The 72,089-nt window shown below is 40.6% G+C and overlaps 1 protein-coding gene across 1 annotated transcript; it reads left to right on the top strand.

Annotated features, from left to right (window-relative positions):
* Positions 1-31,783: 31,783 nt before the first annotated feature.
* Positions 31,784-65,878, top strand: RAB21 (RAB21, member RAS oncogene family). The gene is made up of 7 exons (XM_037513979.2): positions 31,784-32,202; positions 45,114-45,173; positions 45,906-46,013; positions 51,213-51,276; positions 55,995-56,049; positions 56,423-56,511; positions 60,361-65,878. The coding sequence occupies exons 1-7, from the start codon at positions 32,053-32,055 to the stop codon at positions 60,501-60,503; spliced, it is 669 nt and encodes a 222-aa protein (XP_037369876.1). The 5' UTR covers positions 31,784-32,052; the 3' UTR covers positions 60,504-65,878.
* The last annotated feature ends 6,211 nt before the right edge of the window (positions 65,879-72,089 follow it).

The following is a 72,089-nucleotide window of genomic DNA, read 5'->3' as shown; positions in this document are numbered from 1 at the left end:
GGCACAAGGGGTTAAGTCTCAGCACTATCAAGCTATCCCAGCCACTGCAACATGAGTTTGATCCCCAGCCATGGCACAGCAGGGAGCTAGCCCACATGGCACAACACACCTCTCCTGTCTCTCCCACTGCTCCCCTCAGCAGTGTATTTCTCTAGATCTGCTTGTTCTGCTCCCCACTCTGTCTCTGGTGAATCCTCTCACCCACCTGCACAAATGGCCTACATCCCAGCTTTTTATTGAGTAAAAGAACTGGGGTGTAGGCCAGAGTTGTAGGATTCTGGAGAGGATTCGCCAGAGACAGAGTAGGGAGCTGAACAAGTGGGTTTACTGAAATAAACTGCTAAGGAGAGCAGCGGACTAGACAGGAGAGATCTACTGTGGCATATGTAGGTTAGCTAGCTTTCTGGCCAGAGATGGAAATCAGGCTGTAGAGGTGATAGCACTGAGGCTTAACCCGTGTGCTACCAGGCAGGCCCCCTAACACATTCTTTTTAATCAATGCAATTTTGTTATAATTAGTACTATCATTTCACTACTTCAAGTTGGGTACTTATAGCCAAGAAAGATCTATTAAGGAAAAAAGAATAGAAAAATGTATACCAAAATATGAATATATTATCAAGTAAGATGACACAGGATTTATAGTTTGTTGAAATAATTTTAACTTATATGAATTAATATCTCAAAGCTGCCACAAAAATACATAAAATAGCCTCTTGGAATTATTCCTCTTCCCTCATCTACCCATTTCATCATATTCCTACCTACATTACCTCAATAAAAAATAATACAATAGGGCCTCCCTGGTGGCACAGGGGTTAAAGTCTCAGCAGCCATTGCAACCTGCATTCATGGCCAGGGAGCTGACCCACATGGAACAGCAGACCTCTGCTGTCTCTCCCACTGCTCCCCTAAGCAGTGTATTTCAGTAGCTTCACCTATTCTGCTCTCCACTCTTCTCTGGTGAATTCTCTTACCCTCTGTACCTCGGGCCTACACCCCAGTTCTTATATCCATAAATAAATAAACTAAATCTTAAAAAAAAAACAATAAAAATAAAATAAGTGGTAGTCCTTTATAAAGTACCTCATTAGCAGGTACCTTACAAAGTACCTCCGGCCAGGGAGCTAACCCACCTATGGTGTGGCAGACATCTCCTATCTAGCCCACTGCACCCCTTAGCAGTGTCTTTCAGTAATTCCACCTGTTCTGTTCCCCACTGTCTTGGGTGAATCCTCTCACCCCCTCTTCACCCCCACACCTCTGGCCTACACCCCAGTTCCTCTATGGGCAAAAAAAGAAATAAAGGGAGAATTGGTAAAATCCAAAAATCAATGTATCTCATATCTTTGTGCCTGTGTGTAGTATATTTTGTTTGAAACCAGTTCCTTGCAAATTTTTCAATTCTGCTATTGCTTAGCTATTTGCATTTGAAATTATACATAGTAAACACCTTATTGGATGGCAGACTTCTCAATACATCATTATAGAATTCTGGAACAAAGAACCTTGGGAATCTTCTGAGCAATTACCCATACTTGAAGCTAAAAATAGATATATAACATCTCGCATGAGTGACTATAATCCTTTCTAACACTTTTTACTACCTTCCTGCTTTTGCATACATTTGGTTTTCTGTCTGTATTCTTCTCTCCTCCCCCTCCCCATAGTCCTTCAAATATTAGCTCAATCACACTTCCTCTGAGAAGTTCCTCAAGCTGAATTAGAATACATTCTACACAGGGCTTCCATGGTGGCGCAGCAGTTGAGCACTGGGTTGCAAAGCTGCCCGCGGCCTCTGCGGTGCCGGTTCGATCCCCGGCTGCTCCCCGGCCACAGGAGGAGGGTCCCGCATGGCGCGCAGACCTCTCCTGCCGCCCGCTGCTCCCCTCAGCAGTGTACTTCGGTCCTTCTGCCTGCTGTGCTCCCCGCTCTGGCTCTGGTGAATTCTCTCACCCTCCTGCACTTCTGACTGTACCCAGTGCATGTATAAACAAAACAAACAAACAAACAAATAAATAAATAAAACATGCCTCTATTTAAAAAAAAAAATAGAATACATTCTACACATTAACTATAGTATTTACTGCTGTAAATAAGTATAACATCTTAATGTCATAAACACTTACTGACTCAATGTATTGATATTTTTTCTTCAAACTTCCAATCTCTATTGCTAAGAACTACCAAGTATAAAAAGATTCTAAACATTTTGGGGGACAATGTTTTGAAGTGCATTCATGAGCTCCAAATAATAATAGGGATTCTACTTTTTTCTCTTGATCTCATCAAACTACAATTTTTTTTAAGATTTATTTTTATTTATTTATGCATACAAGAAAAAAAAAAAAGAACTGGGATGTAGGCCAGATATCATGTTTCTATTTTATGTACTATTTCATACCTAAGCAGTGAAATAGTATAATAGAAAGAGGTTTTAAATTGACATACGGATATCTGGGTTTTTGTTTCTAGTCATCCAGCAAATATTTGTTTGGGCCCTCTGTGCTTTAGGTATTGTGAGTGTTCTGAAACCGGTGAATTAAAGATGAATAAAACAAGAAGGACCATGCCATTCTGAGTGTATTAATCAGAATTTTTTTTTTTTTTTTTTGTGGGACCCTCGCCGGTGGCCGGGGATCTAACTGGCGCTGCAGTTGCTGCGGGCAGCCTCACAACCCAGCGCTCAACCGCTGTGCCACCAGGGGAGGCCCTAATCAGTTATTTTTAATAACTGGTCTCCTAATTCCAAAACCCCTGCCATATCTGGGTCTGGATCAGATACTTGTTTTGTCTCTTCTGACTGGTTTTGCTTTTAGCATTCCCAGTAATTTTTTTGTTGTTGAAAGTTGAACATGATGTATCAGTTAAAAGGAACTGATGTAGGCCTTTCTCCTGAGATTTTGTTTATCTGGATAGTACTTAGCATGTATTGAATGTTTGCATTGCTGTGGTGTCAAAGGCTAAAACTTGCTCTACTTTCTTGCTTTTGTCTCCCCTATTATCTTTGGGTGTTTTCTTAGAACAGGAATTTAAGAATTGAATCTGAAGGTTGGAGTTCTTTTACCTATAATCCTCTGTTATTATGCAGGAACCCTATTGATGTGGTGACAAAGTGTGGGAGAAGTGTTCTATAATCCTATAATTAGTTCTCAGTCTTTTGGTGAGCCTAACTAGGGCATTTCCTTTCCCCCTTGTCTGTTACAGGGCAGGGAAAGGGGTATTTTATTTATTTATTTTTAAAGATTTATTTATTTATGCATACAAGAACTGGGGTATAGGCCAGAGGTGTGGGTGGTGAGATAATTCACCAGAGACAGAGTGGGGAACAGAACAGGCAGACTAACCAAAATACACTGCTAAGGGGAGCAGTGGGCGAGTCACAAGAGGTCTGCTGCGCCATGTGGGTTGCTCCCTGCCTGGCTGGGGATCGAACTCGTGCTGCAGAAGCTACCGGTAGCTTCACAGTGCTGTGCTCAACAAAAGGGGTATTTTAGAACCCCCAAACCTGCCTAAACCCTCAAACCTAAATAGGTTCTGCCCTCTGTGGCATCAACACAAAGCACATAAGACTTTAATGGAAAGGAACTTTAATACAATTAGGGAACAATACAGAAAAGACAAAGAATATAGTTTCTAAATTAAGCACCCAAAGTTACCCATCCCCTCGTGGGTAAAAGTCCATCCAAACAGGATTGGCTGAGCAAGTTCCAAAAGCCTGTCACAAATCTAAAGCACCTTCCGGTGGGGACCCATAGAAAAGGATCAGAAACAACCAGACAAGTCTGGAAGGATAAAAGCAAAATCACAATCAAGATAAATATTGCCATTGTTAATGTCCCCATGGGTCTCTAACCCACATCTGTGTCAACCAGTCCACGACCAAAAGGCAAGTTTCACATGTCTCTCAGTTCCATGTGCCTCGTCCAAGTCTCCTTGCTCTCCATCCTGCTTCCTTCCTTCTCCAGTCTCCTCTCCAGCTTCTTCCCCTCCCTGAACAGCTTCCACCCTCTCTTGGGTGGGGCAGGAAACCTGGAACTTCCCCTTTTCCTGGGGACCACCCTGTTACAAAACAAAATCTAGAGGAGGCTGGCATTGGTTATTTCCTTTCCCCCAAGTGAGTTAGGCTTTGGTAAAATCCCAGTTAGCCTCTGATAAAGTAGTTTTCCTTGAGAGACTGCCTTGTTAAAGAGTGTTGAGAGTTCTGCGTGTATTTCAAAATTGTTACTTTCCCCCTCCCCACTGGAGGGATTTTTCTTTGATCTTTACAGTGAGAATTTAGTGTAGCTTGTAGAAGTTAAAAATCAGGAAAAATTGGAGGCCTCCCCAGTCCTGGCCTCCCTAGGAGTTTTTAAATCTCAGGCTAGTCTACCCTGAGCCTTCCTCAATTTGTTAATTACAGCTTAAAGTGTTCCTTCTGGTGAGTACTCCACCCACTGACTTCAGCACTTAGGCAGTTGCTGCCTCTGAACTGATCCTCTGCATCCACCTGTCTTTGGAGTGTTTCCAGGCAACAGTTTGCCCTGTGACCAGAGTTTTCTGAGGCATCTTAGTTTATTTTCAACTTGTTCAGCTATTTTCTTGTTGTGAGGGTCGAAGTGAAGATTTCTAAACTATTCATATATCCAATGAGATACCAGAAATCACCAATGTGGTAAAGAGCCTGATTATCTCTTCCGAATTGTAATACTTCCTTTACAGTGCTGTAAAGAAATTTAGAGTGCAGATATGCAAAGCACTTTTTCAGGTACAGGAAATCAATGAACAGTGGCTTTGTCATTGGTTGATGGCACACTTTATTGAAGAACAGACACATTCAAAATAGTAATGTAATCTGGACTGAGAATTAACCTCTCACAACGATTAAACTAACCTTAACTTGTTCACTTCTACAGTCACAGGAAAACTAAAACAAAGTTAATTTTCTAATTCCTTCTAACACTTTACATTACAGTAAAAATTGTTTTTCTAAATTTCTTTCTTGAGCCTCGTATATTAGATCTGCAATATAATGCTCGAAAGATCAGTAAACTGAGAAATGAAAGTAAGATTAGTTGAATGATTTTGGGCAAGTCATCTAAATACCTCAGTGTCAGTTCCTTTATCTAAAACATAAACTATCTGAAGCAGGTGACCAAAAATAACTTTCAAGGCCAAATTTTATGTTTTAATCACTGATCAAAATTAAAAACTAACAATTTTTCATTTATGAATTAAATATGCATGAGCTCTTGGGCATATTACAAGTATTAGGCATAAGGTATTAAGACAGGAATTAGAACAAAATAAATATAAAGCTTATAGTCTAGCTAGAAGTTAGGCATTGATCCGGTAATGGCACAAGTACATAATAACACATTGTAATCAATGTGAAGGAAAATTTCAGTGCTGCTGACTAGTGGAAGTTAGAGGGAGTGATTTTACTAGAAAGACAAAAATTATTTCTCTAAGGAAGTAGGCAATGGCCAGATAATACAGGGTAGGGAGTGGAGAACAGGAAACAACCAGCAGAAAAGCCCTGAGGCAGGAAAAACCTTGGCACAAAGGTAGCAGCTAGCTAGGCTGGACCCCTGTAAGCAGTGGGGAGAATATCGCAGAGAGGCTGAAGCAGCAGGCAGGCAGGCACTGGACCCCAACGTACAGACATTGGGTTTCTATCTGAGTATAATGAGAAACGGCTAAAAAGTATTTCTGTATTTCCTCAACTCTGACATATGGCCTTGTTACAGGGTCATGTGAAATGGTTGCCCATATGAAATGGGTTGCCTGACTGTGGGTCCTCACCCACGCACTTGAAAGGGACTCATGGGGCCTCCTTGGTGGTGCAAGGGATTAAGAAGGAGCACTCTAAAGCTACCCGCAGCCACTACAGCATGAGTTTGATCCCTGGGCGGGGAGCTACCCCCATGGCTCAGCAGACCTCTCCTGTCTCGCAAGCTGCTCCCCTGAGCAGTGTATTTCAGTCAAATCTGCCTGTTCTGTTCCCTACTCTGTCTCTGGTGAATCCTCTCATCCCCCGCACCCAGTTCTTATATAAGTAAAACCCAGTTCTTATATAAGTAAAACAAATAAATCTTAAAAAAAAGGGACTTAAAATAAGACTTAACTGCAGGCGCACACAAAAAGGTAATAAAGGGTTTATTTACAAAAAGGGGAAAGGAAGAAATGAATAACTCAGGGAGAAAGAGAGGAAGATAAATTGATGAATGTGTCCTGCCAGCTCCACTGATCTGGAACCCCAACAGCTGAAAGCTGGCAAAAAAACAAGAGCCCCTCCCCCCAAGGCCCACATGTCCAGTTATATACAAAATCTGGCTGCTTCACTCCACCCTCAGTTCCCAGAAATCCTCCCTTTGTTGTGATGACATTATGGGATTTGTAGTCTTCGGTGTCTTGGATCTCTTTGGTCTGGGGTGGGTGTGAAGTCCATAAAACCTATTTGTGGAGTTTGTTCAGGACATCATTTCCCCCCAACAGCTTCATTCTGAGTTCTTTCTTCAAGATCTGCATTCTGGGCCTCCTAGTGGTGCAAGGGGTTAAGTCTCAGCACTATCACACTATCGGCAGCCATTGCAGCATGAGTTCAATTCCTAGCCAGGGAGCTAACCCACATGTTCCAGCAGACCTCTCGCCTGCTGCTCCCCTCAGCAGTGTATTTCAGTCAGTCTGCCTGTTCTGTTCCCGCTCTGTCTCTGGTGAATCCTTTCACCGCCCCCTACCCCCGCATCAGTGGCCTGTGCCCCAGCTCTTGTATGCATAAATAAATAAATCTTAAAAAAAAAAAGAATATTAAGGCAATGGCCCAGGGGTTAACCTGTAATGGCCCACCTCAACGGCCTGAGTTCTATCCCCAGCCAGGTTGCTAACCCATATGGCACAGCAGATGTCTCCTGTCTCGCCTGCTGCTCCCCTCAGCAGTGTATTTCAGTCAGTCTGGCTGTTCTGCTCCCTGCTGTCTCTGGTGAATCCTCTCATCCCACACACCTCAGCCTACACACCAGCTCTTGTATACATTAATAAATCTTTTGGTAAAAATCTTAAAAAAAAAAAATCTGCATTCTGCAAAGCCAAAGCTGCTATCTAAGGAAACTCACATACAATGACTAAATGCAAGAGCAGATCAATAGGTAAACTGAATTTTTCTTGGTGGCATACTTAAGGCAGTGGTTCTCGATGTTGGCTGCAGAGCAGAATCACCTGGGAAGTTTTCAAAACTCCTACTGCCCTCTTTGAGTATTTTATCTAACTCATCTTGGGTACAGCAAGAGAATTTCTTAAAAACTCAGTGATTCAGATGTATAGCCAAAATTGAGTTCCATTGGAAGGAAAAGCTAGAAAGCTCAAAAGTGGTACCAGTTTTGGGGGCCTCCCTGGTGGTACAAGGGTTAAGACACAACCTATGAAGTTATTCGCTGCCACTGCAACACGAGTTTGATCCCCAGCCAGCCAGAAGGTGCTCTTTCTTCAGAAGGTTGCTCCCCTCAGCAGTGTACTTTGGTCAGTCTGCCTGTTCTGCTCCCCACTCTGTCTCTGGTAAATCCTCTCACCCTCCCACACCTCTGGCCTGTACCCCAGGTCTTGTATGCATAAATACATAATTCTTTAAAAAAAAAAAAAGTGGTACCAGTTTTTGTGCCACTACATATGCATACATTTTCAGAAGGAATTAAAAAAAAAAATCAGTCAATATGTTTGCCAGGAACTGTTCTCCATGCTTTGCAAAGGTAGCCTCATCCTTCTCACAAAAACCCTGTTAAAAGGGAGGTAACAGGGGCCTCCCTGGTGGCCCAAAGGATTAAGACGCCACCTAAGAAACTATCTGCAGCCTCTGCAGCACGTGTAGGATCCCCAGCAAGGGAGCTGACCCACATGGTGCAGCAGACCTCTCATGAATTGCCTGCTGCTCCCCTCAGCAGTGTATTTTAGCAGATTTGCCTTTTCTTCTCCCCACTCTGTCTCTGGTGAATCCTCTCATCCTCAACATCTCTGGCTTGTACCCCAATTCTTGTATGTATAAATAATTTTTTTTTTAAAGGAAAGTATCATGTTCCTCACCCCCACCTCCATGCAGCTGCCTTGGACTACTTATTAGGAACTGGGGACAGGGCTGAGTGTCCAGGTAAAGATATACAACATGGAAGGTAGGATGGCTCAGGGAAGAAAAGAAACAGAAGGTGCTCTTTCTTCTCTGGTTTGGACTTGCATCAAGGACTTGGGGAACTTGTAAGGAGACATGTGGAGGAGAGACTTTAGAGACATTTGAAATAGACACCTTGTTACAGGGCAGGGAGAGGGGCACCCAAGACCCCTGCAAACCTGCTTGCTCTAAATAGGTTCTGCCATCCGCAGCATCAACATAAAACATATGAGACTTTAATGGGAAGGAACTTTAATACAATTAAAAAACAATACAGAAAAGACAAAGAATATAGTTTCTAAATCAAGCACGCAAAGTTACCCGTCCCCTCCTGGGTAAAAGTCCACCCAAGCAGGATTGGCCCAGAGCAAGACCCCAAAGCCTGCCACAAGTCTAAAGCATCTTCCAGTGCGGACCCACAGAAAAGGATCAGAAACAACCAGACAAGTCTGGAAGGAAAAGAGCAAAATCAACATCAAGACAAAAACCGCCATTGTCACCTCCCCACAGGTCTCTCACCCACATCTGTGTCAACCGAAAGGCAAGCGCAGCTTTATTCATGTGTCTCTCGGATCCATGTGGCTCCTCCAGGTCTCCTTCTGGCTCTCCATCCTGCTTCCTTCCTTCCTCAGTCTCCTCTGCAGCTTATTCTTCTCCCTGCTCAGCTCCACCCTCCCTTGGGTGGGGCAGGAAACCTGGAACCTCCCCCTTCCCTGGGGACCACCTGTTACAGCGTGAGTGAGAGACCAAAGGGGAGACTGACAATGGCAGCCCTTACCTTGATTTGTACTTTGATTTTGCTCCTTTTGTTCCAGACTTGTTTGGCTCCTTCTGTCCCTTCGCTATGGTTCCCCATCAGAAGGTGCCTTAGACTTGTGGCAGGCTTTCGGGCCTCAGCACTCCCCATGTTTGCTTATGCATTTATCTGTAACAGGGTGGTGCCCAGAAAATGGGGAAGTCCCAGGTTCCTTGCCCCACCCAAAGGAGAGTGGAACTGAGCAGGGAGGAGAAGCAGCTGGAGAGGAGACTGAAGAATGAAGCAGGATGGGGAGCCAGAAGGAGACCTGGAGGAGGCCCATGGAGCAGAGAGACATGTGAATAAATTTCCTCAGTCTCCTCTGCAGCTTCTTCTCTCTCTGCTCAGCTCCACCCTCCTTTTGGGTGGAACAGGAAACCTGGAACCTCCCCCTTTCCTGGGGACCACCGTGTTACAATCCCCCCTTTTAATTTTTATTACACCATATCTATGGTGGCACAGATCTCAGGGTGTAGTCTTAAGAGACATTCTTTTTTCAAGGTTACAATGTGTGTAAGAGAAGCAACAATTAGCAGCATTGTCCATGAATACCCAGTATGACAGTTTTCCATTACTGGAAAATAGTCCATTATCCAAGCCAAAAGAGAAAAAAATCTGGAGGCATTAGCAAAAACAAGACAGCAAATATATCAAAATTACAGGAGAAAAAGAACTTAAAATTGGTTGAACTTATGTAAAAAAAAAGTTCTCTCAACCTTGATTCCAAATTGTTTCAACAGCATAGCAAAAGTTCGCAAACTAAATCTACCTTTTAAAACATATTACCTATTTTTGCATACAATCACAGGGCAGAATAACAAAACAGCAATTTTAGCTGTCTCTGTTGGAATACTCCATATAGGATCAGAGTAAACTCTTGACATCCGGTCCACGTAGGCTTCAAGAACAAAGTTGGTCTCACCAGACTCCACCTGGGCGTCCTCTTCTCGAGGGTACCAGGGCATTTTCATTTTCTGGGTTGTCCAGTCCTGCCAATGGAGGCAAGCTTCCTCACCTTCTTTGGAGGTCTCTGGAACCCTACAAACAAAGCAGCAGGTTCTCTTCTTCTTGGTTCAGCTCTATTTCAACTTCCTGGAAGAACTCCATTCAAAGCCACACAATGAAACTTATCTCCAATTGTTTTGTTTTAAGCAGACAAAATCCCCATGGAAGTTATGCAAAAATAGACACTGACATGAGTAGTAAAAATTACTACCACTGTTTTCATACTGTGTTGGTATCAAGGGGAAAGAAAATGCAAACACAAGTTTGCTGAAAAAAAGAGGCCTTTCCCCCCTGTTTTTCAGAAACAATTTCTGTAGATATCAAATAATTGAAGAATACAATATTACAAGGCAACAATCACCATTGACAATTTATATACATATTAGGTACTGAGAGGTTTTATACATATTTTAGAAAACCAATGTTAACATTTTTGTACATGTCAAAGTTTTACCATTTTTCAAGTGACAATGCTTCCCTTCTAGTTTTACTTTACTAGGCAAGCCAAATAGGACAAATTCATCTAATGCCTTTCCCAGGAAGAAAGGGAGAAAGTTTTGTGGAGTGTCTCAGGAGCTCTAATGAGGTTCCACAAAATTTCCTTAGATCAACCAAATGACAGGCTACCAAATTTTTACTTGAATTTAGATTTCTGGGAAGCTTTGCCATAAACATCAGAAAACAGCAACAACAATATTCAATCTCTATCCAGGCACCAGCTTAGTTCAGTAGTACAATGTTGACAATCAAACCATAACCATAACTGGAGACTTTTTTTTCAATGTCTATAGGCACCATGTACACCACTTTTTGAAACTCTAGAGGCCAAGACAGTTAGACACAAGGACATACAGACATACAACATATAGACAGAGACAGTTTTTTTAGTTATTGCCAAGTGGAATATATTATGTAACTGCAGTTTTACTCCATAGGCTCAGAAAGAAATATAAAAGTCCAAAAAAATGTGGAGTGACGATGGCAGAAATCAGTTTCCAGTTGTCAACCTGCTAGGGGGAAAAGGATGTCCTAAAGCTAAATCCATACAGGCTTCGTCAACTCCACCCCCATCCCAGGCCAAAGCCAAAGACACTGGGAACTCCAAATCCCATCACCACCAAAGGGAAGGCGGCTGGGGCTTGAGGGTGGGGTTAAGCAGCCAGGTTGATATAAAACCAGACACGTGGGCTTGGGGGGCTCCCCCATTTTGGCTCTCTACCAGCTAGCAGCGTCCAGCTGTAACAGGGTGGTCCCCAGGAAAGGGGGAGGTTCCCTGCCCCACCCAAGGGAGGGTGGAGCTGAGCAGGAGGAGGAGAAGCTGCAGAAGAGACTAAGGAAGGAAGCAGGATGGAGCCAGGAGACCTGGAGGAGGCGCATGGAGCCTAGAGACACGTGAAGAAACTGCGCTTGTCTTTTGGTCCTAGACTGGGTGACACAGATGTGGGTGAGACCTGTGGGGAGGTGACAATGGCAGCTTTTATCTTGATGTTGATTTTGCTCTTTTCCTTCCGGGCTTGTCTGGTTGTTTCTGACCCTTTTCTGTGGGTCCCCACTGGAAGATGCTTTAGACTTGTGGCAGGCTTTGGGGCCTTGCTCTGGGCCATTCCCATATGGATGGACTTTTACCCACGAGGGGCCGGGTAACTTTGGGTGCTTCATTTAGAAACTAGACTCTTTGCCTTACCTGTATTGTTTCCTAGTTTTATTAAAGTTCCTTCCCATTAAAGTCTCATATGTTTTGTGTTGATGCGGCGGATGACAGAACCCATTTAGAATAGGCAGGTTTGCGGGGTTTGGGCTGTCCCTCTCCCTGTCCTATAACACAGCCAGCTCTGAGAGTGACTTTGGGTTTCCAGGTCGGCGGATCGGGTAGGACGCATTAAAGACTTTATTTCCCTATTTTCTCCCTGAGTTGTACATTTTCCTTATTTCCTTTTCCCTTGTAAATAAACCTTTTATTAACCTTGTGTGTGTGCCTGTAGTGGAGTATTAATAAGTCCCTTTTAAGCGCGCAGGTGAGGACCCACAGCCAGGCAACCCATTCAATATCGGGGCTGCCCTATAACAAACCTACAAACCTAAGGCTTTGGAAATAGGAAGAAAAGTTTTATTAATCACAAGAGTTAAATGACCTTGTTTATCACTTTAGGGTTTTTAGTGTTCAAGACTTTTTATTAGAAGCCAGTCCTGGGGTATCCTGTACAGCAGCTGAAAGAGCAAAAGTAAATTATCTTGTAAGCAAAAGGAATCATCTCTTGTTAGCCACCAAGCAGGCAAACCTTGGGTTTCCTGGAACAGAAACTGAAAAAGCAAAATCAAAATGTCAGCAATTAACTTTCAATTAAAAGGAGTCATCACCTTACTTCTGTTAGCCACTCTGGGACATAAGCTGAAAGAGCAGATTCAACATCAAAGCACAGATTACATCTCCCCCACACTAGGGAGGGATGACAACAACACAGGTATGAAAACCTGGTATAGTTACATGATGCACCATAAAGAGTGCTTTCCACAACAGACCTTCCCCAGTAGGAGGCAGAAATTTAGAATCTTGTCTTACACCACCAATTAAATCCAGAATTCAAATGGCAAACATGCCCAAAACAAATTGTGTAGACAAAATTCACAGCAGCAAAGCCTTTCAGACTCAGACAAAATCTTCTTAATTTTTCTGATCCAAACTTCGCAAAAATTCAAGTTATCTCCAAGAATCCATTAAGGCTACAAGCAATTACCAGCTACTGCTTGAGGCTACTCTTTCCTTAACACCCAGGCATATATTTGCTAACTTAAACACCACTGCTCCACAGTTGGCTTGCAAAACCCCTCAGGCAGAGGTCAGGAAGTAGTCAAAGACAAAGCAGCATATCACTGATGAATCATTACTGCCTTTAGAAATGCTAATGAGACAGCAGAGATCACAAAAAGAAAAAAGGTCCAAAGTCCTAGCAACAAGAACTTCTGAATTTTATAAGAGCCCGCCAAGTGGCCACAGATATCATGTTTGATCTGGCCACATGGTCCAATGTACTACCTAATCTTGTGAGTAAAACTGCTGCACAGAACAATTTTCACAAAATCAAATCATTTAGCAAGTCACTACAAATTACACACAGACACACAGAATCTTAACAAAGCCAAAGCCAGTTTTTCAACAGCAAATCTACATATGAAACAAATACTAGAGAAACCAAACATCGCATTAGCACTTACAGTAGCCAGTGCCACAGGGAAGCCCAATTTCCCCATGGTGTAGTTAGGGGGAAAAGGATGTCCTAAAGCTAATTCCATACAGGCTTTGTGGACTCTGCCCCCACTCCAGACCAAAGCCAAAAGACATTGAAGAGACAAATCCCATCACCACCAAAGGGAAGGTTGCTGGAACTGTTAGAGGGAAATGATGTCCCGAGTTAATCCCATACAGGCTTTGTGGACCCCACCCCCACTCCAGACTAAAGCCATCAAGACATTGGGAAAGACAAATCCCATCACCACCAAAGGGAGGGTAGCTGGGACCTGAGGGTGGAGTTGGGCAGCCAGGTTGGATAGATAAAAACCAAACACGTGGGCCTTGGGGTCGCTCTGACTCGCGATCGCTGCCTCCTGGCTTCACCGCTCCTGGCTGGCGGCGAACTCTGAGAGCGCCATTTTGGGATTCCTGATCGGCGGATTGGGTAGGACTCATTTAAAACTTTGTCTCCCACTTTTCTCCCAGAGCTGTACATTTCCTCATTTCCCCTTCCCTTGTAAATAAATCTTTTTTATTAACCTTTCACGTGTGCCTGTGGTAGAGCATTGATAAGTCCTTTTAAGCGCGCGGGTGAGGGCCCACAGTCAGGCACCCCGTTTTGTATCGGGGTTGCTCTACAACAGAACCTGAGGGTGGGGTTAAGCAGCCAGGTTTGGTATAAAACCAGACACGTGGTCTTTGGGGGGGGGGCGGGGGTGTTCCCTGTTTTGGCTCTCCACCAGCTCACAGCGCTCAGAGTGCCTTTGGGTTTCCAGGTCGGCGGATCGGGGAGGACGCGTAAAGACTTTATTTCCCTATTTTCTCCCTGAGTTGTACATTTCCTCATTTCCCTTTCCCTTGTAAATAAACCTTTTATTAACCTTTTTGTGTGTGCCTGCAGGTGAAGTATAAATAAGTCACTTTTAAGCGCGGGTGAGGACCCACAGCCAGGCAACCCGTTTTTATATCGGGGCTGCTCCGTAACAATGGGGCTGACTAACCACGGATGGCTCTGTCCTAAATCACTTTGGGAGCCAAATCTGTTACAGGCCAGGGAGAGGGGCAGCCCAGACCCCGCAAACCTGCCTGCTCTAAATGGGTTCTGCCATCCACGGCATCAACACAAAACAAATGAGAATTTAATGGGAAGGAACTTTAATACAATTAGGGAACAATACAGTAAAGGCAAAGAATAGTTTCTAAATCAATCTCCCAAAGTTACCCGTCCCTCGTGGATAAAAGTCCACCCAAGCAGGATTGGTTGAGAACAAGGCCCCAGAGCCTGTCACAAGTCTAAAGCATCTTCCAGTGGGGATGATCAGAAACCACCAGACAAAAAACAAACAAACAAAAAAAGAAACCACCAGACAAGTCTGGAGGGAAAAGAGCAAAATGAAAATCAAGACAAAAACCACCATTGTCACCTCCCCCTGGGTCTCTCACCCACCTCTATGTCAGCCATTCCACGACCAAAAGGCAAGCGCAGTTTCTTCATGTGTCTCTCGGCTCCATGTGACTCCTTCAGGTATCCTTCTGGCTCTCCGTCCTGCTTCCTTCCTTCCTCAGTCTCCTCTGCAGCTTCTTCTCTGCTCAGCTCTACCTTCTTTTTGGGTGGGACAGGAAACCCAGAACCCAGAACCTCCCCCTTTCCTGAGGACCACCCTGTTACAATTCTACTAAAGATTTTTCACACTAAGAGTTTGCTTTGTCTTTTGGTAGAGGATGGCAAAATCTTTTAGAGTGTGCAAATTTGGGGGTCCCTCGGTACCCACTCAGTCATGCACTAACACCCCATCAGAATTCTCTTACTTTTCTCCCAATAACAGAACTAATGTTTGGACTCAGGCATTCTGACTCCAAAGTTCTCATTCTTATTTACTTTGTTATAAGATCTCTAATTATGATGTCAGATGAGAGGTGACAACCTGCAAGCTTTCTACATTGCCACACAGGTAGAAGAAAGATCACTTTTTGCATTTCAGACCCTCCAAAAAACACACCTGAGATATGTTATGAAAGAAAGATAAAAGAAAATGGAAACACCCCATATAGTAAGATAGGAGGGCCAGAGGGAATCATCGCAAACAGAACATAATCTCCAAAACAAAGAGCAAAGTACATGTTTTTTTAAAAACGAGATGAAATTCTAGTGCGATAAAAAAAAATTATTAGAAGTGTAAAAAGTGTGACTCCCCAACTAAATATATTGATCAATAAATTGAAAAAAAAGCTTGGTCAAGGTGGTGGCTTAGAAGGTAAGTACAAAACAGGGATGGAAATTGAGAGAAAACACTCAGAGAAAAAAAGGCCAGAGACATAATATACACAATAGGTATTGTGAACACATTCAAGATTGCTAAGAGATGGTAATTTTGTCAAAGGGCTCACAGAATTCCATGGTAAACTGAACTAATGAGAAAAGACATATGCATAACCTGATAAAATTCCTGATTTTTTTTGTTCTTTTACTGTAAGATTTCTATTTATTATTTTATTTATTTTTGCGTAGAAGAACTGGGGTACAGACCAGAGGTGCAAAGGGTGAGAGGATTCACCAGAGACAGAGTGGGGAGCAGAACAGACTGATCTACTGAAATACACTGCTAAGGGGAGCAGTGGGCAAGACAGGAGAGGTCTGTGAAAGGTCCGTGCAGCAGGCCTGAATGCAGGAGCCAACCAGGAAGCCCACCTGGGGGGCAGGAATGCGGATACCTGCCTGGAGGACTCAGACAATGAGCCTCCCCCCTCCCACTACAAAAGAACCTCTACCTGCCCTACAAACTTTTCCCGCCTTACGAGCCCAACTACCCACCTGACCTCTCCTCACCCTATAAAACACTGCTTCCCCCTAACAACGTGCGCGGCTTCACTGACCCCCACCTTGGGTGCGTGAGGTCCGCCCGGAGCGCAATAAACTTTCCCTCCCTTTGAGAAATTTAGCCTGGCTCTCCTTTCGTTACCGAGCCGAACCTTTCAGTCTGCTGCACCATGTGGGTTAGCTTCCTGGTTGGAGGTGGACCAAAGCAGTGGTAGTGCTGAGACTTAACCCATAAGCCACCAGGGAGACCCTAAAATACCTGAATTCTAAGAATAAAAGATAAATATTTGCTTCGATTTAAAAAGAACAGGGGTTAAAGCCTCAACATTCTCCAGCTATAGCCAGTCAGCTAACCACTGTGGCATGAGTTTGAACCCAGGCCAGGGAGGTGACCCACTTGGAGCAGCAGACCTCTCCTGTCTTGCCCACTGCTCCCCTTAGCAGTGTATTTCAGTAGATCAGTCTGTTCTGCTCCCCACTCTGTCTCTGGTGAATCCTCTCACCCTTTGCACCTCTGGTCTGTACCCCAGTTCTTGTATGCATATATAAATAAAAATAAACCTTAAAAATAAAAAGAACAATTAGCTGAAAAGGGAGAAAGAATCAGATTTGCATCAGATTTATCTCTAACACTGGAAGCTTGAAGGCAGTAATGTCTTTTTGTGTTTCTTTGAGTGGGATTTGTAATTTTATTTTATTTAATTCTATTTATTTTTGTTATTGAAGTACCATTGTTCAACATCCTTGCCAGTGTTTTGACAGTATAGGATTTACTCCCTCAAGTGTTGTACCCATTGCTCTCCCACCACCAAGACACCCATAATTCTCCACCACAGTCCAGTAGTGTGGCATCTTTATTTATTTTATTTTATTTATTTATTTTTTTTTAAAAGATTTTATTTATTTATTTATACATACAAGCACTGGGTACAGTCAGAAGCGCGGGAGGGTGAGAGAATTCACCAGAGCCAGAGCGGGGAGCAGAGCAGGCAGAAGGACCAAAGTACACTGCTGAGGGGAGCAGCGGGCGGCAGGAGAGGTCTGCGCGCCATGTGGGACCCTCCTCCGGTGGCCGGGGAGCAGCCGGGGATCGAACTGGCGCTGCAGAGGATGCGGGCAGCTTCGCAACCCAGTGCTCAACCGCTGCACCACCAGGGAGGCCCTATTTATTTTATTTTTAAAATCAATTTATGTTAGACTCAAGGTATAGAGAGGCGATAGCTTGTCGGGAGCTGGCCCTGACACAAAATGACTTGGCAGACCACCCCTCCCAACTCAAGCCTTCTAGGCAGATGTCTGAGAGATAAAACTTGTTCCTTAGATGCAAGAAAGTGTTCCACAGGTAGGTAGAGGTTTTCAAAAAAATGAGTGACCCAATATGCAAATAAATAAATTTCCACCTTAGGGAACTTGAGAAAAAAGAGCTAATTAAGCAAAGCAAGAAACAAAGAGGAATAGAAATCAATGAATCTGCGAAATGAGTAACAATTGAGAGTCAATAAACTCAAAACTGATTCTTAAATAAACAAACAAAACTGATCATCTCTAGCCAGACTGACTGAAGAAATGAGAGAACGCTTAATAAACGATATCAGGAATAAAGGCACAATCACTGCAGACCCATAGACACTAAAGGATAAGGGAATGCTATAAACAACTCTAATTGGGACCAGACATAGACTGAGGAATAATAGTGGTAAAAGGGAGTGGGAGGAAAGTAAAGGAACTTACAGGTAACTGAAGTTGATGACTGAAGTTTTATTTATGCACAAAATCTAGGTGACTCAGAGAGTGTTTTCAGAAGTTAACACAAATGTTGGTATTTTGTGATGATACAGTGGAAATATAAGGAAGGTGGGGCCTCCCTGGTGGTGCAAGGGGTTAAGACGCAACCTATGAAGCTGTCCACAGCCACTGAAGCACAAGTTTGATACCCGGCCAAAAAGCTACCCACATGGTGCAGCAGACCTCTCCTGACTTGCCTGCTGCTCAGTGTGTATTTCAGTCAGTCTGCTGTTCTGTTCCCCATTCTGTCTCTGGTGAATCCTCTCACCCCCCGCATCTCTGGCCTGTACCCCAGCTCTTGTATGCATAAATAAATAAATATTTTAAAAAAATACAAGGGAGCATATAGGAGAATCAAGGATGCTGGTAGGAGAGTTTAGATGCTTAATTGGTGCTGGATGAGGGTGGGGTATGAGGGAGCTAGAAATAAGATAATGGAGACACTTTGAGAGGGTTAACAGATGGCCTGGGGGATGGGGGTGAATTTTCTACATTACAGAGCCTCTGTAGATGTTCTTTACTCAGCAGTTGTTTTTTGCCCTGCTTTGTGGAGTTTCATCCTTCAAATATAAGACTAAATTTAGTGTAAGCCCAGCCTCACTGGAAAAGAGTTTGCAAGTTTCTCAAAATATTGAAAGCAGATCTTTCAATATTTTGAAAATTCCACTCCTAGATATCTACTCAAGAATACAGAAACACTAATTTGAAGGAATATATGCACTCCTATGTTCATTGTAGCACTATTTACAATAGCCAACATGTGCTAACAGCCTGTCTAACAACAGATGAGTGAATTAAGAAGATGTAGTATAGGGGCCTCCCTGGTGGCGTAAAGGATTAAATCTCAGCACAATGAAGATATTGGCAGCCACTATAGCACAAATTTAATCCCTGGCCAGGAAGTTGACCCACATGGCACTGCAGACCTCTCTTGTTTTGCCTGCTGCTGCCCTCAGCAGTGTATTTCAGTAGATCCGCCTGTTCTGTTCCTCACTCTGTCTGTGGTGAATCCTCTTACCGCCCCCACACCTCCGGCCTACAACTTTTTTCTTGTATGCATAAATAAAATAAATTAAAAAAAAAAAAAGAAGGTTCAGGGCTGAACACCTATGCAAATGGTGGGATCAGTGGCAGATGGAAGTCCAAGAGATTAGATGTTTGTACAAAGGCCAAAAAAAAAAAAGTTTTATTGAAAATGAAGGTGTAGAGAGCTTGTATTTGGGGCATTCGGTCATAGTTTGTATCTACTATGTTCCAGTTATTATTCTGGATACAGGATATAGTAGTGATCAAGGCAGACAGATCTTTACTACCAGAAAACCTGCAGTTTTAGTACTGATAAATAAATAGGTAATTGTAATACTCAGTGATACGTGCTAGGAAGTACTTAGAAGTGGTATAGAAGAAAGGTAAGATTAATAAATCCGCCTTTTCTGTTCTCCACTCTGTCTCTGGTGAATCTTATTTATTGTCCTTTTTCTGTTTTGTTTTGTTTTTAAAGATTTATTTATTTATGCATACACGAGCTGGGGTACAGGCCAGAGGTGAGGGGGGTGAGAGTGAGACATAGGGCAAGTTAGGGTAATTAGGCAGTTTTAGGGACATTACAGGAAGGGACCTCTAAAGAGTTTAGGAAGGCTTCAGAGATAAGGACAACTAGAGGAATGTAACTAATTCCACTGGGAAAAACAAACATCCCAGTACCAAGGACAGCATTGTTAACGCTGGCCTTGGTTTCCTTCAGGTGATAAAGGGAGGTGGAATTTGGGGAAACGGAGAGTGGTTTAATTAGGGCAGCAGACTCATGTCTGGTAGATCACTGTCCTCCCCTTTGTCAGAGTGCAAGGATATTTATGCAAGGGGGAGATGAGAATGGGTCAGCACTGAGACCAGTGGGCGCCAACTTGTTTTTCTTCAATAGCTGATGTTTAACTTTCTCTTCCCTAAAATGCAGGGGTGCTCATCTGGGAGACTGGGCGATAAAGACAAATCTATCAAACAAGGGGGAAGATGCAACAAATGGGGAAAGACACACCTGTTAGATAAGGAATGTAAGGATCCCCTGCTCAGTAGCAGATTAAGCAAGACAGCCGAGAACTAACCAATCACACAGAGACTGGTGGAGCGTTAGAATAATGAGGGAAAGAAGGGATATATTCCCTGAGACACGACTCCACTTTGGCTTCCTTGCCCCCTGGCCTGGTTTCCTGGCCTGGGAGTCCCACTTTATTTCTGTTCTTTTTCTCCTCAATAAATTTTGCTTTCTCTAAACAAACCTGCCTCTTCTTGCTTGCTTCCCTGAGAGTCTGCAAAGTTCCTGCTGTGGCTTCATGAGACACCAACCCGTAGGGGTCTAGTGGCTGGGGCTCAGCGCTGCCCCTGTAGCCTGGGATCCGTTCCTGGCTGGGAGACTAGGCCTGACAATTCCGGTATCAAGAGGATTCACCAGAGACAGAATGGGGAACAGAACAGGCAGACTGTCCAAAATACACTGCTGAGGGGAGCAGCAGGCGAGTCAGGAGAGATCTGCTGCGCCATGTGGGTTGCTCCCTGGCTGGTCAGGGGATCGAACTCGTGCTGCAGTAGCCGTGGATAGCTTGATAGGTTGCGTCTTAACCCCTTGTGCCACCGGGGAGGCCCTGTTTTGTTTCTTTTTTTAAAGTTTATTTATTTATGCATACAAGAGCTGGGTACAGGCCAAAGGTAGGAGGGGTGGTGGTGAGAGGATTCACCAAGAGACAGAATGAGGAACAGAATAGACGAAATGACTGAAATATACTGCTGAAGGGAGCAGCAAGGGAGACAGGAGAGGTGTGCTGTGCCATGTGGGTCACCTCCCTGGCCAGGGATCAAACTCATGCTGCAGTGGCTGCAGACACCTTCATAGTGCTGTGACCAAACCCCTGAGCCACCAGGGAGCCCCCTCTGGTGATTTCTTTTACCCCCATGCTCTGGCCTCGCCCTGATCTTCTCCCCACAATGCAAATCTGTTTAGAATTGCTGGTTGCATACTACTAACAGCTTATTTTAATACCTGAGCATACTACCCTAACTGAGCCTATTGTCATTTTAGACTGAAATTTTTTAGTTATTTAAAAATTGTGGAGGGCTTCCCCGGTGGCATGGTGGTTGAGGGCTGGGTTGCGAAGCTGCACACAGCCTCCAGCGCTGGTTCAATCCCTGGCCACTGGCAAGGGTCCCACATGGCACGCAGACCGCTCCTACTGTGCTCACTGCTCCCCTCAGCAGTGTACTTCGTCTGTCTGCCTGCTCTGCTCTCCGCTCTGACTCTGGTGAATTCTCTCACCCTCCCGCGCTTCTGACTGTACCAAGGGCTTGTATAAATAAATAAATAAATATTTAAAAAAAAATGTGGAACACAATTATATTGCCAATCATGTCAAACATACACTTCTATCTGATACAAGCTCATGCTCTTGTTATTTCAAAGTATAATTTATAAATGGAAATAGAGAATACATTAGAATTGTGCTTGGCTTCTTTACTTGTTCTGCCTTATTTCACTCTTGAGATTGGGGATTTTTAGTAGAAATTGGTGAATAAGTTCTGAAAATTCGGCTTAAAATTCTTTTTGTGTGTGTGTGCTTTATTGAGCCATAGTTGGATTTTTTTTTAAAAGATTTTATTTATTTTTGCATAGAAGAACTGGGGTATAGGCCAGAGATGTGGATGTTGAGAGGATACACCAGAGACAGAGCGGGGAGCAGAACAGGTAGATCTACTGAAATACACTGCTGAGGGGAGCAGTGGGTGAGACAGGAGACATCTGCTGTGCCATGTGGGTTAGAAACCTGGCTGCGTTGCTAACTGGTTGCTAGAACTCACACTGTTGAGGTGGGCCATTGCAGGTTAACCCCTGGGCCGTCGGCTTAATATTCTTTTTTTTTTTTTAAGAATTATTTATTTATGCATACATTATTTATTTATTTAAGAATTATTTATTTATGCTGGGGTACAGACCAGAGATGTGGAGGGTGAGAGGATTCACCAGAGACAGAGTGGGGAACAGAACAGGCAGACTGACTGAAATACACTGCTGAGGGGAGCAACCGGCGAGTCAGGAGAGGTCTGCTGTGCCATGTGGGTTGCCCCCTCACTGGTTGGGGATTGAACTCATGCTGCAGAGGCTTATGGTTGCTTCATAGTGTGGTGCTTAACCCCTTTTGCCACCAGGGAGGCCCAGCTTAATCTTTTTTTTTTTTTAAAGATTTATTTATTTATGCATACAAGAGCTAGAGTACAGGCCAGAGATGCGGGGGGTGATAGGATTCACCAGAGACAGAGTGGGGAGCAGAACAGGCAGATTGACTGAAATACACTGCTAGGGGGAGCAGCGGGCGAGACAGGAGAGGTCTGCTTCGCCATGTGGGTTTCTCTCTGGCTAGCCAGGGATTGAACTCGTGATGCAGAGGCTGACGGTTGCTTCATAGTGCGGTGCTTAACCCTTTGCACCACCAGGGAGGCCCAGCTTAATATTCTTTTTTTTTTTTTTTAAAGATTTATTTATTTCTTTATACAAACACTGGGTACAGTCAGAAGCACAGGAGGGCGAGAGAATTCACCAGAGCCAGAGCAGGGAACAGAACAGGCAGACCGACGAAATACACTGCTGAGGGGAGCAGCGGGCGGCAGGAGAGATCTGGGCGCCATGTGGGACCATCGTCCGTTGGCCAGGGATCGAACTGGCGTTGCAGAGGCTGCGGGCAGCTTCGCAACCCAGCGCTCAACTGCTGCGCCACTGGGGAGGCCCCCAGCTTAATATTCTTAACAAGAATCTGTAAGTTTCTTAAAACATAAAATTGTCATTTCAGGGATTAATGACTTGGGAACTGTTCCCTTCTCCCTCTATCCCATATGGTGCTTACAGTATACTTAATTTCTACAAATCATAAGGACATCTTCCTATGGTTTCCTTTTTGTTCCTGTTAAGGGCCTCCTGAGTCTGGCCTGTACTCTGGCCAACCTTGTAAAATTTCATCAAGCTGCTTGTGCCCCTTTGTGGTCAGTGCCTACAATTACAGACCAGTTTTGTTTACCAGCAAGAAGTATTTGAACTATTCACAAGCTCAAACAGTGAAACCTCTAAAAACAGGAAAGAACTCCTGGGAAATCAGATCAGAACCAACCAGAAGCTGGTGGTACAGGGCTGCACAGTAGAGAATGGATATCTGAGCACAGGACCAGATTCTGAGTGAAAGGGGTAGGTGAAGACTGCCAGGTTGGCATCAAACAGGGCCACCACACATTGTTGTAATTGTTTCCATGTTGCCTCCCACACTGGAATATGAGCTCCATGAAGGCAGAGACAACTTGCCTGGCACTCAGCAAAGGTTGCTGAATGACTAAGCAAATAAAGGAATGAATGTGTTTATCTCACAGAGTTCACAGTAGACTGTAGCTATGATTCTATTGTGATTATTCTTATTGCTTAAAATGGAAAAAGCTTTGAAAATTCTAATTAACAAATTTGAAAATTCTAAATATAACCAAAAGCATTTTTCAGACCTTGATGTTTTATATGCTTAACTTCATTCATTTGTTAAAATTAATAAATGGTAATTGATCACTACATTCCAGAATTAGGAGAGACAGTAATGTGACACAGAGGACAGCAATTCACTATATAAAAAATCCCTGTCTTGCTCCCAAACCCTAAATTTCAATTCCCTCCAATCTGACAACTGCGGGATAATAGCCAGTTTTATTTCATTGTCTTCAGGTTTCTTTATCTCTCATTGTGTTCCTGTTTTTTTTTTTCCCCCTCTATCTCATAATACTCAATTTATTCATTTTCAAATAATTGCATTTTACTATATATTAAACCCAAACTTCTTTTTTTTGTAGAAAAGCTATACAAAAACAGGTGCATCTATACTAGAATTTCTAGAAGTGGTCATTAAGGTTTTTCAAAGAAGAGACAGCAGGCCCAACATGGAGTCATTTATGCTGAGCCATAAGTCACCAAATCGAATGTTAATTACATCTTTAACCTTTCCCAGGAATGCAATCTTAATCTAGTTAATCCAAAATTACCTGGTCAGCACTACCTAGGTAATCTGTCTCATAGAAATATGAGTGCCTTAAAGGTCTGTGACCTCGCCATAATCAATACGCTTTTTACTAGCACATTCTTATTATGTACCCTTGTACCTATACAGGTTTTTCACTTTGAAAAAAAATTATTTTTCACTTTGTACAGTTCCTCAGATCTCCCTGCCAAATGCTGAATGGGATGCTGCCTGAATCATGAATTATTGAATAAAATCAATAAGATCTTTACATTTTATTCATTTGAATGTTTTTCTCCACCCCATTTAAATTTTGTATTTTAATGAGGTGTTTTTTAATTTCTTTTTTGTCTCTAAGGAAAAATCTAATTAGAATAAGAATGTATTCCCCATAACAGTTGTTAAAAGGAACCAACATTCTACAGAGGGTTACCAATGCCTTGGTAGAAGGTGATGCTACAAGGAGAAATGGAACCAAGAAGATACTTAAATGATTATTTAAGAGACATACATAGACAATAGTGGAAAAGTTGGAAACAGTTTCCCAAGCTTTTAAATTTCTCATCCTCTTACTACTTGTTCAGCTACTCTATAAAATAACACACTGAGAACATTTATAAATATGATGTGCAGCAAAAATATACACAGTTAGGCCAAAGCAGCGTTTCACAACCTTGGCATTTAAAAAATTTTTTTTTCTTTTTCTTTTTATATTTTTTACATCATTGTTCTTTTTTTTTTTTATAGAGGCATGTTTTTATTTATTTATTTGTTTGTTTGTTTATACATGCACTGGGTACAGTCAGAAGTGCAGGAGGGTGAGAGAATTCACCAGAGCCAGAGCGGGGAGCAGAGCAGGCAGAAGGACCGAAGTACACTGCTGAGGGGAGCAGCGGGCGGCAGGAGAGGTCTGCGCGCCATGTGGGACCCTCCTCTGGTGGCCGGGGAGCAGCCGGGGATCGAACCGGCGCTGCAGAGGCCGCGGGCAGCTTTGCAACCCAGCGCTCAACTGCTGCGCCACCGGGGAGGCCCTCATTGTTCATTTTTAAACAATGTTTGCTTCCCCTCCCCCCTCAGGAGTAGTCCCCAAAGAATTTCCTGCACCAATGCACCCATGCAGCCTTGGCATTTTTGTCATTTTGGGCATAAGTATTATTTCTTGTACAAGGGCTATCCGTGCAATATAGAATGTTTAGTTGAATCCTTAACTTCTTCCCACTAAATATGAGCAGATAAAATGTCACCAGATGTTGCCAAATGTCCTCTGGAAAAATAGTTACCCCTTGTTGAGAAGCACCGGACTTCTTATCAACCATTACTTGTTAGTTCTGAGTATCACAATACTATTGAACTATTCTATCCATTATCTCTATTATTTTTGGTTAAACTAGTAGACCTTTTTCTAACCCTTATTATCTTGACCTCTCCAAAGCATTTCATGATCCCTTTTTCCTTTGCCTTTTCTTTTTTTTTTTTGTAAAGATTTATTTATTTACGCATACAAGAGCTGAGGTATAGGCCAGAGGTGCGGGGAGGGGGGGAGGAGTGAGAGTATTCACTAGAGACGGAGTGGGGAACAGAACAGGTAGACGGACTGAAATACACTGCTGAGGCGAGGCAGTGGGCAAGTCATGAGAAGTCTGCTGCACCATGAGGGTTGCTCCCTAGCAGGCGGGGGATTGAACTTGTCCTGCAAAGGCTATGGATAGCTTCAGAGTGCTGTGCTTAACCCCTTGCACCACCACGGAGGCCCAAGACTTTATTTTTAAATTGAACTTAATTATTTGACTCCTACTAGGTAACAAATTAAATCTCAATGTGGGAGATCTTAGCCTATTCAGAGTTTCCTCTACATCTTGTCCAGGTTATATCAGTGTTTGATGTACCTCTGAAGTTCCAAGATGCTGGGCAATGAACATCTCAGTTATCATCAATCAGATATACAGGCATCTGTCATCCTTGTGGCACAAGGGGTTAAGACGCAACCCATGAAGCCATCTGCAGCCACTGCAACATGAGTTCAATCCCTGACCAGGGAGCTTACCCACATGGTGCAGCAGACCTCTCATGAATTGCCTGCTGCTCCCCTCAGCAGTGTATTTCAGTCAATCTGCCTGTTCTGTTCCCCACTCTTTCTCTGGTGAATCCTCTCACCCTCCCACACTACTGACTTGTGCCCAATTCTTGTATGCATAAATAAATAAATCTTAAATAAAAATTTGCCATCTATCTACATTCTCATACCCATATGTCCTCCCTCAAGTGCTGCTGTGTTGTTTGTCTCAGCTGCAAAGGCTTCAGAGATCCATATGAGTCCCTCTTTTCCCAACAACAAAGTATCTTTATTTATTTTATTTTTTTTAAAGATTTATTTATTGGGCCTCCCTGGTGGCGCAGCGGTTGAGCGCTGGGTTGCGAAGCCGCCCGCAGCCTCGGCAGTGCCAGTTCCATCCCCGGCTGCTCCCCGGCCACCGGGTGAGGGTCCTACATGACGCACAGACCTCTCCTGCCGCCCGCTGCTCCCCTCAGCAGTGTACTTTGGTCCTTCTGCCTGCTCTGCTCCCTGCTCTGGCTCTGGTGAATTCTCTCACCCTCCCGCGCTTCTGACTGTGCCCAGTGCTTGTATAAATAAATAAATAAATCTTTAAAAAAAGAGATTTATTTATTTTATACAAGAACCGGGGTACAGGCCAGATGCGCGGGAGGGTGAGAGGATTCACCAGAGACAGAGCGGGTAACAGAACAGGCAGACTGATGAAATACACTGCTGAGGGGAGCAGCAGGCAAGTCAGGAGAGGTCTGCTGCGCCATATGGGTTGCTCCCTGGAAGGCTGGGGGATCGAACTCTTTCTGCAGACGCTGCAGACCACTTCACAGTGTGGTGCTTAACCCCTTGCACCACCAGGGAGGCCCTCAAGTGTTGCTCTTTTTATCTCTGTGCCAGAGGAATGCAAAGGAGAAGGGATTGGAATGTTTGAGCAACGTGTGGGATCTGCCACAGGATAATTCACGATGTCTAACTCTCTTGCTTTTCCTTGAATTCTCCTTAACACATACTTATTCATAAGCAGATACTCAGATCGCTTATATAGTCTATCAAATCCAAAAAAGCTTTAAATGCTTGTGATTTGGACTTTGAAAAATTGTGGTATTGTTCTTTCCCTTATAGAAGCTACGTATTACCTTTCTTGGAAAATTTTTCCATTGAATATTGTGCTCCATAGTCATTGTTAAGTTGATTTAATGTGTATAGCTATGCTTGGGTCTTTTGGGAGGTAGAGAAAGAATGATTTTTATTTTAGTATGAAGGAGCTACAGGAAGGATTTACTAACATGTGCCTCTCATCACCAATCAGAAAACAGTCTTGAGTTATCTATTCACTGAAGAGTCTTCACATTCTTGTAGCAATTATTTAAGGAGAAGTTGGAATTCCAGTTATTTGTAGCATCATTTATAAAGTTTACACACATTACTGAAAAATCAAAGGCTTATCTACTCAGTGTGCATAAATGCCAAAGATGTCAGAGTTTGGGAAAAGAAAGAACTTCAGTGTAGAGCTGGGTCAGTGGGAGGCAAGAGCCTCAAGACTATGATCTAGGGCCTCCCTGGTGGTGCAAGGGGTTACGTCTCAGCACTATCAAGCTATTAGCAGCTACAGCAGCATGAGTTTGATCTGAGGCCAGGGAGCTGACACACATGGCACAGCAGACATCTCCTGTCTTGCCCACTGCTCCCCTCAGCAGTGTATTTCAGTAGATCTGCCTGTTCTGCTCCCCATTTTGTCTCTGGTGAATCCTCTCACCCCGCCACACCTCTGGCCTACACCCAAGTTCTTGTTGCATAAATAAATAAAAATAAATCTTTAAAAAAATTTCATCCTTGAAAAGACGGGGGAATGGGTTTTATAACATTTTGGAAAACAGAGTTTGGAAGAACAAAAAATTGAATTCCGTTGACTGAGGAGTAGGTTGGGTGCATGGGAATGTGGGCTTGGCAAGAGGAACAAAGCAGAAGAACAGAGGAATGCAGAGTTGGTTGAAGACCACTGGTGGTGGTGGGCTAAATAGGAGCCCACAAATAGGTATGTGGGCTAATTGTTAGATCCTTCTGATGTTTAGATGGCTCATGATAAAGGGCTAGACCCAGGTTGCCAGGTTTTCTTCCAGCTTCTGATGGCGGTCAACATTGTGATTGCCTCATTCCAACCTCTGCCTCCATGATTACACTGCCCTCTGCTCTCCTGTCTGGTTAGCATCTTCTTCTACTTCCTTTTTAAATTTTTTTAAAAAGATTTATTTATTTATGCATACAAGAGCTGGGATACAGGCCAGAGGTGTGGGGGGTGAGGGGATTTACCGGAGACAGAGTGGGGAACAGAACAGGCAGATTGACCGAAGTACACTGCTGAGGGGAGCAGCAGGCAAGACAAGAGAGGTCTCCTGCGCCATGTGGGTTGCTCCCTGGCTGGTAGGGGAATCAAATTCATGTTGCAGTGGCTTTGGACAGCTTCATAAGGCTGCGTCTTAACCCCTTGCACTGCCAGGGAGGTCTTCTTCTAATTCCTTTTTATAATGATATTTAGATTGTACTTAGGGCCTATCAGGTAATTCAGGATAATGGCTCCAAAATCATTAATTTAATCACACCTGAAAAGACCCTTTTTCCTAATAGGATAACATTTGCAGACTTTAGGAGTGCTTGATTTCGTAATGCCATAATGTATGTCTTTACTTTCCCAGTCTGTGCTCAAAGCTATATTTGTTATAATATATGAATGTTTGCAATACTTTCCTTAAATCCCATGGTAAACTAAACCTAGAAAATTGTTTTAACTTTACAAAGTATCTTATTTTGCAATAAAAAGTTAATTGCTTCGATTTAGTGATAAATGTAAAGTAGGACACATAGGTTCTTAGATGACAAGCTTTTAAATCTTCTAGGATCCATATGATTTGAGCAATGGTTGAAAGGAATAGCTGAGATGAGAGGAGACGTCTTAAATATTGTTGCTTTATTCATATGTATAAATATGTTTTACAAGAAGAGGGATTAAACACATGCCATGTGGGTTGAACAAAGAACAATAAATTATAGGTGGAAAGAGGCAGATTTCAACTTAATATGAAGAAGAACTCAGAATGAACAATGATAGGGGGCCTCTTCAAAATAAGTTCCTAGCAGCTCTGGAAGTATTAGTGAATTTACAAAGACCCTGGGGACAAATGCAGAGGGAAGAGATAGAGAATACATCCTCAAAATAATCATGAGGATATTTTATAAAAACATATCATCTACTTGTCCACTGTTGGTTGAAATATAAACTGATCTAGCCTAAAGATATGTAAGGTCTCTTTAATGGAAAACAGTATGGAAGTTTTTCAAAAAAATTAAAATAGAACTACCGTATGATCCCAGCAATCCCATTTCTGGAATTGAATGTGAAAACACTAACTTGAAATGATATATACTACCTCTGTGTTCACTGCAGCTCTATTCACAATAGCCAAGCTATGGAAACAAGCCAAGTGTCCAACAACAGATGAATGGATAAAGAAGACGTGATGTACTGGAATACTATTCAGCCATAAAAAGATGAAATCTTACCATTTAACAACATGGATGGACTTTAAGGGGATTATGCTAAGAGAAATACATGAGCAGGAAAAAGGGGATTATGCTAAGAGAAATACATGAGCAGGAAAAAGACGAATACAGTATGATTTGACTCATTTGTGAAATACAAAGAAAACAAGACAAAGCAAACCCTTAGACTCTGACACAGAATGGTGGTTACCAGAGAGTAAGGAGGGGAGAGCAAATAAGTAGAAGGACTCAACTGGTTGATGGCAGCTGGTAGTTGGACATTTGGTGGTGGTTGCAATAAGAAAATGTAATCTTGAAATCTATTTAGTTTTGTAAACTATTGTTACCTCAAAAATAAAACAACAACTCATGCACACAAGGTCTTTTTAATGATTGCTTTTATTTTTTTAAGAATTATTTATTTTTTTATTTTTTTTAAGAATTATTTATGCATACAAGAACTGGGTACAGGCCAGAGGTGCCGGGGTGTGAAAGTATTTACCAAAGACAGAGCAGGGAACAGAACAGGCAGATTGACTGAAATACACTGCTGAGTGGAGCAGTGGGTGAGTCAGAGGTCTGCTGCGCCATGTGGGTTGCTCCATGGCCAGCCGGGGATCAAACTCCTGCTGCGGTGGCTGCGGATAGCTTGATAGGTTGCGTCTTAACCCCTTGCGCCACCAGGGAGGCCTAATGGCTGCTTTTTCCCTAAATAAATCTAAGTATAATAATCTGCCAGTCCATTTTCAAATTACAGCCAGTCACCTTTTTAAAAAAAAAAGATTTATAGATTTATTTTTGCATAGAAGAACTGGGGTGTAGGCCAGAGGTGCAGGGGTGTGAGAAGACTAACCAGAGACAGAGTCGGGAAGCAGAACAGGCAGATCAACTGAAATACACTGCTGAGGGGAACAACAAGGGGAGCAGCAAGCAAAACAGGAGAGGTCTGCTGTTCCATATGTGGCTTAGCTCCCTGACCAGAGATCCAACTCAGGCTGTTGTGACGATAGAGCTGAGTCTTAACCTCTAGGCCACCAGGGAGGCCCCAGAGGAATCTTTTAAAAGTCAAATCTGATGATGTTAGCCCCTTTGATTAAACCCGTCATTGCTAAAAGGACCTCTCAGTGTTGACCCTGTCAATCTCATCAGGAGTTTTTCTTTTTTTTTTTTAGATTTTTAAAAAGATTTATTTATTTTATGCGTACTGCTGGGGTGTAGGCCAGAGGTGTGGGGGTGGGGGTGGGGGGGAAAGTGAGAGGATTCACCAGAAACAGAGTGGGGATCAGAACAGGCAGATTGACTGAAATACACTGCTGAGGGGAGCAGCCGGCAAGTCAGGAGAGGTCTGCTGTGCCATGTGGGTTAGCTCCCTGGCCAGGGATGGAATTCTTTAAAACAAGATTTATTTATTTATTTATTTTATGCTTACAAGAACTGAGGTACAGGCCAGAGGTGTGGGGGGTGAGAGGATTCACCAGAGATAGAGTAGGGAAGAGAACAGGCAGACTGAATACACTGCTGAGGGGAGCAGCGGACAGGAGAGACAGGAGAGGTCTGCTTCATCACGTGGGTTGCTCCTTGGTCAGCTGGGGATCGAACTAGTGCTGCAGAGGCGGTGGCCAATTGCTTCATAGTGCTGTCCTTAACCCCTTGTGCCACCAGAGAGGTCCCTAAAATAAATAAATCCTAAAAAACAAAAGAAATTCAAAGGTGGGCAAGTCTTACACAGTTCTTCTGCTTAGCAAGTCTACAACCAAATGAGGGTAGACATTTTGTCAAGTTAAATTCTATTAAGTGCGGTAAGGGTTATGAAATATACCGGAATTACTGGTGTTATGAAATACCTAATTTAGGAGGCAGGAGAGGAGAAAGAATGGACAGAGGGAGAAAAATGGGTGGTCAGGGAACCCTTTTCTGCTTAAACTGAGACCTGAAAAACGAGTAGACAGGGAGCTATGGGGAAATGAAAGCAATTCAATAGTTATGATCTGGCATCCTCAGTGAAACACCATTCAGGACTGAAGAAGGACACACTGGCAGATGTGGCGTACAGCGACAGTGGCTGTGCACATTAGCCTTGTGCACATTCCCTGGACAAGAATGGTGTGCACATTCCCTGGACTAGAATGTTCCGCACTTCCACATTCACCCAAACTGGGATGCCTCCGATTCCTGGTTCCTTAATCCCGCGGGCTCCCACCAAGCGCAGAAAACTAGGGGCCGCGCCCCGCCCTGCGGCTGACAGCGAGCAGGAGCTCATCCCCCTGCAACCTCACCCAGCACAGGCGCCGGAAGCCCCGCCCACATCCAGGCACGTCCTCCACGCCCCGCCCCTTCTCGCCCCGCCCCCGGCGGAGTCCTCCGGGCGCCTGCTGCCGCGGCGGCCACGTGACGCGCGCGTGACGTAGGAGGAAGGAGACGCCATTAGAGGGAGGCGGAGAAGGAGCGCTGTTCGCCTTTTCCTGGGTGCCTGACGTGGTCGCTGGGGCCCTTCATTCTCCGACCGCCGGTCGGCTCGTCCAGGCCTCGTCCCCGCAGGAGTGGAGACGGCCTCAGCGTTGGCCGGGCTGGGGCGGTGGGGCCTGCGCGGGCCGCGGCTGTAGAGGCGCCGCGGAGACCGTGGGGAACTCGGCGCGGCTCTAGGGCTCGAGCGACCGGGAAGCGCCAGAATGGCTGCGGCCGGCGGCGGGGCGGCGGCGGCGGGCCGAGCATACTCGTTAAAGGTGGTGCTGCTGGGGGAAGGCTGCGTGGGGAAGACGTCGCTGGTGCTGCGCTACTGCGAGAACAAGTTCAACGACAAGCACATCACCACTCTGCAGGTGCGGCCCCGGGGAGCGGGAGGTGGCACCTGGGGGCCCCTGCATCCCCGGGCTGGGAGGACTTTGCTGCCGTGGTCCCCTGCCGTCTGGGGTTCACTAATTGCGGGCCTGTCACCTCCACCTTCCTCTTCTGAATTCGCTCAAGGGACGCTCCGGGTCGGGCAGTCCGTGGAGAATAAAGACAGGCTGTTGGTAGGGGAGGGAGTGGAAGGGCCCTGGGTAAGTCCCGAGGCCACCCCCACCCCCACCCCCTTGGTGGCTGCGCAGGTCTTGTAGTCGCCGTCGGTGGACTCGTTTTCCCCCGTCGATTCGCTTCTGCTTGGGCCCTAGGTGTCCTCTCCACAGTCATCAAATGTCAGATTCTTTCGGAATTAGGAACTTAGCTTCGGGTTTGGTTTTGCGAACTAGGTGATTTTTAACTTCAGCGCTTGCTGATGACTAAGTGTTTATGCAAGTTCCATTTTGTCCTGTCTTCGAGTAACATGCTGATTGGTAAAACATTTCTCTCCGGAGGGTTTTTGAAATGACCGCTTGCCGTTGTGGATTACGCAGTTTCATTGCTGCCTGTGTGGGTCTGACTTGTATTCCGGGTCACTTGTATTCCACGAGGTTAGTATACCGACAGTCACCTGGAAACGCCGTGGAAATATTGGCCAGCTATTGGCTCCCAAAGTAAGAGCTTAGCCGCTGCTACTGTATTCTTTCCCGTAAAACAGAGTCGGCTTTCTGTGTTATGGTTAGTTGGAAAAGTGTTAAAATGTAATCATTGATTGGCAGGGAAGCCAGGCCTTTGAGGCAGTTGTGTTTCTCCGTCGAAATAAATTACTTTGCACATGTTAGAAGAAACATATCCTACTAATCTGATTTGATCACTCTAGTACAGTGAAATCTAGTGGACTTTTGATCCTGATTATTCCATCTATTTAGCGTGATTTTGTGCAAATAAATTAACTTCTCTGTGCCCAAGTTTCTTCATCTATTAAAATGGCCATTATAATATCTGGCTTACAGAATTGTCGAGATAAGTATACATAAGACTACTTAGGACTTGGCCAGTGTAAGCTTGACATCTTTCTTTATTAATGCCTCCCAATTGCATAATAGATCTTAATTAGAGATTGTGTAGTGTGTAAGAACATGGACACTATTTAGTAGAATGCCCAGTCTCCTAATTGTTGTGATTTTTGATGTTTGATGTTACTATTAAACTACGTCTAGAATTTATAAAGGCTCATTCCACAGGCCTAAGATAAAAGAGAATATCATTGTAAGTGAGCTCTAATTTTTTTTTTAAAGATAATTTAGTCCTTGAACCTAAGAATTACACTTTCATTATACATTACAAGAACATTCTTGAAGCTAAAAGAAGACTAAAGAATTTTTAAATATCAGAGAGAAGAACATGAAATTAGATCTCCAGTATCACAAGTATAGCAGTGCTGATTCTAATACTTACAGAACAGCTTTGAATCAAGGATTTTGTTTCCTACCAATGCATGGGAACAGCTTTATAGCTAATCTGATCTCTTTTAGCTATCAGTTCATCTCATGTCTCAAACATTTTTTTCCCAGGGAAATATTTCTTCAGTGTGACTTTAAGAAACAAGTTTGGGGCCTCCCCGGTGGCGCAGTGGTTGAGCGCTGGGTTGCAAAGCTGCCTGCAGCCTCTGCAGCGCCGGTTCGATCCCCAGCTGCTCCCCGGCCACCGGAGGAGGGTCCCACATGGCGCGCAGACCTCTCCTGCCACCCCACATGGCGCGCAGACCTCTCCTGCCGCCCGCTGCTCCCCCCAGCAGTGTACTTCGGTCCTTCTGCCTGCTCTGCTCCCCGCTCTTGGTCTGGTGAATTCTCTCACCCTCCCGCGCTTCTGACTGTACCCAGTGCTTGTATAAACAAAACAAACAAACAAATAAATAAATAAATAACATGCCTCTATAAAAAAAAAAAAAAAAAAAAAAAAAAGAAACAAGTTTGTATGCTTTTAATTCCCAGATGGAAAGGAGATCATGCATCAAAAAAATATGAGAGGAAGACTTATCTCCTTTTTTGTCAGCAAGATTCCTACTACTACCTATCTTTGTACAGTTCTTTATATTTCAAGAGTACATGCTCATGGATTCGTGTTTCAAAGAATTACAGGATTGAGAGGAACCTAAGATCGTTTACAATTTACTGTTTCAGTCTTTTATTTAATGCATTAATCATCTTGGTGGTAAGATGAACTGATACAGAAAGTGGAAAACATTATGTACTGAGGTGGCCTATTTCATATTTGGACAGGTCTAATTTCAAATAAATTTTTCAGTGTGTCAAGCGCAGATCTGTTTTCCTGTAGTTTTCAGTCACAGTTCTGCCTTTTGAATGAGGGTCACACATTTTATGTCCCTTTAGCTATTGGATGATGGTTATCCCATCTCCTTGGTCTTGTCTTTTCTTGGGTAAACAGCGCTAGTTCCTTTAACTGGAACTCTTATGACATTGTTGTAATAACTATTTTGACAACTCTTCTAGACACTCACTATTTAATCATTAAATTATGATGTTTTGAACTGTGGAAATGATTCCAAGTGTGGCTTGAACTGAGCACACATCACATTTGTTTATGAGAATCCTTTTCTTTCTTCCTTTTTTTTTAAAGACTTATTTATTTATGCATACAAGAGCTGGGGTGTGTGTGTGGGTGCTTGGTGAGAGGATACACCAGAGACAGAGTGGGGAGCAAAACAGCCGAATTGACTGAAATACACGCAGAGGGCAGCAGCCGGTAAGACAGGAGAGGTCTGCTGTGCCATGTGGGTTAGTGCCTTGGCCAGGGATCGAGCTAGTGGTACAGATAGCTTCACAGTGCGGAGACTTAACCCCTTGCGCCACCAGGGAGGCCCAAGAATTCTTTTTTAACATTGAAGTAAAAAAGGATTCTGAGCTTCTGGGCAACCATCACGTAGATTAATATTGATTGGACTTGCTGTCTTGGTCTTGTTTTTAAAAAAAAAAAACAAAGTACTGCATCTCTCAAAATCTTCTTCCTTTGATTTTTAAAAAGTTTTTTTTTTTTTTTTTTGTCTCTAATGTATTTGACCCATTAAGTTGGCTTTGAGAGATTTGCTCCATTGGCTAAAACTTAGTAATAATCCTTTTAAATTTGATCCTAAATTTCATTAATCACTGATAGAGTGGGTTAGGTGCTTGGTTGGGTCATGTGCATACAAAAAATAAGGTATGTTCCCTGCTGTCTGGATTAGCTACTCCTTATAACTTTGTCACTTGAAGGTTTAATAAGAATGTCTTCAGACCTTTCCTCACTCACCTGCTGCTCCCCTCAGCAGTGAATTTCAGTCAGTCCGACTGTTCTGCTCCCCACTCTGTCTCTGGTGAGTCCTCTCACCCCCCCGCACCTCTGGCCTGTACCCCAGTTCTTGTATGCATAAATCTTTAAAAAAAAAAAGACTTAGAAAGAGAGAGGGCCAAGTACCAAGCTCTGCAGTAGATTTCAGGATATTCCAGTGATACTTGACCAGGTGGAGCTGTTTTTTTTTTTTTTTTTTTTTTTGAGAGAGAGAAAAAGTTATTATGGAGTATTGTACATATTGATGATGGAAGTGAAAACTAACTTAAGATTGACAGTTATAGGCAAGTATCTAGTGGAGATAGTTTTTAATGAAAATGGCTATTCTAGTATTACAGATCTCCTAACTTTTTTGTACTCACCACAGCAGTTTTGCCTACAGAGGATATCATGAGCTGCTGTGTCAAATGTTTTTGGAAGACATGGCAAGCTGTGTTTCTGCATTAGGAGACAGTAGGATGTGGTGAAAAGAGAAAGAACTTTGAAGTTAGACATGGGTTTTAATTTTGGCTCCTAGTTCATAACCATCTTGATCTTGGTAGGTTAATTTAAGATTTGTAAGCTGGTTCTCTATAAAATGAAAGACCCTTACTCCTGAAATTTTATGGGTGTTACATAGACAGCCATCATATGCATTGCTCCTAGCATGGTGTCTTGCACATACTTGTTTAATGTTTATTGTTGAATGAATAAATAGTGCTAAATTTGCCTTGGTTTCTTCCATAGTAACTCAGTCAAAATGATAATGGGGTTAATTTTACATGACTTATTTGAGAACACATGATATGTCTGAAGGCTCACTGCATTTTAAAAATTCTGAAAAAGAGAGAGGGAGAGAGAGCGCGTGGATGCGCTCATGCGCTTATTATCCTAGAGGTTTTTTTTTTTTTTTTTTAAAGATTTATTTATTTATTTATACATGCACTGGGTACAGTCAGAAGCGCGGGAGGGTGAGAGAATTCACTAGAGCCAGAGTGGGGAGCAGAGCAGGCAGAAGGACCGAAGTACACTGCTGAGGGGAGCAGCGGGCAGCAGGAGAGGTCTGCGCGCCATGTGGGACCCTCCTCCGGTGGCCGGGGAGCAGCCCGGGGATCGAACCGGCACCGCAGAGGCCGCGGGCAGCTTCGCAACCCAGCGCTCAATCGCTGCGCCACCGGGGAGACCCTATCCTAGAGTTTTGACTGGGATTGACATTTGTGGAAATTCACTTCTTTTTTGAAAATTGTGCTTTGTTTTTAAGTTCTGCTTCCTTTTTGCTATGCTCCTCAGAGGACCATAATTATCGATAATTATGACATGATCTTGTTGGTGAACTCCATGCAAACTCAGGATTCCTTCCCTAGTCTAAAAATCTTGATCTCTTAGAGAGTGCTGAGGCTCTCTTATGTGATTTCCTTGCTGACTTTGGGGTGTTGATAAACTTGATAGAGACAAGAAAGACATTGGTGTGATGAGGGAGTTATAGCTTGTTCTTGGAATTTTTTTAAAGCAGCGCTGCTAAACCTGAGCAATAAAAATCAAGAATTGTTTGTTTCATATCTGTCATAATCTTAACATTGTGCCAGCTTTGGGATATAAAGATGAGTAAGGTGCTTTAACTGTTAGCTTTCATGACTTTTTTCTTAAATATTTGTGCCGTTTTGATTGTAACTACCTCCGGTCTTTGGTATGTCTCTTTATCTGTGCTCTTACATGATTACTTCCTTTTCTTTAGTTGTACTACCATCCTCCCCCCTCCTCTTATTGAAGGTACTATAAAATCATGCACTCTAGTTTATTATTATTATTTTTTTAGATTTATTTATGCATACAAGAACTGGGGTGTAAGCCAGAGGTGCAGGGGGTGAGAGGATTCACCAGACAGTGGGGAACAGAACAGGCAGATCTACTGAAATACACTGCTGAGGGGAGCAGCAGGTGAGGCAGGAGAGGTCTGCTGCATCTTGTGGGGTCAGCTCCTTGGCTGGGGATCGAACTCGAAAATCATGCACTCTACTCTAAATTCGGTTTATCACTTTTTTTTTTTTTTTAATACAAGCACTGGGTACAGTCAGAAGCGCGGGACGGTGAGAGAATTCCCCAGAGCTAGAGCAGGGAGCAGAACAAGCAGACTGACGAAGTACACAGCTGAGGGGAGCAGTGGGTGCAGAAGGAGAGGTCTGCTTGCCATATGGTACCCTCGCTGGCGTCCGGGGATTGAACTGGCGCTTCAGAGGCTGCAGGCAGCTTCGCAGCCCAGCGTTCAACTGCTACGCCACTCGGGAGGCCCCAGTCTATCACTTTTAACTAGTCTCCTATGTAAGAATACTATTGTCTGTAATCAGAACCATTAACCATCTTCCCTTTTACAATTCTAACCAGAAATCTACCTGTTTGCTACCTAAAAGCTAGGGTAGAGTGCCTGAGATTTGATTTTGCAAAGTAGTGCTGGAAGGTTGACTGGGCAGATAGTATTTTGTCAGTTTGGCAAATGAGATAATTTAAGACTTGGATTAAATTTCCCAGTCAAAAATTGTTGGAGGCAGCCACCCTGCGTAGTGAGCAAAAGGGCCTTGACCCAAGTCTTTAAGGCATGTGAAAACACATGCGTCTCGGAGGAAAACCTCTGAGTGACAGGACTTGGTGTTGAGAGCCTGGAAAGTGACCTGCGTGGAGTCGGGCTTTTACATCTCCACAGTCTGGGAATAATAAAATGGAGAGATCCTGCGCAGTAAGCAGAAGGGCCTTGACCTGAGTCCCTAAGGCATGTGAAAACACATGTGTCTCGGAGGAAAACCTCTGGGTGACAGGACTTGGTGTTGAGAGCCTGGAAGTGAACTGCGTACATCTCCACAGATTGACAACAACAAAATAATGAGCAAACTTCCCAGGCTCAGGCTAGGAGGCGATAAGATTATGTGTGTGAGAACTAACTGCCTGGTATCCTACTGTCTAAAGTAAATAGATAATAGTAAAAAAATAGACTAATCATTCATACGTGTTATCATTATGTGGTATACTTTGATGTTACACCTGCTACAGTTAAAATAGTATATAATAAGCACTAAGACAATAAAGATTTGCTGCATGGTGGACATGACAGTCCCCCATGTCTGATTTCCTTCACCGTCGCGGGTCAGGACTCACTAGAAGTCCACAAAAAATAGTAATGTTGTTCCATGTTTTCATAAGGCTAAATGTACTACATTTTCCTCCATACACCTATACCTGAGCAACACTTGACATTGAGGTTTCAGCAGTTGGTTTTACATTTAGTGTCATAGTCTCCGGCCTAGCAATCTTGATTTCCTTTTTTGTAAGATTAGTGTCTTGCATATCTGAAATATCTTTCAAGTAGCCTTGGAAGCCACATTAGTATTGATTTATAATACCTTTATTAAATAAAATAGTCTAAGTCCTTCCTTCCCTCAGTATTTTACTAGGCACATGTGAGCTATGGAAGACTGGGTGATTATTTTTTTTTAGGAAAAATTTTTCTCAATTGTGACTATGAACTCTTAATCTAGCTGACATTTGCCTTTTTATTTTTATTTTTTTTTTGAGATTTATTTATGCATACAAGAGCTGGGGTACAGGTCAGAGATGCGGGGTGTGAGAGGATTTACCAGAGACAGAGTGGGGAACAGAACAGGCAGACAGACCGAATTGCACTGCTGAGGGGAGCAGCGGGCGAGTCAGGAGAGGTCTGCTGCACCATGTGGGTTGCTCCCTGGTGAACCTGGAATCGAACTCGTGCTGCAGAGGCTTCGGATTGGTTCGTATTGCGTTGCTTAACCCCTTGTGCCTCCAGGGAGGTCCCTGACATGGCAATTTTCTGCTTTGTGCTTTGAACTGCTTTAGAAGTGACTTTGACTCGCCTTTTCAATTTACTTGGACTCTAAACTGATTTTTTTTAAGGTTTATTTTATTTATGCATACAAGAGCTGGGGTAGGTCAGAGGTACTGGGGGTGAGAGGATTCATTAGAGACAGAGTGGCGAGCAAAACAGGCAGATTGACTGAAATATACTGCTGAGGGGAGCAGTGGTCGAGGCAGGAGAGGTCTGCTGCGCCATTCGGTTAGGCATCCCGCTTGGTCTTTTGATGGCTAATTTTTATTGCCTTGCAACAGAAGACCAATTTTATAAACCATTTGCCTGAATCCTTTCATGTCTTAAGGTCTGGGAGTGATGGTAATAGATGCTTTGAAATCCTTGAGCCAGAAACAGTGTTAGTGACTGTAGCAAATTTAATGTAGCTGTTTGGTTATACATTCATTGTCTCTTCCCACCCCCACCTCCTGTCTTCCCCCTTTCCTCCTTCCTCCCCTCTTTTTCTCTCCTGTTAGTGAAAGTCTATTGAACTCAAAAAAAAAAAAATAAAGACAGGAAAGAAAGTATTTGTCCATAATTCAACTACCATCATGCTTTAGGTATTTTGCTTTGCCAGTGTTTAGCAAGCATAGCAAGTAATCTAGCTAGCAGATACAGTTTCAGTTGTTTCTTTCCTAAAATTATATATATATATTTTGAAATAGAAATTTTAAAAAATCCGCTCTGATTTCAAATAAGATGTTGGGTAAATAAGTATTATGGTAAATGACAATCTCAGTGTGAGCTAATAAGATTATCAATTTTGGGACCTTCCTGGTGGCCCAGGGGTTAATGTCTCAGTGCTGCCAGCCACTGCTGCATGAATTCAATCCCCTGCCAGAGAGCTACGCACATGGTGCAACCGACCTCCACTATCACTCCCTCTGCTCGTCTCAGCGATGTATTTTAGTAGATCACCTGTTCTGCTTCCCACTCTGTTGCTGGTGAATCTTCTCACCCCCTGCCCACACCTCTGGCCTAGACCCCAGTTCTTGTATGCATTAATAAAAAAAAAAAATCTTTGGGGAAAAAAAAGATAATCGATTTTGTTAATATCCTAAAATTTGGATGATGAAATTATTGGAATTTAAAGTAGTAGTGCTGTAGCTTGGGGTTTAGAGGAATAAAGTAGGATACTTGTTACTTTGTACCTAACCTGAGAAAATTTGGGGAGATAAGTTGGTGTCCAGGAACACTTAGTCTCTTAATGGGAAAAATGCTATTTAGGAATGAGTGTGTGTTCTAGAATAGGCAGTTTTGTATAATGGAAAACACAGTGGATCAACAGGCTTCCACCTACTCTAGCATCTTGACTGGATTATCTGACCTTTTATGAGTCACTGTTATTTCTTTAAATCTCAGACTCAGAACTGTAAAATAGTTAATTACCTACTCCACAGGGTCATGATGGAGATTAAATGAGAAAACCCCAAGCATGGTGGTTGGCACATAGTATGTACTATTTTTTTTTTCTTATGTTCCTAAAACTTACTGAATTGATAACACTTATTGCATAAATAAATAAATATTAAAACGAAAGACTAAACGTGCTCAAAAAACAAATACAATTACACCTTAAAATAAAGCTGAAAGAATTTATTTAATATCAAGGTAGCAAGTAATTAAAGGCTAAAATCTTTATTTTTTTTATTAAAGATTTATTTATTTATTTATATAAGCACTGGGTACAGTCAGAAACGCAGGAGGGTGAGAGAATTCACCAGAGCCAGAGGGGAGGGCAGAGCAGGCAGACTGACTAAATAACACTACTGAGGGGAGCAGCGGGCAGCAGGAGAGGTCTGCGCACCATGTGGGACCCTCGCCTGGAGGCTGGGGATTGAACTGGCGCTGCAGAGGCTGCGGGCAGTTCGCAACCCAGCGCTCAACCGCTGTGCCACCAGGGATACCCAGATCTTTCTATTTATTCATATAAGAACTGGGGTGTAGGCCAGAGGTGCCAGGGGTGAGAGGATTCACCAGAGACAGGGGGAGCAGAACAGGCAGATTGACTGAAACACACTGCTGAGGGGAGCAGCGGATGAGACAGGAGAGATCTGTTGCGCCATGTGGGTTAGCTCTCACATGCTCCCTCATGCTGCAGTGGCTGCGGATAGCTTCATAGTACTGCATCTCAACTCCTTGTGCCACCAGGGAGGTTCTGGAAAAACCAGTTTTTGAGGGAAGTTCAGTCTAATTTTAAATTTGTTTGAGAGAAGGAATCATTTAACTTGACTTGTCAAATATTTAGCTAGGATTCAGAGTTTGAGTTTCTTTACATAGCACTGATATTGAAACCATGAATATGGTTGAGATCAAGAAATTATACAGGTAATAAGTGGCAAAATTGAGATTTAAGTCCAAAGGTCTGCTTTAGGGTTCATATTCTTTTTTTTTTATTTTTTTTTTAAAAGATGTTTTTTTTTTTTTTTTTTTTTGCATACAAGAGCTGGGGTACAGGCCAGAGATGTTTCAGATGTTTCTCTGTTACAGCAGAGAGGTTTCACCAGAGACAGAGTGGGGAACAGAACAGGCAGATTGACTGAAGTACACTGCTGAGGGGAGCAGCGGGCGACTCAGGAGAGGTCTGCTGTGCTATGTGGGTTGCTCCCTGGCCGGCCCGGGATCGAACTCATGCTGCAGAGGCTGTGGATTGCTTCACAATGTGGTGCTTAATCCCTTGCGCCACCTGGGAGGCCCCATATTCTTTTTTTTTTTTTTTTTTAAAGATTATTTCTGCATACAAGAGCTGGGGTGCAGGCCAGAGGTGCGGGTGCTGAGAGGACTTACCAGAGACAGAGTGGGGAGCAGAACAGGCAGATCCACTGAAATCCACTGCTGAGGAGAGCAGCAGGTGAGATCTGATGTGCCATGTGGGTCAGCTCCCTGGCAGAGATCAAATTTGTGTTGCAGTGGCTGCCCATAGCTTCATAGTGCTGAGACTTAACCCCTTATGCCCCCTGGGTCGCCCCAGAGATCATATTTTTAACCCCTGGCTATCAATATAATGAAAGAAATCCTTTATTCACAAACATGTCATAAACATGTGTTTGGTCTTCTCATTTTCCAAGTTACTTCTTTTGTTCTTTTGCCATTTATGTTTTACCCTTTTCTGCATAAACTTTCATTTAATCTTAATTAGTACAACTTGAGCTTTGAAGGCAGACATTCTTGGTTTGGAGCTCTGCCATTTGTATTTATCTGAAGATTCCTTTGTTAATCACCAAATCCAGTGACCTTTTTTTTCTAATTTTCTTTGGTGTGTATCCAGCAAATAGTTCTTACTGAAATCTAGGTTCCATCTCCAATAATAATTTACCACTCAGCTTTTTTGTTTGTTTTACCTTTTACATAGCTTTGAACTCTGATTTTTCTCTCCACTTCAGTTACTCTTGATTTTGTTCTTTTTCTCCTCTTCTCTCTTCAGGGACTTAGTTGAGGCCCTTTTTGTTTTTCTCTTCAACTTTGTAATAGCTTCCTGTCTCCCGTGTCTAGTCTTGTCCTTTCTAGTCCAATTTCCCCTTCTAACCCAGTGGTAGTCTCTGAAAATATAGCTCTTATATTTCACTGCTTAAAAACTTGTCAGTGGTTTTCCATTTTCAGCAGTATTATCCCTTAACAATTTTCTTTAGGATATTTCTCTATGGAAAAAGGTAAAACGAGTTTGGGAAATGCTTGTATAAATGCATTTAGCCAGCTTTCTTTTTTGTAGTCTCTTGGTGTGCTAATGTGTATTGTGAATGTACACAGGGGTTACAGAGCAAATGCAGTATTTCTCAAATATATAGTAGCAGTCTCTTATCTGAGGGCAGAATGTCCCAAGACCTCCAGTGAGTCTGAAATTGTGACCGGTACCAAGCCCTATCTAGTAAGTCCTTTCCTAACATTGTCAAATTTTCTTGGAAACTGTGACTTAATGTGAAATGACATGTATAATGGAAGCAGGCCCTCGAATAATGTCATTCAGTGTTGACTGGGGTTATTTTTTCTGCATCAGTGTTACAACTAAATGATGTTAAATGAAATAATGTTATTTGAGGCCCTGTTTTTTCCTATGGACCTATGATAAAATTTAACTTATGTAAGGCACAGTAAGAGATTAACAACAATAATAAAATAGAATAATTTTAACATTGTGATAAAAGTTGTATGAATGTGGCCTTTCAGAATATCTTACTGATTATAATATTTTCAGGCCATGGTTGACTGCCCGTAAGTGAAACCAGAGAAAGCAGAAGCACAGTTAAGGGGAAGGTACTATATCTGATTATAGTATACATTAACAAAATACATGTCTAGTGTTTCAGAATATGTTTTATTAAAACCCACAAGAATAAATTCCATACTTTAGGATATTGAATTCTAGGACATTTTTGATTCATTTAATCTCTTCCTATACTTGTAGTCTTATCTCTGGCATTGACCATACCAACATGGAGTTCCCCATTGGGTAGAAGTCATGTGTTTCAGCCTTCAGTGGCTTCACCACCTGTCAGGAAAACCCCCTACTACGCCTAGAGGTGTGGTCATCACTGTTTGTCTGCAGCATTCTTTGATTCATTCAAGAAGACTTTACACTTCTTTTCTTAGTACTCTTTTTAGAGTATACTTGGCAAGAACCTCCATTTTAACCCTTTGCACTCCGAACCATTTTACGATATTTTGATTTAATTTCTTGTGCCATTTCAAGATAAAACTTCAGGGAAACATTCATGTCTCAAAAAGTTGCGTTGTGGGCCTCCCCGGTGGCTCAGCGGTTGAGCGCTGGGTTGCGAAGCTGCCCGCGGCCTCTGCGGCACCGGTTCGATCCCCGGCTGCTCCCAGGCCACCGGAGGAGGGTCCCACATGGCGCACAGACCTCTCCTGCCGCCCGCTGCTCCCCTCAGCAGTGTACTTCGCTCCTTCTGTCTGCTCTGCTCCCCACTCTGGCTCTGGTGAATTCTCTCACCCTCCCGCGCTTCTGACTGTACCCAGTGCATGTATAAACAAAAAACAAACAAATAAATAAATAAAATAAAAATATGCCTCTATAAAAAAAATAAAATTAAAAAAAAAAGAAAAAAAGTTGCGTTGAAATAACCTCAATTCCCTGTAATCACTAATAAATTGCAATGTCCCCTGAGAGGGGACAGTGGAGTGCAAAGAGTTAACTGTTATCACGTTACTGTAACTGCCTTTGCATTTTTATTTCTGCAGGAGACTGTCAGCTCCTTGAATACTGGACTGATTTCATTTATATGACTTTAGCATCTGGGACAATTTTTGGATATAGGTTAAACTTTTGAGTTATAAAATAATTATAGGAACATGTCAGATAATGTTGGAATTTATGCATATAGTTAAGTAAGCCACCAGTAAACATTTCTTTTATCTCATCTTAGACCTCTCTTAGATTTTTATAATTAGTAGGTAAAGTGGCATCAAATAAAATGCCATAAGAAATTTTTATAGGGGAAAATGTCTTTAAAAATATAATTAATTATAAATTTTTCTTTATTTTTTGTAATTATTCATAAGACAGGTATCTTTTTTCTTAGATTAGGTAAGTAATATTCTGTGTTCAGTGAAAATAGTTGTAATTAATAAAAACTTAGTAATTGCTTTTTCTTCCAGATAATTTGAGTTTCATATTGAGGTGACGCATTCGTTTATAGTATTTAGGGTAAGAAATGTTACTTTATATGAAGCATTGTTTAATGTATATCTTTCTTTTCTTAGGCATCATTCCTAACAAAGAAGTTAAATATTGGTGGGAAAAGAGTAAACCTTGCTATATGGGTAAGTTATTATTTTCAGTTGTGTGGGTAAAAGCCCTTGCTTGTTCTTAATATCCAATAATTAATTGGTTCAAGGGATATAAATTTAAACTTCTCAATTTTTTTTTTTTTAGTTAACTGAAAGTTGCCAAACCTTTTGTTAATAAATTGTTTTTCTAAAATCTGGCTAAGAATTATACCTTGAATACAAGCGTACACATGTATATTGCTCTAACTTTTAAGCTGGAGATAAGAATTATATTTTTGAATGTAATTGTGTTATACATGAATTTTTCAACTCTGAGGGATTCCACATCAGAGAAAGGACAGGGTGGGTGGACAGGCTGCCTCACCTTTCTTCCTTGTGTCTTCATGTTCTATCCTCCTAAGGGAATACATTCTCTCTTTTCTCCATCCTTGGAGAACCTGAATTTTAGGCAAGGCTGATTCCTACATCATAATCCATATAATGGCCTTTTTGACCCTCTGGCAACTGAATTGCTTTTTTGGTTGGTGTGGGGAAATTGCTGAGGGGAAGAGGGGATGGAAGAAGAGCAGTAATTTTTTATATCAGTAAAACATTAAGTATTGTATATAATTTGACTGAAAAAATTTATAACCTGTTTTGTTTCTTCAGTGTTTTGGGGTTGTGACTTCATGTTCTACTTACCAATTAATAAGTTTACTGTAGTTGCTACAGCAGATGTATGTATTTTTTCTTCTGATCTAATAAACATTTTGTTTCTTTATTTAGGATACAGCAGGTCAAGAGAGATTCCATGCTTTGGGTCCAATTTACTACAGAGATTCAAATGGAGCCATTTTAGTTTATGATATAACAGATGAAGATTCTTTTCAGAAGGTATTCTGTTTACTTATGGGTAGATAACTTAGTAGAAGGAAAATACTGATTTTTCAAGTTTCCATTAACATACCTTTTTGTTTACTTATGTGATTAATCTTGGTTTTAAAGGTATACAGTTTGTGCATAAGTGGCGACCACTTATATATTTTAATTGTGTATTTAATTTATATTAATATGACTATCAGAGTTTTTAATAGTTTATTACATGACTTTCTCAAACATTAGGAAAGAGAAATAATCTGAAGTGAAGCTTCAGAAAAGCATAGTTTTTTTCCTTCCTATTAAAAACAAAATCACATACTTTTCTTTGATTCCGTGTACAGTTGGACAATTCTTGTTGTGATTGCACAAACCTTTATTGTAAACAGGAAAAAGAACTAAATCAAGTTTAACCTCTTTCTCATCACAGTTATCCTGGAGGGTAGACTATACATTTTATTATTTTTTAAAAGATTTATTTATTTATGCATACAAGAACTGGGGTACAGGCCAGAGGTGCAGGGGGTAAGGGGATTCACCAGAGACAAAGTAGGGAGCAGAACAGGTGGATCTACTGAAATACACTTCCAAGGGGAGCAGCGGGCAAGACTGAAGAGGTCTGCTGTGCCATGTGGGTCACTTCCCTGACTAGCCAGGGAATTGAACTTATGCTGCAGTGGCTGGTAATAGCTTGATAGCTCTATCTTTAGCCCCTGTGCCACCAGGGAGACCCCAAACTCTACAGTTTAAGAGGACAATTTAGGTAGTGCTTTTTTTTTTTTTTTAAAGATTTTTTTTTATTTATTTTTGTATATAAGAACTGGGGTGTATTCCAGAGGTGCAGGGGTTAAGAGGATTCGCTGGAGACAAAGTGGGGCAAGAACAGGCAGATCTACTGAAATACACTGTTGAGGGAAGTAGCAAGAGAGACAGGAGAGGTCTGCTGCACCATGGGGTTTAGCTCCCTGCCAGGGATCAAACTCATGCCACAGTGGCTAGCTGGCTGGCTGTAGCTTGATAGTGCTGAGACTTTAACCCCTTCGCCACCAAGGATGACCCTAGTGTTTATTTTAAAGCTCCTTTTTTGTTACCCCCTCTTGAAGCATATACAGTAAATGTAGATTTTTAAAATTGTTTGGGCTCTTGCTGACACCATGGTCCACTTCCTCTTTGGATTTGCTTTGCGGCAGTGTATTAGGGAGGTATCTGGCTCAGAACTGTGACATACCAAACCTGACTGAAAATCTTGAAGATATTATAAAGGACTTGGATGCCAAGAAGAAACCCTGTAGATCTGGAGGTCAACCCCAGCACTGCCTTCTCAATACACTGATTCTGCTGCAGTGAAGGGCCACCTTTACTATCTGAACCAAAATCTTTTAACTTACTGTCTCAGTGATTATTTTCTTTGCTAAGCCCTGCGTTGTCTTAATGGACAGATAGGGTTTCATGTTCAGAATAGCTCTGACTTTTGCAGTACCATTGCCTTTTCCCATCCTCCTTCCAGCCACATAGGGGCTTCTAAGAATGGAGTTTTGGTGTTCGATTAGTAATCGTGGCCTTTATTTAGTTGTTGCTCCCTTATTCTTTGAGATTTCTTTTACCTGTTTTTAAAAAAAGAATGAGTTTTGTGCAACTGATCAGGTAGACATTATACTGATTTCATAGTTTAGCAATTATGATGGCATTTAAACCTTTTACACTAAATTATGTTATTTCAGTATAATTAAAATTAAAATTTAGAAGCGAAAATAAGTTATTTGGAACAGAAAAGTGAGTAACCATTAAATTTTCTCTGAATTCTCATCAGAATCAGGATGGATTACTTATTTGACCCTTTCTTTGAAAACTCTTGAAATAAATACGTCAAGAATATGTATAAAGGGGGTAATTTCGAGTCAGAAACTTTCTTGCTTTGAGTTACAGGTTTGTTATTGTTTAAATTGTTTGTCTTTTCAATTTTTTCCCTTTATTTCCCAATATTTAACTGATGAATCATATATATATATATATATATATATATATATGGATCATTAATGGCATGTGGAAATGCTTTCTATGAGCAGTAGAACAACAGAAATAGAAATGATAGGTAATTTACAGATTCAGTTTTTTTTTTTTTGTTATACTGGGGCTGCCTTTTGGCATAAAAAGAAATGGTTCAAGTATTTTATTAAGAGAAAGTTGAGTCTTTTAGCTATCTAAATGCCCATTTATCTCTTGTGCAACAAACCTCTCAAAATTTGGTGACTTAAAACAAAGTGTTATTTTTTATGATTTTGTGGATTGAGTGGGCAGGTCATCTACTCCATGTGGAATCACTCACACAGTGGCATTGAACTGCAAGTTTGACTAGACTGGGACATTACAAGAAGGCCTGGTTCTCCATATGGCCTCTGCATCTGGTGTCTCATCCTCTAGTACTTTTTTGCACATACTTTGTCATTATTCTGTATTCTGTCCTAAGTCTTTATTTACTTTTTTTTTTTTTTGGTGTAGAACTGAGGTGTAGGCCAGAGGTACGGGACGGGGTGGGGGTTGCAGTAGAGAATTCAACAGAGACAGAGTAGGGAGAAGAACAGGAGGACCTACTGAAATACATTGCATAGGGAGCAGCAGGCGAGACAGGCGAGGTCTGGCGCACCATATATGGGTTAGTTCCCTGGCTGGGGATTGAACTCAGGCCATAGCAGTGATAGCACTGAGATTTAACTCCTAGGCCACCAGGGAGGCCCTCTGCCCTAAGCTGCTTCTATGACAACCGCATACCAAGAGTATAGCTGCCTTCTTAAGGCTTACCTCTGGAACAAACATAGTATTAACTTCTGCCACATTCTTTGGTCAAAGCAACTTACAAGTCTTGTCCAGATCCAAAGAGAAAATAGACTAACTGTCCATGGGAAGATTGGCAAAGAATTTGTGATTATCCTTCATTCAGCACGGAATATATGGGGGTAATTATTATGATGTCTGTGGAAGGGGATCTGATTGGAGATGAATAATACACTTTTTAAAAACTTATTAGATTCAGTTGGTTATGGTGCTATATGTGCAGGGAGTAGAGCAATTCATTATTGAATTCTGGCATGTTTGAGGTGATAAAGATACATACTTTATACCAGTACTCTTTTCTTTTCTTTTTAAAGATTAATTTATTTATTTATATAAGCACTGGGTACAGTCAGAAGCGTGGGAGGGTGAGAGAATTCACCAGAGCGGGGAACATAATAGGCAGACTGACGAAGTACACTGCTGAGGGGAGCAGCAGGTGGCAGGAGAGGTCTGCGCACCATGTGGGACCCTCGCCTGGAGGCTGGGGATTGAACTGGCGCTGCAGAGGCTGCGGGCAGCTTCGCAGCCCAGTGCTCAACCACTGCGCCACCAGGGGAGGCCCTCACATTTTTCTTAATATAAGTCACCTAAAGTAGAAGTTAAACTTTATACATATATATGAATGAAACAAAAAGATGGCGTTATTACAGAGATACAGTATTGCTAATTGATAACCTTTATTTTTATAAAGATTTTTGTTTCACTAAAGACAGTTCCTCTGCATTTTTTTTTTTTTTTTTTTGTTAAAAGATTTATTTATTTATTTTATTTTTTATATGAGCACTGGGTACAGTCAGAAGTGCGGGAAGGTGAGAGAATTCACCAGAGCCAGAGCAGGGAGCAGAGCAGGCAGAAGGACCGAAGTACACCGCTGAGGGGAGCAGCGGGCGGCAGGAGAGGTCTGCCGCCATGCGGGACCCTCCTCCGGTGGCCGGGGAGCAGCCAGGGATCGAACCGGCGCTGCAGAGGCTGTGGGAAGCTTCGCAACCCAGCGCTCAACCACCGCGCCGCTGGGGAGGCCCAGTTCCTCTGCATTTTTGAAGAGAACAGAAGGGTGAAAATGTTACATTTGTACCATGGGACCAGGTGCACAATAGGTGCTTGCCACATGTCTAAATTAATTTTTGTAATTTATAGGTTTGTTTTTTTTTTTTTTTTTTTGGCAAAGTGGGGGGAGGACAGTTGTTAGGTTCTTTGTGATTTAATTACACACAGATTAAATTCCATTACAAAAAAAATGAGAAGTATCCTGCTTCTTTATTTTGTTCTTGTGGTCAACATATTTGAAACCATGAGTTCAAAAGATTGATTTACTTAACTCCAGTTTACTCCCATCTGTGCCTGCTGCCATGCTTCTTCCACAATAAAGAACCAGTTTGTTACTGGAGTCATTGTATACTGGTGGTTCTTCACCAGGGGGTGGCAATATCTGGAGGTGACCACTTGCTTGTCATAACTGGAGGGTGCTATTGGTATCTAGTGATCAGGAGACGGGGATGCTGCTAACCATAACTGTATTGTGGAGGACAGTCCCTCATAACAGGAATTATCTGAGCAAAAATATCATTAGTGCCAAGGTTAAAAAATCTTACAATTGGGGCCTCCCTGGTGGCGCAGCGGTTGAGCGGTGGGCTGCGAAGCTGCCCACAGCCTCTGCAGCGCCGGTTCAATCCCCGGCCACCGACGAGGGTCCCACATGGCGCACAGACCTCTCCCTCCCCCCGCTGCTCCCCTCAGCAGTGTACTTCGTCAGTCTGCCTGTTCTGCTCCCCACCCTGGCTATGGTGAATTCTCTCACTTTCCTGCGCTTCCGACTGTACCCAGTGCTTGTATAAATAAATAAATAAAAATCTTAAAAAAAAAAAAAAACACAAAAATAACTTACACTAAAGGATGAGAATTTTGCTACTCTTTTTTGTTTGTTTGTTTTTGGGTATCTATATACATTTTTTTTTAAAGCGTGTGACCAGAAACTCCTGTATCTTGCTTAGGAACAAAGGATACAAGTAACCACCTGTTCCTAAGTCCAAAGTGACTATACAAGTTCCTCCTATCAGAGGCTAGAATTGACATGCCTTTGCTTTGATGAACAACTTTGCTTGAATCTATGGAAGATATATGGAAATTTGTGGTTAGAAGTGCTTCTGTCTCCACTTACATGTAGATGCATATAGAGAAATATTTTCCCATTGTTTGTATGTGTGGTGTGCAGTATAATTAGTATTAAATAACATGATCTCCTACAGTGAATCATTTCTATTAGCAACTAAATAATGTGTTTTGATAGACAAAATTTGGAGCTATTTTTATAATTTAAGTTTTGCAGTGTTGTAATGATAGTCTTTAAAACAGAATTTGTTTTAATATTTACTCTTTTGCATACAGGTAAAAAACTGGGTCAAAGAATTACGGAAAATGTTGGGAAATGAAATCTGTTTATGTATAGTTGGTAAGCATTTTTTTAAAAATGCCCTTTGTTTCTATAATGTTTTTCTATTAAAGAATAATAAATTGGTAATTATGTAAAAGCTTCATGAAAGAAGAATGGCATTTTAATACTAATATTTTTAGAATAACTTAGGATTTGGAAGTGATCTTTCAGGGTAATTTCTGTACTTTAAGAAAAACCTTGGCGGGCAAATGGGAAGCCAAACTTCTGGCTTCTAGTCTTCCACACTTACTTTAATTTGACCTTTAGTTTTTACCATGAGATTTTATTTAGAAAAAAAGAGTTCAGGAACTACTTTATTTTTTTCCTTTTTTTTTTTAATTTAAATTTTATTTTATATTCCCCATACAATTACAACCCCCTTATTTTGACCCCAATCCCTCCTTTCCCCGCCCCCCACCCCCCATAGAGTGTCTCTGGTTCATAGTTGTTTGTTGATTTTGATTTTTTTCTTTCTTGTAGTTATTCTTTTTTCTGGTTCCTTATTTAAGTTTTCTAGATTCCTGCTATGAGTGAGACCATCCAGTATTTTTCTTTTTCTTTCTGGCTTATTTCGCTGAGCATGATCCCTTCCAGCTCCATCCATGTTGCTGCAAATTGCATGTGTTTATCTTTTTTGAATGCTGAGTAATGTTCCATGGTGTATATGTACCACATCTTCTTGATCCAGTCATCTGTTTTTGGGCATTTGGGTTGTTTCCAAAGCTTAGCTATTGTAAACAGTGCTGCTATAAACATAGGGGTGCAGGTTCTCTTTGGAATTGAGGTTTCTGTGTCCTTTGGGTAGATACCTAGGAGTGGAATTGCTGGATCATATGGAAGCTCAATGTTTAGTAGGCCAAGAAATCTCCACACAGCTCTCCATGGTGGTTGGACCAGTTTGCACTCCCACCAACAGTGCAGGAGAGTCAGGAACTACTTTAAAACAGAGTTTTTTTTTTAAAAAAGGCAATGACATAAGCTAGTTTTTGCTCTATACATTTAATTTTACACATTTTTGAGTTGAGGGAAAATTTGACTCCAAGAATACAAACAGGTCATGATATGTGGAGGTATATTGGTGGAACAATATGCTTAAGGTTTTATAAAAGAACGGTAGAACTCACTCTTGGACTTCTGTAATTTCTCTTGGGTTACCTTTTTCTTTATAGTATTATTTCTTTGATAGAAAATGAATTACAGAACTCTAAATTATACTAGACACGGCTTTGTATTTATAGACGTTACCTCATGTAATCTTTGTAATGATAAGACCTTTGTAGAGGAAACTGAGCTTGAAGATACAATACTTGCCCCACACCAGGCAGTTACCAAAACTGGGATTTGAATTGAAAAAGTCATTTTAATTTCTATGTGGAGGTTATTATTTCTTACGATAAATAAAGCTAATGCTTTGTTCCTTCTTTCTTTCTGTGAGACTGACAGTAAATACACTTATGAATAGTAAAACTGTATACTCTCCAGGTTCATATTGTAAGTTTATGAATATTGGATCTGCTAGTGTACTGGCTGAGTAGGTCAGGTATTTCTCATCAAGTGTTATGTAATGTTTATTAATGAATGGTATGACATATGAAAGACTGTCTCTATTCTACCGCAGCTGTGATTTGGAATTTTAGTTAGATTTGTAATAATTTTTGAGGGCCTATTTGCTACAAAAATGAAAATTGTTTCATGTTAGAAGCCCCATCTGTGCTTCTCTCTCATCCCAACATTATCCCATTTATTGAATGTCAAGTGCTCATCTAAGAACTACACATTTATTACTTCATTTAAGCCTCTTGACAACACTGCATTTACATTGAGCTTGACACTTTCCAAATTACATAGCTAGTTATGGTAGGTCTGGTTTAACTAAGGCCTCTCTCCTGCTTCAAGCCCATATCTTCAACTAGTACTCTGTGTTACTTAATATGCACCAGACTGGGAATAGTGGCATAAATAAGTAAACAAAATAGATATGATCTTTATTTCTCAGAGCTTATTGGGAGAAAAAATAAACTTGCTGTATCATATGATAAATCCTATACAGGTGGAAGTACAGAATGGGTGATAGCACAAAAAGTAAGCCTTACTAAATTTGGAGGGTGAATAAGAGATTTCTTAGAGTGTTGGATAAATTAGCTAGATGAAGCCAGCATTATGGTAGTGAAAAGTGTATTATCTGTCATGGGCTTTAATTTTCTCATAAAATAATTGATTTTTCACATGATAATTTACTGAATATCAATGATTATGGCTGATAATAGTAACTATTCTATGTTGAGTATGTCCTATATATTTTCCCTTTACATATGTTTTCACATTAATCCTGCAGGCTTTGTTAACTGCATTTGTAAAAAGTTACACTAAAGGAGACTAGATAATTCCATATTTTTATGAAGTGAGCCAAGACTTAAACACAACTTTTATCAGCTTTAAAAGCCTTTTGAGGGTTCTCTCCATTAGGCCACATACTCTCCAGTCTAAGGAGAATGTGGTTCTAGCTCTTTATTGCTATGAGACCATCAGTAGTACTTTGATGGTTTGCTTTCAGATGTTTTATTCCTGTTAGAAAGTTTCTAATGCAGTTGCACAGTAGTATTCAAACAGATAAAAGCTTCCAAGTTTAGTCCTTTAGTTGTCTTGCTTTTAAAAGAATATAGGAGCTAAAAAATTTTTGAGTTTTGGAAAGATGTTACTTATTAACAGGTAGCTTTCTGTGACTTTGTGCTGTCACTCCATTGTGAACATTGATTGCTCAAAGAAATAGTGGAGGGATTAAAGTTTGTTTTTTTTTTTACAGATTTATTTTTATTTATTTATGCATATAAGAACTGAGGTATAGACCAGAGGTGCAGGGGGTGAGAGAACTCACCAGAGACAGAATGGGGAACAGAACAGGCAGATCTACAGAAATGCACTGCTGATGCGAGGGGTGAGCGAGACGGGAGAGGTCTGCTGTGCCATGTGGGTCAGCATCCTGGCTGGGGATTGAACTCATGCCAGTTCAGTGGAACATCAGACACATACCACAATGGCTGAAGATAGCTTGCTAGTACTGAGACTTTAACCCTTGTGCCATAAGGGAGGCCCCAAACGTTAAAGTTTTGAAGTCTAAAATAATTGGGTTATTAAAACAGTTATTTAATGGTAACTGGGTTTATTAAAATTAGTAAAGTCTAAAGTGTTATTAAATAATAAAGCAAAGTCCACTATATATATTATTTGAGAATAATTTCTCTTAAATAGTCATTTAAAATGTCTGATTTTGGTAAAATTTGAAAAAAAAAAAACACTGAAGATCAGAAAAAAAAATTCATAGGGATTTAGTTAACTGGAGCAAAAATTTCTTTGCTAGCTAAAGAAAACAATCCTGTTTTATCTTTCTATGTGGCAGAATGTTGTGTCTACTTTGAACTACCAGCCACTAGATGGTGCTTTGTGCATTCTTTGTAGCATAAAGCAACTTGTTTTCCTCTGGTGTTCCTCTGGTGACTGTCAGATATATTGGCTGTAATATTTAGCAAATGGAAATTTTTATTGACAAATTATAATGTAGAAAATAAGAAGTAATAGGTGTCTTCTTACTGAGGTAAACAGGTAACTGTTCAAAGAAGAAAGAGTTCATTAACGAATTTGTTCATACCCATTGAACTTTTCTTGAGTAATATTCTCCCTCTCCTGCCTTCCCTCTCTCCCTCTTAGGCTGTGGTGTCAGATAGTTGCTTGCATCTGCTCATAATTAGGTGCTCAGATTACTGGATGTTCTCCACATACAGAACCTCTGAGCTTATCCCTTTCAGTTCTAAGCATGACATCTCAAGGTGCTTCATCCAAAATTGTCTTGTAGGTGCCCTAAGGCCCCAGGTAAAAAAATGACCTACATGCAAGGTTTCTTTCCTCTCCTACCCTCCCCCTCCATAGTGGTAGTAGAAGAAAGGAAGATACTTGAAGTGATCTTCCTCAGGATATTTTTCCCATTCCTATCCATTATTTCCATTACCTTTACTACGTTGTACATCAAAAATCTCCCCTTAATCTCTATCTTGTATTCACTAAAGAATTTGCAGTTGCAGTTTCTTCACTTCAGTGTTTTTTTTATCATAATCTCAGTTTGGTTTCATTGCTTAAAAACAGGAGAGAGAAACTTATTTTCCGTAACGTTAAATTGCATGCATTATAAGTTCTTCTGTGTTTTTAACACAAATAGTACAGTTTCCCGTTCTGGTGGTGAAATGCTTAAAAAGCCATGCAATTTAATTCTTTCTCTAACCAGCTTATACCATCTAGGAAACCAAGATAGTCTTTGGACCTAAGAAGCTAGCCTAATACATCTTTGTGAAAAATAAAATTGCTTTGCTTATGATTGACTATAAGTTGGTTGAGGACCTTTTACACTTGGCTACGAATCATAAGTTTATCTCTAGGTTCTAGTTAATCTTGTTTCATATTATACCCAAATCAAAGAATAGCGCTTGTCTCATTGGAAAGTTATTCTTTCTGACAGAGACTACAGCTTCAGGAAGAATACTCATTATGCTATTTGAGGGATTATACTATTTTAGGAGTTAGTTAACTTTATAGTTTCAGGACATTTTTAAATCTAATGGGGAGGTAAACAGGTAAAGCAAATATTTTTCTAGGTGATTAAAGCCATAGTTATATATTTAGAATTGGCCTAATTTAATTATAAAATGAATCAGTACTAAAGATTGGCATTTACTTTTTCAAATTAGGTAATAAAATAGACTTGGAAAAGGAGAGACATGTTTCCATTCAAGAAGCAGAATCGTAAGTGTGTTATCCTCTTCCCTTTTCCCTTATCACTCCCCATTGGAAGTCTTTTTTTGCAGTGTGCTTTCAGTAAAATCTGAGTGATGCAAAAGAAAACTCTGTTGTGAATCACAAAAACTTTGAAGTATTTGAGTTCCAAATTAATTTATAAAATCTTCATGTCTTATTAGATGTGTGTTCTTGTTTAAAATTGAGTTTAATATATAGAAATATTAAATGACTATATAATCTTAATTTCACTAAATCTGGGTTAATTAGTAATTTAAGTTACTCAAACTGCTGTTGTGAAAAAATTCAAATAGCACTCTTGATAAAACAAAAAAGCTTTATTTCTTAACATCAATCTCTTATGCCACTTTTTTTTTTGAAGATATGCAGAATCTGTGGGAGCAAAGCATTATCATACTTCAGCCAAACAGAACAAAGGAATTGAGGAACTCTTTCTTGACCTTTGCAAAAGTAAGTATGTTCAGAATTAGTATGAGTATATTAGTAAGAGTATGTTAGGCTTTTTTAATATAGAATATTGGTGTTTTTTTAAGTGATGCTTTACTATCTACATTAATGTCCACATTGATGATTTGTCACATCTGCCAGTACTGTTACTTATTTAATATTTTTAACTCATCTCTTTTAAAAGATTTGTTTATTTATGCATACAAGAGCTGGGTTACAGGTCAGAGGTGTGGGAGGGGTGAGAGAATTCACCAGAGACAGAGTGGGGAACAGAACAGGCAGATTGTCTGAAGTACACTGTTGAGTGGAGCAGCGGGGCAAGTCAGGAGAGGTCTGCTGCGCCATGTGGGTTGTTCCCTGGCTTGCCGGGAATTGAACTTGTGCTGTGGTGGCTGCAGATAGCTTCATAGGTTGTGTCTTAACCTTTGTGCCACCAGGGAGGCCCTATTTTTAACTCCTTTTTTTTTTTTTTTTTTTAAAGATTTATTTGTTTATACAAGCACTGGGTACAGTCAGAAGCGTGGGAGGGTGAGAGAACTCACCAGAGCCAGAGCGGGGAACAGAACAGGCAGACTGATGAAACACACTGCTGAGGGGAGCAGTGGGCAGCAGGAGAGGTCTGCGCGCCATGTGGGACCCTCACCCAGTGACCGGGGATCGAACTGGCGCTGCAGAGCCTGTGGGCAGCTTTGCAGCCCAGCACTCAACCGCTGCATCACCAGGGGAGGCCCTTAACTCATCTTTTTAAAGCTTAAATGCTTTAGCCTTATTGTGAGCTATAGTTTATAGTTATGAAATCATGTGTGCAATGTACTAAATACATATTAAAATATATGCATAACTATTAAGTAAAAATGGACAGAATATACAGTTTAAAAGAGATTTAAGTCACATAACAACTTTTTGCTTTGGATGGACCTTATCTGGATTCAAATTTGACAAACTAATGAAAAAGAATATCTAGAAACAATCAGGATTATGTGAACACTCACTGAATGTTTGATGATATTAAGAAATGACCATAAATTTTTTAAGTGTGATTGTGGTGGTATGGTTATACTTCTTAAAAATTTTATGAATAGAATTGTGTATGGGATTTCATTCAGAATAATGGTATGGATCCTGAGAGGGTATGGATGATTTTCATTATGCTATTCCTGCTTTTATTTGTGTTTGAAACTTTCATTTTTAAAAAGATAGAAAGGAAGGGCCTCCCCTGGGGGTGCAGCGGTTGAGCACTGGGCTGCAAAGCTGCCGGCAGCCTCTGCAGTGCTGGTTCGATCCCTGGCCACCGGCGAGGGTCCCACATGGCGCACAGACCTCTCCTGCTGCCCGCTGCTCCCCTCAGCAGTGTACTTCGTCAGTCTGCCTGTTCTGTTCCCCGCTCTGGCTCTGGTGAATTCTCTCACCCTCCCGTACTTCTGACTGTACCCAGTGCTTGTATAAATAAATAAATAAATATTTAAAACAAAAAAAAAGATAGACAGGAAAATAAATTTGTTTATATATAACTGAATGTCATTTCTCATATCGTCAGTAGGATGCATACTATACTTAGGAAAACCCTAGTCTGCAAAATAATAGAATGAAATGATTTTTGTCAAATTATGCTTGATTTATGGACTTTGTTCTTTAAAAAAAAAAGAAAGAGTGGAGAGCAGAATAGGCAGATTGACTGAAACACACTGCTGAGGGGAGCAGGGGGTGAAACAGGAGAGGTCTGCTGTATCATGTGGGTTAGCTCCCTGACCGGGGATCTAACTCGTGCTACAGTGGCTGCGATTGCTTCTTGGTGCTGCGACTTAACCTCTTGCGTCACCAGGAAGGCCTTTGGACTTTGTACTTTTTTGAGAACCTGATGAAACTATATAGTATTTTTCCTTATAAAATATACTATATATAACTTGAAGTGAATTTCAATTTTATGGAAACCTAACAGTCATACGTAATTCTTCTAGAGCTGTAATTCTCTAAGTGGGGTGCCCTGATCATCAAACATCACTTGAGAATATATGTTAGAAATGCATATTCTTGGGCTCTCTACCCTAAACCTACTAAATCAAAATCTTTGGAGGTAGTACTCAGAATCTGTGTTTTAAAATCCCTCTGAATGATTTCCATGAACACCAAAGTTTGAGAACCACTGCTATACATATTAATCACATGAGAGCTTATTAAAATGAAGTATTTCAGTATAGTATGTCTGCTGTGGGCCTGAGTTTCAGATTTCTAATAAGTACTCAAGGATGATGATGTACTCAGACCATAGTAGTATCCGTGTTGTAGATCAGTAGCTTACAAAAGTTTTAAGCCTGACATCTTTATTAGAAAATTGTCTATTTAAAATGATGTAAGAGGGCCTTCCTGGTGACGCAAGGTGTTAAGACGCAACCTATGAAGCTATCCGCAGCCACTGCAGCACAAGTTTGATCCTGGCCAGGGAGTTACCCACATGGTGCAGCCAACCTCTCCTGACTTGCCCGCTGTTCCCCTCAGCAGTGTATTTTAGTCATTCTGTCTGTTCTGCTCCCCACTCTGTCTCTGGTGAATCCTCTTATCCCCCACACCATCGGCCTACACGCCAGTTGTTGTGTGCATAAATAAATTAAAAAAATAAATATTTAAAAAAAGGTTATCCTCTGGACCCAAGTTTAGGAACCCTTTTTCTGTTTTAAGAAGTTTTGTTTTGGGCCTCCCTGTTGGTGCAAGGGGTTAATTACCACACTGTGAAGCAATCAACATCCTCTGTAGAATGAGCTTCATCCCCAGCTGGCCAAGGAGCAACACACATGGCGTGGCAGACCTCTCCTGTCTCGCCTGCTGCTCCCCTCAGCAGTGTACTTCAGTCAGTCTGCCTGTTCCGTTCCCCACTCTGTCTGTGGTGGACCCCACCCCCACCCCGCATCTCTGGCCTGTGCCCCAGCTCTTGTATGTAAAGATAAATAAATCTTTAAAAAAAAAAGTTTTGTTGTTTTAAGGACTCCCTCTTCTCTTCCCTCATCTTTTCAGATATGTATTCCCAAATATTTACTCCTAGTCTGTATCTTTCTTTTCATTTTTTGTAACTGTCTCTCAAAGAGTATTTTTTAAAAAAATATTTTATTTATACATATAAGAACTGGGGTATAGGCCAGAGGTGAGGGGGTGGGATGATTCACCCAGTGACAGACAGGGGAGCAGAACTGGCAGATCTACTGAAATACACTGCTGAGTGTACTGAAATACACTGCAGTGGGCTAGACAGGCGAGGTCTACTGCACCATATGTGGGTTAGTTCCCTGGACGGCTTCGAACTCATGCTGCAGTGGCTGGTGATAGCATAATGGTGCTGACTCTTAACTCCTGCCCCACCAGGGAGGCCCTGAAAGATTATCTTTTCTACATTGTATAATTTTGACAGGTATGTCAAAAATCACATGAACAATATGGAATCTATTTCTGGACTTTGTTTACTGATCTTACTTCATTAGAGTAATTTGAAACTATATCACATAGCGTGAGTCTTCCAACTTTGGGTTTTTTTGCTTGTTTGTTTTTTATATTTTAAAAGGGCAGGTTTATTAGGAAAGAGGGAAAGGAAAAAGAGAGATACCTGTGTAGTCACAAGATGGACAGTCTTGGGATGAGAGCTGCCAGGTCTTCCAATCTTGTTCTTCCCATGTCTCAAACTCATTCTTAGAGTATCATAAAGGTATTATGTTACTAGTCAAAGAATAAATCTTGTACTTTAAATATTTGTATGTGGAACAATTTGAACTTTGATATATTTCTAGGTATGTTGCAGGAAAAGCTTTTTATTGAACATAACTTAAGAATTATGCCCCTAAATAATTTCTTTTCTTCCTTTCTTAGGGATGATAGAAACAGCACAAGTGGATGAGAGGGCAAAAGGCAATGGCTCCAGTCAGCCAGGAGCTGCAAGGAGAGGTGTACAGATTATTGATGATGAACCTCAAACCCAGAGCAGTGGTGGAGGTTGCTGTTCTTCTGGATAACTGTTCACACCTAAGAAATTAAAAAAACAAACTGTGGATCATTGCCCTCAACATGAAGACTGCCATATTCCAAGTCACGTTATTTTACCAATGGAATTATAGGATTAACAGTATTTTAAATTACGTTTATAACACTGCAGAGACCTTAAGTGCTAAACTTAGTGGAGTTTGTGACCAGAGAATTGGCATTTTCTACAAATGTTAACAAAGCAATTACCAATGGCCTTTTTACATATTTTTTCTTTAATAAGGAATAATATGCATGTAGAAAAGACCTACTTAAAGGCTTCATTTATATTCTTTTAAATCAAATCTTTATTTAATAACTTATATATGTTGTTGGAATGATATACATTTTTGCAGCCCTTTGTATTTTGTGGTAGTTTGAATTGTATCACTTCTAAATAGCAGACTTTTTGTTTTGTTTTTTTAATTAGCAGATACCTGAAGTACTATTTTTGCAGGGTTTGCACAGGCCCCTAACTGTCTACTACTTTGATATAATCTATATACATCCTGTATGCTGAGCTGGTAAAATACATTGTACATTACACATTAAATATTTTATCTGCTTTTATAAGCGCAAGGTGCAAAAATATATACAATAGTCTCATTGATAACTGTAAAGTGAATTAACATTTGGTGATAATGCCTAAGCTTTTTGACTCTGTTATAAAGATCATAGTTACCTTTCACTTTTGTCTTAACTTGAAAGTGATGTGTTTAAATTTTCACATATACATTACTTGAATTATTGCTGTTGTCACATTTTTTTTTTTTTTTGCCTAAGTCCATCTGATGATCGAACCTCAGCACTTGCCTTTGTATGTTTTGTTTTGTTTTGTTTTTGATAAAAGAGATGCCTTCTCAATTTTCCTTTAGGGTGGTTCCCTTAGATTGTTTGAGTGGAGCATGTTGGGTTTCACTTTTGCAACGGTTTGGGTTTTCTCTTCCTTTATGTGAGTGAGATGGGTTTGCTGGTGTGAGAAGAGAGGAAGTGGGTCCCGGGTAGTAGCCACTCACCAGTACTCATTCACACAGCATGTTGATGTTAGTTTATGCTCCTGAGGCAACTTTTAGATGCTTTGTCAGCAAGTTGTATTTGTTCATTACTTGCCAGAGCTAAACACAGAAAGCTTTGTTCATTTTTACAAACTATCCTAAGTTTCTGTGAGGGAAAATATTTCATGTAATGCAGTTATAGTGAACACTGGAAAGATTTGTTATAAAATTATATTCTTGTATACTTTGTAAATTAGTCTCATTAGGGTTTTTTTTTTTTTCATAAACATAGAACTTAAATTTGTTTATTTTAATAGAATCAGGCACTGCTCACAGAAAGAACACAAATTGTGGAAATCAATATAAATTGTTCTTCTTATATATATTTTTCCATTTCTGTCATGCTTGGAAAACTAGTAAATGTTATGTCTAATATAAAATGGAATGGTTCCTGGATTTGCTTCTTATTAGAAACAGTAGTATGCAATAAAGCTATTAGCATGAGCAGTTAAGAGGCAATGGGTAGATAATAGTTACTAAAGTAGAATCACCATATTTTTAAGTTAATAGCTTAAACTTTCCCAAATGGGTTAAAAATTGAATGAACTGATAATTTGATATTATGATACTGGAATTTTAACTTAGTAGTAGGTATTTTCTGAGCCTTCCCTTAACCTTCTTTAATTGCCCTTGCCAAACTCAACCATTGGCCTCTGTGTGTGTTGGGGAGTGTGGGGTGGGAAGAGTCTGAGAGATAAACTAAAATTGTCTTTAATAGGATGACTATACTCTGTAGTTACTTGGTTTCCTGTTTATGTGAGGGTTTGGAAAGAGGAAAACGGAATCATGAGTACAGGAATCACGATGCAGGAAAAATTGCTTTTGCCCTCTTGGTTCTTTCTGAGGTTGTAGAGGAAGCCTTGTCATTTCTACTCTTGTAGTTATATCCAAGAAACAAGCTCCTGTTCTTTGAATGAAATATATTTTTAAACTAGTTAGAGATGAAAAATTGAGCTTTATTCCCAAAAACAATGTTAGAAAGTCTGATGATTGGAGACCTATATACTCTTAATAGTAATGATACAGAGTCCAGATTGAAACCTCTGTTCCAGCAATGCCAGATAATTATTGTTGGGGTTCAACCACTCTATTGTTATTTAAACATGCTCCTTTGGTTTCTGTATATCTTTCTTAAGCAAACACTTCATTCCTTTTTTTCTAACCTGTTAATTCAATAGCAATAGATAATGTCTTTGCTTTGAAGCCTAAAATGTCTTTAGGGCAAGGAATAGGGTGGAAGAGGAGTAATGGCTTGTACTATGAATACAAAGGAAAGATAGAGATAAGAAGCAAGGTTGAGAAAATTTTCCCAATACATTCATAACATCTTTAATGTTTTTTTGTATTCCTGTCCTTACAATTGTACTATTAGGAAGAAGATACAAGTTAATCATGTGTTGTATGTTGAAAGTAATAGGTAGGTAGAACCAAGATATTTTCAACTAGTAAGTACATACACTTAGTGTATATAATTAAAAAATGTTTCAAGATCGTCATTCAAAAAGTATCTGAATACTTTTATCATGATAAAAGTATAGTCATTGTTGCTACAATGATGATGGGTATTCATGTTTTGTTTAGTGGTCATAGAGGAAGATTGTTTTTAAAAATCATTGCAACAATTTTGGGGTAAATGAAAAAAGCTTCATACTATCATGAAATATGAGTGTTTAAAATTTGACTTGTTTTGAGGATATCTCCTAAAAATACCTTAAAGCTATGAATGTTACAGCTAAATTGAAATCTTAAAAATCTTATGGCTACTGTAGGCTAGCCATACAGTATTTGTGATCTTTATTTGATGTTAAAGTAATAAAAAAGAATGATATTTCATCTTCAGATTTTCGGTAAGAAAAAATTGGGGGACAACTGAGGTGTAGAATGAAAATTATCTACATCCTGACAATTTTTAAAGTCATTTTGAAACATACATTTATCAAAGTTTCTAAATTGGCAAGCTATGTATTGTGCCAAATATTTAGAACAATTTAAACAATAAATTTACACCTTTTATTTCTGTTAATATATAATTTGCAGTTCTATATTATAAATGCTATTTGGAGTCTAGATCATCTTATCTCCAGCGAATTTAGTTTACCCTTATAAATTACCACTTACATTATCTTTAGAAGTGGTTGCATCTGTGCCTTTAACTTTTGAAATTCATGATTTGCCTTCTTTTTATCATTATCATTTTTTCACAATTTATAGATAACACTGTGACAAAGAGGAAATACTTTGTGACAATTTAAGATGTTGAGATCTTCTAGAAAAGGGGGTAGATAGTAGTCAACAAAAGGAGCCTTACAATAATGTTAAAGATACAGATTGAGTAGATCCTTAAATAATTTTTCTAAATTACAAAATACAGTACCTAGATTTTAATAATTCAAGGCTGGAATTCATTGAACATACACATTTAGCTGATTTTGATAATGGCATTGATTGTAGTAGATTGTTCTGTAATTTTGAGTCAACTAAGTAATAATAAGTTTGATGTGGGAAAAAATTCGTGCTACACATGTGGCATATTGTGTGACTTTGATGGCCTTTACCTTTTTAGGAAAACACATTAGTCACAATTCTGAGTAAATATTCCTAAATGTAAGTATTTTAGTATTAATCATGTAAAAATATTACAGATACTCTTCAAGCATTTCTAATTTCATGTAAAATATACTTCCCTTCTAAACACATATCCCTTTAATTTGATAGATGGTTAGCACTGCTTGTGCTATTCAGGATATGTAGAACATCTCTTTTCTGAGAAACTGGGTGTACTTTTGAGTGTTAACCTTTCAACTGCAACATTTTTCTGCATTAAATGAACATGGCACACCTAGCAAGAATCTTTTTTTTTTTTTTTTAGATTATTTATTTATTTATACAAGCACTGGGTACAGTCAGAAGTGTGGGAGGGTGAGAGAATTCACCAGAGCCAGAGCAGGGAGCAGAGCAGGCAGAGTGACAAAATACACTGCTGAGGGGAGCAGCGGGCAGCAGGAGAGGTCTGTCGCGCCATGTGGGACTTTCACCGGGGGTCAGGGATTGAACCGTTGCTGCGGAGCCTGCGGGCAGCTTTGCAGCCCAGCGCTCAACCGCTGTGCCACCAGGGGAGGCCCAAGAATCTTATTCTTAAAAAGCATCTTGTCCTCTTCAGAAGCCTGGACATACTTCCAAATATACCACATTAAAGCCAGAAAGTGAGTCTGCCTTCTTAAATCTTTATTTTCACTGTATATCTGTTTGCACTTTATGATACCTTGTGGTAACTCTATTTCTTCATTATCAAGAAAAAGCTATTATGATTTCAATAAGTTCAAATTTGTGTAGAACAATGAGATAGGAAGACTAGCAGGGATAAAGTATGATAATGGACAACAGTGGTATTTGTTATATTGTATCTTCATTACTAACTTAAGGATTTAACATTTTTACATAAATTATGTCTTACCATGCTTGTTTTTCAACTTTTTTACCAACATGTCTAGAAATTCATGTTAGTATATGCAGGCTTTTTCATTTTGTTTTCCTCCACATTTTGGGGTGTGTTTGCCTTTTTAAAGTAACCTTTGATTTTTCCATTAAACCCTCCTAAAGAAACCTGGCGAATTGGGTAGATTTCACTAGAATCATAAAATTTAAATTCAAGCCACTGCTCATCTTAGACATAAACAGTCTCCGTTAAGCATATTAATCACGAAACTAGAAAGACTTATGTTTACAATTTGCTAGAATTTCATGTTTTGGGCCTTCTATGATTGATTAATACATGAAATTCATGAGTTAGTTTTAGTAGTAGAGTATTTAGAATAGGTTTTTATTTGAGGGAAGAAGAAAAGAGGGAAAGTATAGCGCTAGGGGAAGAGTACAAGGTAAACTAAAATAAGTGTGCATCTCCAACTAGCTATATAACACAAGGCTTCATGCGGTCTGAAAGTTAAAACTTGTGTTTGATTTATGTCTTTAATTACAGTAAAAAATGAAAGTCTGATTTTAGATCTTCCCCAACCATCTCACATCCCACATGAGAGGTAACCACTGTTAACAATTTGTATGTCTCTGGGCCTCCCTAGTGGCGCAGCGGTTGAGCGCTGGGTTGCGAAGCTGCCCGAAGCCTCTGCAGCGCCGGTTCGATCCCCGGCTGCTTCCCAGCCACCGGAGGAGGGTCCCACATGGCGTGCAGACCTCTCCTGCCGCCCACTGCTCCCCTCAGCAGTGTGCTTCGGTCCTTCTGCCTGCTCTGCTCCCCACTCTGGCTCTGGTGAATTCTCTCACCCTCGCGCGCTTCTGACTGTACCCAGTGCATGTATAAATAAATAAATAAATCTTTAAAAAAAAAAACCTTAAAAAAATTTGTATGTCTCTGTTACATATTTTAATTTATATTTGTCCTTCATAAATTTTCAGTTCCTTGAAAACAACTCACCTATCCTGTGTCAAATTCCATCTACAACCAATCGAACAACTTGTAAAGAAACCCTAATGATACTTATATAAAGTTAAGTCAGTGGCAATATTTCTTGAACTACAAGTTAACTACCTGAAACTTAGAATGTTTTATGTTTATTATAAATTAATCTTTAAAGTGTGGAGCATTCTGGAAGTCAAATCCAGTGAATGGTTTCCATCCCTGTGGAACTATGGTTGGGAAAGAGGAGTGTGCCAATTCAAGCTCCTTAATGCCTGTGTTGTTCTGGGTTGGGTTCATTCTCTACACATATTTTCCAGCTTGGAAAGCATTGCCGCCAGGAGCACTTAAGGGCTGTAGCTTACCATGTGAGTGCCTTTGTAACAGGGTGGTCCCCAGGAAAGGGGGAGGTTCCCTGCCCCACCCAAGGGAGGGTGGAGCTGAGCAGGAGGAGGAGAAGCTGCAGAAGAGACTGAGGAAGGAAGCAGGATGGAGCCAGGAGACCTGGAGGAGGCGCATGGAGCCTAGAGACACGTGAAGAAACTGCGCTTGTCTTTTGGTCCTAGACTGGGTGACACAGATGTGGGTGAGACCCATGGGGAGGTGACAATGGCAGTTTTTATCTTGATGTTGATTTTGCTCTTTTCCTTCCGGTCTTGTCTGGTTATTTCTGACCCTTTGCTGTGGGTCCCCACTGGAAGATGCTTTAGACTTGTGGCAGGCTTTGGGGCTTTGCTCTGGGCCAATCCCATTTGGATGGACTTTTATCCACGAGGGGACGGGTAACTTTGGGTGCTTCATTTAGAAACTAGACTCTTTGCCTTACCTGTATTGTTTCCTAGTTTTATTAAAGTTCCTTCCCATTAAAGTCTCATATGTTTTGTGTTGATGCGGCGGATGGCAGAACCCATTTAGAATAGGCAGGTTTGCGGGGTTTGGGCTGCCCCTCTCCCTGTCCTATAACACCTTGACACCAAGTTAAAGGTGTATTCCCTAGAACACATTAATTTGTTTTTGAATAAACATATTTTTCGTGTTTGTCTTTTAATGAATAGTCAGAGGACAAGTTAAGTACAAGCTTGTGATTTTGTTAATAGTTTCCACATGTTCTTAAAAAAATTTTTTTGAACACATTCTGCTTATTATAATTGTTCTCTAAGTTCCTCTCAATTTCATTTTTTGAGTGCCTGTGGTGTGCCCAGTGCACGTAGGTTAAGGGAAGGAACCAACCTATTTGTAGATGACAAACTGATGACCATCACTCACAGTCCAGATATGAGTACTTTATCTGTGTGTATGAGGTCAACCATGCATAAATGTTGACATTCTGTATTTGACCAGAAACCCAAGTACACTAAACTTTTGGGGTGAAGTAATTAGGATGGCAGCAACTGAAGCTGATCATTAATTTGAGGTAAAGCTGAAGGATGATTTTGAGTATTGCAACAAATATTTTCAGGCCAGATTAAAATAACTTGTTTTTTAGCTTCAAGGGGCAGTTGTGATCTGCAAATCATATTTTTCAAATTTTGTAGTAGCGATGAAGAAACAGATGCCTTTTGCTTAGACAACTGCTTTTTTTTTAACTTAGAAAAAATGCATTTTAAAAGCAATTGTATTTTTTTTTCCCTTTGACAAATGTTGCCTTGTTGCCAGACAGTAACCCAGAACACAATCCATTCCTGAATCATTATAGTCCTTTCTAGAGAGTGTAACTTTATAATTTGCATTTGTAAGTGTACATTCCAACTTGGGAGTAAGGGTTTTGGTTTATTTGGTCTGTCTGTGGAATTGAAGACGAGATAGTCTGATAATTTAATGATTATGTATATTTTCAGGCAATCTTTCTAGTGACTTTTAGGCTATTTTTGATACTATCATGTATTATTCAAGTTAATGCTATTATAGGTCTTCTTGACCTGACCCTTTTGAGGAGAAAATAGTGAAATCACTGGCTATTAAAAAATTTCTCCATGAGTCAGATATTTATCTGTTTATCTATTTTTTTAATCCACAAAAGGTAAGTAAATCTAATGACTTAGGAACAGTTCTTCAAAATGAAAAACCCAGTAAAGAAAAAACTATAAAGCAAGAACAAGATGCTTTAAGGATTTTTGATGGTCTCCTGAATGACAAAATTATTCTTATCCCAAAATTATACAATGTAAGTTCCCATCCCCATATTGAATCCCATATTGATGTTTTTAAACCCAAATATGTTCTTTGCTAAAGAATCAGCATGAATAGTTCCTGCCCAACAAAAAAAAATTTTAAATCCAGTGGTGGTGGCCTCAGAAGTTTATAAAGGTCATAATGTTGGATGAATCATATGAAATGATCAGAATGGCATTATTAATTTGCTGACTACTTATCAGTATATTGCCTTGAGGTTGTTAATTGACAGTCCTAATTCCTCTATATTGGTTCGCTGCTCTCTCAGGACTAAAGCTGTGCTGCTACTCTTCCATCAAAAAATTTTAAAATTAACTGTACATAGAATTTGCAAAGTAATCACCATGTATAAGCAGTTCTCATCTCTGGAATATTTGATAGGGATATGATTATTTAAAAATTGAGGATTTCCTTAAATGCAGAACTAAGATCTGAAGCTTAAGAGTGCCATTTTGATGGAGAGTTCCAGTCAAGCTGGTAAGTGACTTATTTTTCCTTTTCTATTGATAGTGAATCTTAGCAATATGACTATATAACTAGAGAACCAAAATTGGCAGGATTTGTGATTCAAAATATTAATAGCTAAGAATTTAAAAATGCCATTTAAAAATATATTGTCAGGGCCTCTCTGGTGGTGCAGGGGTTAAAGCCTCAGCACTATTGGGCCTCCATGGTGGCACAAGGTGTTATGTCTCAACACTAGGAAGCTGTCACTGCAGCCACTGCAGCATAAGTTCAATCTCCAGCCAGAGAGCTAACCCACATGGCGCAGCAGACCTCTCCTGTCTTGTCTGCTGCTCCCCTCAACAGTGTATTTCATTATATTTGCCTGTTCTGCCCCCCACTCGGTCTCTGATGAATCCTCTCACCCTCCACACCTCTGGCCTACACCCCAGTTCTTGTATGCATAAATAAATCTTTAAAAAATACATAAAGGGGGCCTCCCCAGTGGCGCAGCGGGTTAAGCACTGCTGTGAAGCTGTCTGTAGCCTCTGCAGTGCTGGTTCGGTCCCCGCTGGCCTCGCAGCAACCCACATGGCAAGAGGACTTCTCCTATCTCGTCTGCTGCTCCCTTCAGCGGTGTATTTTGTCAGTCTGCCTGTTCTGCTCCCCGCTCTGTCTCTAGTGAATCCTCTCGCCCTCCTGCGCCTCTGGCCTGTACCCCAGCTCTTGTATAAAAAATAAATCTTTAAAAAAAATAAAAATTAAAAAATATATAAAAATAAATTGTCAAACGTCACAGTATTTGTAGTGGTACTAAAAAGTAGTAGCTATAAGCCAAATACTGCTTAAAAAAAAATAAAAGCTTGTATTTAATTATGATGAAGTTTGGGGATGTCCCTGGCTTAGTAATGCCTTATGATGATATTATTTAAAGTTAGCTTTAACCTTTTTTTAGGGAAGTTTAAAATAGGTTTTATGATCTTTAGTTCCTAAGGTTACTAAAATCTTTCAGAATTGACTGTTCCCCCAGACCCTTCAAAGAAGGCTGCCTTTCTCTGTGATCATTAAATTATATAGAAATTTCAAAAAAAAAAAAAATTTCCAGCTACTTGGCCCTTACCTGAAGAATTATGAATTTCTCATATGCCACAATTTTTGTTAATGCTTTCCTTGAATTTCCTTACTATCTCTGCCCTGTTTTGAAAGCGGATGAAGGTATTTTTTTGTTCTTTTGGAAACATTCAGGCAATTGGAAATGTTTATCACTATTCTTACCTTTGTGTTGAAAAGTGGGTAGAAGTTAGGTTCCAAAATTCTTAATTTCCAATAGAATTTTTAATGTATATTAAATTTTTTAGTTTCTTGATTTATTCAAGGTAATTTTACTGGGGGCCTCCCTGGTGGCACAAGGAGTTAAGTCTCAGCACTGTCAAGCTGTCATCGGCCACTGCAGCCTGAGTTCAATCCCTAGCCAGGGAGCTGATCCACATGGCACAATAGACCTCTCCTGACTCGCCCACTGCTCCCCTCGCAGTTTATTTCAGTAAATCTGCCTGTTTTGCTCCTCACTCTGTCACTACTGAATTCTCTCATCCTCAGCACCTCTGGCCTACACCCCAATTCTTGTATGCATAAATAAACAAAAATAAATCTTTTAAAAAAGATAATTTTGCTGCTTTGGTTTTATTTTCTGGTTCCTTTGCAATTAAAAATTGCACATGCCATTTACTTGTAATTATTTCAATACATTTAATAGGATGCTTTAATCAACCCTTACATTTATTAGCTCAAATGAACTTTTATACCATTTTCACGTACATACCATGAAATGCTGAAAGGAACCTGATTGCCTTAAAGGGCACCTCAACTTAGAATTAAGCAACAAATGGCCATTAAAAGAAACAATAAGATAACCTTTAGTCATAAACTCATGTTGTCTTATAGATCAACCATATAGATACACACTTATTCATCCAAATAAATAATTAAACCTGATTTCACATATTTCATTTGAGTATCATGGTTGGAATTCTCATCCTGGTGTTACTCTCATCCTTTGATGATAATATTAAAATACACATTTGAAAATTTAGATCTCATTTTTTGAGAGTTGGGAATGTGATAAGCATATGGTCAATATTAGGTCTAAGATATGATAAGGTCCTACATAAGATGCAAGAAAAGCTAGTTATTGAAATTACTGAAACAAGTTATTGAAAGGACCTCAGCTTGAGGTTTGAGAAGAGTTTTAGAGTTAGGCCAAGGGAGTGTCCTTTGGCCCTGTAAAGAAAATCTTCAAGTATTTATCCATTTTGTTCAGCAGTGTTAACTGCTTCTTGTCTATAATTTACTGAATTTTCATTTTATTTCATGGTATCACACAATTGTTGCTAACTTTTCCTTCCCCTTAGGAAAATTTAATTCAGAAGTTACAATTTTTACCACTTTTGAAAATGGCCAATGGAAGAAACATTTGCTTTATAAAATGGAAATTCTGATGTGATGGAGTATTTTTAAGATGGGCACATTACTGATATCCTTATTATCTAGGTAGTTGGTATAGTTTGGAAATATTTTCACATAAGACTCCTAAATAAGGTATTTTCTTGTATAGTTTATTAATACTGTGTTTCAGGTGTGTAAGCCTGTTTTGGTTTGTATCTATTTAAATTTAAAGCTTTAATGGCCATTTCCCACTTCACATTTTACCTAATGTGTATTTTCAAATGAAATCATACATAGCTTCAGGATTATGTATGAACATCACCAAGAACATTTGTCATTTTTTTCTTACAGTTTCCTATGTAAATCCAAGAAAAATAATTGTTAGCAAACAGTCCTACTCTGTTGCAAAATATATGTGACACTTTAAGAGATTTTATTGTGACATTAGAAATGAATTAGATGTGATGAAGGGAGAGAATTGATACCTTCTTAGAAGAAAATCAGTTTTGCCTTCATTTGTGAGTATGACTTAGCAAAAGTGGTATGAATACATAATTTTAATAGATTCAGAATTTAGGGGCTGGTTATAAGCCATTCTATGCAGAGTGTTTTACTGGTGCTTTTGAGGTACACAAAAGGTACTACTATAATTCATATCCTTAAATAACTAAAAAAGCTTAGCTGAGAATTACAGATGTGAGGATGTAGAGATATATAGGATGAAGAGGAATTAAAATTAGTATTTATAAAAAATAGTGCAAAACTTAAAAAATCAGCTGGAAAATAACACAGAAATAATAAAGTCTCTGGATATAAAATTAAAAACAAATTTATATAAACAATGATCAGATGATATAATAATAGAAAATACCCCTTATAAAGTAAGAACAGAGAAAATACCTAGCAATAAATAATGTGGAGAGCCTCCCTGGTGGCACAGGTGTTAAAGTCTCAGCATTATCGAGTTATCACCAGCCACTGTGGCATGAGTTCTGTCCCAGCCCAGGGAGCTAACCCACATGTGGCACAACAGACCTCTCTTGTCTCACGTG

The sequence above is a fragment of the Talpa occidentalis genome, unplaced genomic scaffold (genome assembly GCF_014898055.3).
Source record: "Talpa occidentalis isolate TD23 unplaced genomic scaffold, MPIMG_talOcc4v2.1 talOcc4.16, whole genome shotgun sequence".
NCBI classification, from domain to species: Eukaryota; Metazoa; Chordata; class Mammalia; order Eulipotyphla; family Talpidae; genus Talpa; species Talpa occidentalis.
The sequence above is the reverse complement of the archived record's forward strand: the minus strand, read 5'-3'. Positions and strand labels throughout refer to the sequence as shown.

Bases quoted from the DNA above. Each gene is read 5' to 3' on its own strand.
- RAB21 (XM_037513979.2), top strand. From the start codon at position 32,053: ATGGCTGCGGCCGGCGGCGGGGCGGCGGCGGCGGGCCGAGCATACTCG. The intron at 46,014-51,212 runs GTATTCTGTTTA...TTTTGCATACAG, and splicing joins ATGAAGATTCTTTTCAGAAG to GTAAAAAACTGGGTCAAAGA. The intron at 56,050-56,422 runs GTAAGTGTGTTA...TTTTTTTTGAAG, and splicing joins TCCATTCAAGAAGCAGAATC to ATATGCAGAATCTGTGGGAG.